Source organism: Populus nigra, chromosome 1 (genome assembly GCF_951802175.1).
Source record: "Populus nigra chromosome 1, ddPopNigr1.1, whole genome shotgun sequence".
NCBI lineage: Eukaryota > Viridiplantae > Streptophyta > Magnoliopsida > Malpighiales > Salicaceae > Populus > Populus nigra.
Window position 1 is genome coordinate 17,747,657 of NC_084852.1, and position 57,168 is coordinate 17,804,824.

The 57,168-nt window shown below is 35.4% G+C and overlaps 6 protein-coding genes across 8 annotated transcripts; 3 read left to right on the plus strand and 3 right to left on the minus strand.

The window, feature by feature from the left end:
- Window positions 1-1,386: 1,386 nt before the first annotated feature.
- Window positions 1,387-9,229, minus strand: LOC133680694 (uncharacterized). The gene is made up of 16 exons (XM_062103720.1): window positions 8,773-9,229; window positions 8,571-8,672; window positions 8,414-8,474; window positions 8,136-8,317; window positions 7,592-7,852; window positions 6,431-6,514; window positions 6,280-6,327; window positions 6,120-6,184; window positions 5,866-5,914; window positions 4,462-4,711; window positions 3,836-3,957; window positions 3,492-3,572; window positions 3,294-3,368; window positions 2,544-2,749; window positions 2,283-2,433; window positions 1,387-1,846 (listed from the first exon to the last, which is right to left on the minus strand). Exons 1-16 carry the CDS (start codon window positions 9,166-9,168, stop codon window positions 1,649-1,651), a joined length of 2,331 nt encoding a protein of 776 aa, XP_061959704.1. The 5' UTR covers window positions 9,169-9,229; the 3' UTR covers window positions 1,387-1,648.
- Window positions 9,230-14,160: 4,931 nt separating this feature from the next.
- LOC133669733 (probable sucrose-phosphate synthase 3) lies at window positions 14,161-20,565 on the plus strand. The gene is made up of 12 exons (XM_062089980.1): window positions 14,161-15,039; window positions 15,645-15,877; window positions 16,341-16,404; window positions 16,507-17,205; window positions 17,521-17,655; window positions 17,741-17,872; window positions 17,968-18,144; window positions 18,225-18,278; window positions 18,367-18,429; window positions 18,635-19,588; window positions 19,687-19,814; window positions 20,032-20,565. Exons 1-12 carry the CDS (start codon window positions 14,752-14,754, stop codon window positions 20,312-20,314), a joined length of 3,210 nt encoding a protein of 1,069 aa, XP_061945964.1. The 5' UTR covers window positions 14,161-14,751; the 3' UTR covers window positions 20,315-20,565.
- Window positions 20,566-21,724: 1,159 nt separating this feature from the next.
- Window positions 21,725-28,007, plus strand: LOC133705613 (probable methionine--tRNA ligase). Its single transcript, XM_062130910.1, has 17 exons — window positions 21,725-22,186; window positions 22,259-22,403; window positions 22,522-22,675; window positions 22,818-22,973; window positions 23,339-23,569; window positions 23,750-23,893; window positions 24,247-24,337; window positions 24,502-24,608; window positions 24,704-24,818; window positions 25,489-25,607; window positions 25,688-25,753; window positions 25,864-25,992; window positions 26,090-26,230; window positions 26,414-26,534; window positions 26,715-26,947; window positions 27,052-27,153; window positions 27,364-28,007. Exons 1-17 carry the CDS (start codon window positions 22,069-22,071, stop codon window positions 27,592-27,594), a joined length of 2,403 nt encoding a protein of 800 aa, XP_061986894.1. The 5' UTR covers window positions 21,725-22,068; the 3' UTR covers window positions 27,595-28,007.
- A 697-nt stretch (window positions 28,008-28,704) lies between these two features.
- Window positions 28,705-33,186, plus strand: LOC133668141 (alkaline ceramidase-like). 3 transcript variants are annotated; one of them, XM_062087881.1, is made up of 4 exons: window positions 28,705-28,950; window positions 29,774-29,960; window positions 30,522-30,848; window positions 32,331-33,186. In XM_062087881.1, the coding sequence occupies exons 3-4, from the start codon at window positions 30,598-30,600 to the stop codon at window positions 32,842-32,844; spliced, it is 765 nt and encodes a 254-aa protein (XP_061943865.1). In that variant the 5' UTR covers window positions 28,705-28,950; window positions 29,774-29,960; window positions 30,522-30,597; the 3' UTR covers window positions 32,845-33,186. The 3 variants fall into 3 exon arrangements, with proteins under 3 accessions (XP_061943865.1, XP_061943872.1, XP_061943862.1); XM_062087888.1 differs by lacking the exon at window positions 29,774-29,960 and having other exon boundaries at window positions 28,706-28,857; XM_062087878.1 differs by lacking the exon at window positions 29,774-29,960 and having other exon boundaries at window positions 28,707-28,950.
- A 466-nt stretch (window positions 33,187-33,652) lies between these two features.
- LOC133668158 (stress response protein NST1) lies at window positions 33,653-35,732 on the minus strand. The gene is made up of 2 exons (XM_062087898.1): window positions 35,283-35,732; window positions 33,653-34,184 (listed from the first exon to the last, which is right to left on the minus strand). The coding sequence occupies exons 1-2, from the start codon at window positions 35,667-35,669 to the stop codon at window positions 34,014-34,016; spliced, it is 558 nt and encodes a 185-aa protein (XP_061943882.1). The 5' UTR covers window positions 35,670-35,732; the 3' UTR covers window positions 33,653-34,013.
- A 1,466-nt stretch (window positions 35,733-37,198) lies between these two features.
- On the minus strand, window positions 37,199-52,477 carry LOC133692917 (protein NO VEIN). Its single transcript, XM_062114094.1, has 13 exons — window positions 51,824-52,477; window positions 50,986-51,326; window positions 50,058-50,781; window positions 48,672-48,806; window positions 48,113-48,287; window positions 45,794-47,490; window positions 45,472-45,684; window positions 41,744-43,957; window positions 40,987-41,099; window positions 40,260-40,662; window positions 39,860-40,177; window positions 38,928-39,185; window positions 37,199-38,663 (listed from the first exon to the last, which is right to left on the minus strand). The coding sequence occupies exons 1-13, from the start codon at window positions 52,412-52,414 to the stop codon at window positions 37,674-37,676; spliced, it is 8,172 nt and encodes a 2,723-aa protein (XP_061970078.1). The 5' UTR covers window positions 52,415-52,477; the 3' UTR covers window positions 37,199-37,673.
- Between the last annotated feature and the right edge of the window lie 4,691 nt (window positions 52,478-57,168).

The window sequence follows — 57,168 nt, forward strand, 5'->3', positions numbered from 1 at the left end:
CATATTCTGAATTGTATAGAGAATGTCATTTTGATTCAAAAACCGAGTTTGATTTCTTCAAGCCAGACACCACCTCTGTCCCTAAACAATCCCAGTATAATTTTGCAATTTTCTGAGATTTTGACAGTGAAGCCCCTTAGACAGTCCCTTCATTTGAGGCTATTGTTAAGCTTAGAGTCGCAGAGTGCTCATTTTCGTTTTCTAAGTGCATGGTGGCTTATGATAAGAGGCATGTTTTTAGGTACGTGCCACAAGGTGTGAGAGGGAAAAGTAAGGAGACAAAGTCGTTGAATAAGTTAGAAAAAAAGGACGTTGTTCCTTCAACAGTATGTCATTGTGGGTGGAGAAGAAGGGTTTCAAAATGCTTTGAAGAAACATGCTGGAAAGATTAGCCCAGGCGGTGTTGTGACTGTAAAATCGAATAGAGTTAAACTGGAGAAACATGGAAAGTTGAAGAGTGGTTGGAGTAGGAAAAAGAGAAGTTAACGGGAGTAAATTATAATTGTCGAACCATAAGAATGCTTCCTTACTTGAGCCCATATGAAGGTGGCAAAGGATCGACGCTTGAGATGGAGCAGAATTTGATGGTTATAGATGCCATGGATAATTAATTCTGCAACTGTTAACTAGACCCAAAAAAAGAGAGCAGAAAAACAGTCTAAACAATGGATACAAGACGCAGTTTTAATTAAGAAAGCCATTGACCCTTGATTTCAGATTTCTAGCTATTTCTTGGTGTCATTTTTATCAATGTAAGGTCACTTACAGGTGCTTTCTGACTTAATTTTTTTGCTATTTGCTTCAACCTGACAACACATTGACTTCACCCTCCCTTCTTCTTTGCAGACCTTTTTTCCTTCATTTAATCCCTAGAACTGCTGATTCCTTTTTCATTTGCAGGGTTTCTCCATCAACACCTGAGCAATCTGTTTTCCTTTCACTTTTGCATGCCCCTCTAGACTACTACAACAACATTTTGCTTGGCTCTCTTGCAATGCATTGCTGCTCTTTTTAGATTGATGTGGCATCTTTTTGCTGTTAATTAATATAATACAAATCTTTTGTTATGCTTTTTTGTTGTTGTTAAATAGAACAGTGTGTATGTTGTTTTACTTCACCCATAATCATAGCACTATCAAACTCGCAATTATAGCACTATCAAACACATTTATTTTACCTAGTAATATTTTATTTCTTGTATATTCACCCATAATCATATAAACAACGTATAGCATCATAACATCATTTTAAAGAATTGACCATGAATCACATGGATTAAGACAACCGTAGAACTATTTATGCTTCGGCTGAAGCTCCACCATGGCCGATTATTATGCTGTAATTCAACATAAACTCGGCCCATAAAAGACCACTATTGCAATTGGATGCATAGTAAACGGTCCCTTGTGTAAATATATCGAACCTAGATTTTGGTACAAAGTCAAGTCCTCTCAAACAGTCCGATTTCCAAAGAACAATCGGATGATCCTACTCAGATACAGTACAATTATTGCCTAAAATTTTCTCATATACCTGAGCGCCATATGCTCTCTTATAAAGAGCTTTGGTTTGGTTACTGCCATCCGCACACAAATCAATCCTTTGAACATATCGCAGGGCTTCACAAGAAGCACATCTTGATCATATCTCATTTTAAACGTCTGATCTTCTTTGTTGAATCTATAATGCTTTGGCCTATTTCCTGGTGTTTGAACTTCAACAGTTTGTCAAGCTGACAGGCAGCCTCGGGGAAGCAATCCTCCTTCAAGCAAACTTCCGAACAAAGGCCAAAGAGAACCATGTTGATGTCTTCCTCAAGCTGAAGGCTAAACAGGTGGTTGAAGACCTGAAGATGAATAGCAGGATAAGACTCAGAAAATAGCAAATTTCTGATACAGTGAAAACAAATAGCATTTTGTAATAACAAAGCCAACTCGGGCAGAAAGAGGGGGAAGAGAGAGACAATGCCGCAAGGTAGAAGAGAAAATGAGTATGAAATGTCCACACACAGGCACATTAAACATTTAAGAGGATACCACGTTAGCCCTTCAATACAAGCATATCCCGGATCTCACATCCACCTATTTATGAGCTCACCTTATACTATTATAAACCATCTTAGCCAGGTGAGGGTGGCTACAACTATTCTTCACTACTCTAGAACGGTCTAGACTCAGAAACAATGAAAAATGCATTCAGCTACTTGAAACTCTAGAAACAAGTCCTTAGGACATAGACACGAAAATATTCTTCGATGAATGAAATATGAAAATCTTCCTCACCGCTTTCATCCTTGAAATAATTGTGTCTTTAACATCTGGGGACCTTGACACCAAATTGACAATGAAGAGACCTTGCTCAGAAAGGGTATCTTTTACAGTCAAAAGAAAAGACTCTTCCACAAAATCTGCAGCTGGACAGGCCATTCCTGAGCTGTACAGGTAAAAAGATGAAATTAAAAAGAGCACAAGATCCTAGAGCATGCAGCGACAATTGCTTCATTGATATATTCAAATGCAACGAATTACAATATTTAAACTTACCTCGAGTCTGAAGAGTCCACGTCAATGATAAGTATGTCAACTCTAGGTCTTCCTCTGCCCTCTGTGTAAGACACACTGCCACTTTCATCAGGTGAAGGCTTTGTACTTCCAGAAGCATCCTCAATTCCATGGATGGCAGGCAATCCATCAGCCACAGCGAAGTTTTTTACCTCTCTAACAAACCTTATCCCATCAGCTATATGTACCTACAATGATATAGCAAAATCATCACTTGAATAATGATATGTCTTCTCTGTTTTTGCATGTCATGAAATCCAGGAGTATAGTCATCAGTTCTTTTAGTCATCGCCAATTTTTCAAAAAACAATAAATAAATTTATGCTTTAATGATTAAATTGGACAAGTTTTATAGTATAGAGTGGCTCTAGATAATTGTAAATCATTGATGCTCTCACAATTCTCATCAGATCCCTGCAACGTTTGGTTTCTTTAGTAACAATAGTTTGTGATGCCATACCACAGCTCCATTATAGATGTGAAGAGATCGATTAAGGATTAGCAAAACCAGCTCAAGTCTGTTAGTTTTAGTTCAAACAGAAAAGATGGTGTAGATCTTAAATTTCAAGTCTTACCAATCAAAATAAAATACAGAAAATCAAAACAATTTCAAATGCAGGAGGGCAGCAAGAGAAAGATCACAAAGAGAGGAGATCACCCAAGGAAAGATCGAACAGAGTACACACAAAAAGTAACAGAAAAGGCAGAACTTATAAGAAGACTCTAAAGTACCTTCAAATGTTCATCTTCTGCAAAACCAAAGTAATCCCTTGCAAGGCTAAGTACCACAGCATCCAACTCCACCACCTGTGGATCAGATGATTTGTCAAACCAATCCCGTCAAGTGATGATCTCAAAGAATGATGTCTATAATTGTTCCACCTTTCCCCTTCTGAGATGAATGGGAATATTTTTAAATCATACAATTACCTCAATCTGCAAAGAAGGCATGCATCCATGGAGAAACATGGGAAGTATGCCAGCTCCAAGACCGATGATAACAGCATTAACCTGAAAATAAAATGCTGCTAAACTTAACCAGTCTCAAGGGCAATCACCATAATCTCACACATAGGATAAGCTCTCTTATGCAGGAATAACTGTAGGTATGTTTAATTTCAGAACCACCCATTTGGTTGAATAAATCATTTGTCAAACATAAGAGATCATGGATGGTTTGAGAAAAACAGTCCTTTTCACTTGAAACTGAATTATTAGACATAGGATCATTTCAGAAAAAAAAAAGAAAATGAGAGAAGAACTGTAACACATACTGTTTTTCCAGTCGATTCCACACTTTCCAAATAAGAAGACATCAACGTAAAGCCAGAAACGATTCCCATATGATAAGAGCTGGCCATATAATCATGATATACCTTCAGTATCTTGCTTGATGCTACAATATTAAGAAGAACAACATCAAAGAGAAAAAAAAATAAACAGAAAAAAAAAAATGGAAATCAAGCCAGTTCTTTATCAGGACAATGAAATGCAAGAGAAATAGCCCATGAATCATATTGAATATGGTAAAGACAGCATATATATTTTAAAATGAAGTTAAGAGAGCATCCGTCTTCCTTATTCTGGCTCTGACAGCATTAAGAAGACCAATTTGGAAAAGATATCATACAATAAAAAGGCTGGAGGTTTTAATTGCAACGTTTGTCATTCAGTTATTTTGAAATAGAAGACACTTTATCTAAAGAAACTTGTCATGGCAGTCATGCTTCAAGGTAAAATAATTTGAACAAAACCAACAAGCATTAGAATTACATGAGACAAAAGAACAAATACAATCTGTTAAATAAGATTGATACTAAGATTAAAAGCAAACCCAAGTTCGCCAAAAGGCATAGCAGATTCTAAAATTGAAGCAGAAGTAACAGATATGAGTTATTACCATCATTCCGTTTCTGGCTTCCCTTTTTCTTCGATTTGGAAGAACTAGTTTTCTTCTTCTCTTCAACAATTTTATGAGAAGATTCATCCCTTGTAAGAAGAGCTTCAGACTGAACAAGACCCTCTGCTCTTTGGAAAACAAGGCGGCGGAATATCAAATCACTAGATGGAAAAGGACGACTGACATCATCAGCAACATTTTCATAAACCACGTCTTCAACAATTATTGACCCAGTTAATGAAGAGGTAACCTACAGAACGTAACCAAGGTTGAACTTGATGAGTCTACATTGGTTAATATGACATTGAGCATATATTGAGCATTTCTCGAGTTATGTTCTTCACTTGAGTCGGTAAAAAAATGGGAGACCAAATTAACCTAAACATCATTCCCTTTCTTCTTCATAACAAAAGAACTATCCTCATTCTCTCTAGAGAACTCTTTTCTCTCTATCCCAACAGGAGTACCCCCATCACGACCTCTCCTTCTATCACCCACCACCACCCACAACTAGAGACCAGGCCCACCATCAAGTCTCCCCAGACCTTCTCCTTGGAAAACCCAAAAACTATTCTCCGTAATAAAATCGCCTTTTCTCTAACTGTGCAGACACATCTCCACAACTCTACCACTCTTCCAACCACCTACCCAAATCACCACTTCTTTATCTATGAGAGAAGAAAAGCAAGTACCGGATGGTCTTATAAAGAGCACGAGTCGCTCCACCTACAGCTTGTGCTTTTAAATGGATATTCAAGCATATTAACAGACCAAACCATTGTGTTATATCTGATTGCTATTCTCGGGCTGCTTGCCAAGCCCATTTTGTTTACATTCGTTATTTATGCAATAGGTTGTGTTATTGTGTTCAAGCAAGATCCAGGGAATGCATTTTAAAATGCTGGTAAAGGATAAGCAATCCTGTATCAAATTTGCATAAAGCTTGGTGATGGTTTCTACAATGTATAACCTTTCCACTTAGTCTCTTAAAGTTCTAGGTTAGAATCCTAGTCCAATTTTTTTTCATTAATTCCTTTCTCACTCTAAAAGGATGAAATGATTATTTAATTTTGGAAAACTTGTCTTTTAATGACATAAATTATATGAGATACTCTGGATCATCAAGGTACAAACCATAATAACTGAAATGAATATGCAGGGTGGGTTTTATACTTTACATGAACAAATAAATTAAGAAAATCTACCAGTAGAGCTGATCATAGAGAGAAACTATGTAATAACTTTTCTTCCATTATTTACATTGGAATTTCGTTTCTTTTCTTTTTCCTCTGTTTTGGAAAACAGCTAAAACCAAGTAAGAGGGTATTTAACTCACAAATGCCAGTTGCATGCGTTATCATGACCAAATAGAAAATGAAATAACATTATAAGAGACGTACAAACCTTATGCACAGTTTTTCGTTCTTTGATTCCATCACCTGCCATCATGAAACTGCAGACATGATGTTAAATTCAAGTGAGAAAGATCATAATTCATTGAATACATAATGACCTCCACACAAAAGGTTAATAGTTCTCCAGGAAAAAAAAAGGTTTGCAGAACAATAACAGTTCATTATAAGTTGTAAACCAAAACAAAGCTTTCTTTTTCTCATGGCAGCGAAGTTGTTAAAAGGAGAAAATTATGAGTAACATACGGAATTTGTGCTGAATTATCATCTTTTCCAGGTGCCAACTGTTTAACCAGAGGAGATAAATCCTTCTGAAGAAAATCCACGAGTTAAGTATTTGTACAAATAACTTGACATAATTAAAGAGTTGACATCTCAAAAGATATGCCGAACTGAAAAGAAGTACCTGAATATCATCCATGCTGGCATTATTGTGGCTACTGTCCATTATAATCTTCATTCAAAACAAAAAAATTTGGTTAGAAGTTGTAGTTCCACAAATTTCATTGGACCGATATTTCTTCAAGATAATCACAACTCTGATGCTAAGATGCTACCATTATTAAACGAGCTGCCTTTGAGCTTTCAACAACTAGCCACTGTCCTTCTTCTGAAGAGAAGAGCCATTCATGAGCTCGAGTCTGAAATCCCACATTCAGTTAAGTATTGCAAATAGAAAACAGCAATTGCCCAAATTGTGTTTGATTACTGAAGCTGAAACAAAATGAATTTAACACTAATGACATCCAAATTTTTAACCGTAATGACAGCCTACATCACATACATGCACACTAATCTCTGCACTAGCATGTTTGCATGAAAATCACATAGAAAAAGAAATAAAAGAAATGGTAGAAGAAAATAAGATGAATAACTATGAAGATTAATACGTGGAAGCTTATTTCTGTAAGCCAAGCAATGATTTGCTTCTTTTTCTGTGTCCCAATTTTAATCAGCCCATCCACCCACCCAATAATCTCTAATGACCGGTTTAAAAAGGCACGGCGAGGCATACCCCTGAAAAACATTTCCACTTACAAAAGTAAGAAATGTCAAAACAATTGAAAAATGAGGGGAGGACAAGTTACATCCCTGTCCAGTTTGATGGGTGTTTAGACCATTCTAGCTGGTAATGATTTACTAAGGGAAAATTGCTATTACTCTTTAGAGAACATTGCTTGGTTGCAATGGCATGATGTTCTGAGTTTGCAACCACAAGAATGTAGCTTAGAATTCTGAGAAGAACTCTGTACAGGTACTGAAATGTAAGATGTTTAAGATTGTCACCAAAGTCTCCCTTCCAGACCCCAATGCAACAGGACCTTATCTTGGCAATGAGTTTAGGACTACCATGATTCAGCTTGAATCTAAGGAAACATATTTCCCAAATTGACAACATGACTGTTTTGAGAAATATAAACAGGAAATGTATGTAATGTTAGCCGACAATGCGGACCAATAATTGCTCAAAGTAGGTTCCGCCAATAGATGGCGGCATATATGTGCCATTGCCGAGATAAGAATGGAACATCAAGGCACAATGCAGTCATTTCCTTTTTCTTTCTTTTCTTTTCTTTCTTTCTTTTTTTTTTTTTTTTTGAGAAGGGCATTACAGAATTTTCTCCTAGAGAAGCAACCAAGCTGCATATTTTCAGATTAATAAACCAATAATTATAGTTTCCATGAAATGCATCCAAACAATATACTATTCAGCGTACCTTTGGCACAATGAAAACCCCACAATGATAAGTGAATTGGCTAGAGCTTTCCTTGGCATCAAGAACTATGGCTTTGTAACTAAACCGGGAGTCGCCATTCCCTCCCAAAGTAAGCTGAAAACGACGACCTAGGCTAAGCTTTGACAAGTCACCTTTAGCTCCAATTAACAGATCTTCAAGAGAGTACAGTATATCAGGACCAATGGAATATTCTTTACGAATTTGATTCTCATTTTCAAGGGCTTCATGTAGACCAATAGCCTAAAAAGCATCGGCAACCATTGTCATACATCCATGAGATTTTTCTACCAGGAATTACTCACAAAGTACCAAAAACAATATACAAAGCTTACAATAAAGGCAAACTATAAGTATAAATATTCCCTCACTAATACCATTTCAATTCAAGACTTAAATCATAAGTCTTAGCCCTCTTTAAAATCTAACACAGTCCATTCTGTAAATCTTATTTGCTCTATACTATTGTCATTGAAACCTATCATGTATCAAAAAAAAAAAATACAAGGAAGCCACTTTATGATACCTGATTTCCAATACAATCAAGAGAAGAGTGATCAAACAATGCCGTTATGAAGTGCAAAGCACTAGAATTCTCTTTCTCAGCAACAACCATAAATGTACGCAGATCAGGCTTACTAGAAGGTTTCTGTGGTATAGCCTGAACACTCATTTTCCACCCAAACCGGAACTTAGAGAAGAGCAAAGCTGAAAAAGGCAATGTTAAGATGTAACCTTAGAAGTGAGACACATCCACATAAACAACAAATAAAATAAGAGAGCAATGGCAGGCAAAATGGATACCTAGAACATGAGATTCTGCAAGCGTCAGGCAAATAAACTTCCCATTCAACACTCTTTTCACCTGTTAATAAAATTTACTAGCGAGTTTAGTTTTCTCCAAAAACCAATGAAAATACACATAAAACAAATGTATGTACAAAGTTGAAGTTCAAGAAACCTCTGATAAATACTGGTTTCCCAACTTCGGGCCAAGTTCTGGCTCCATCAAAGCATCCAATCCCCCTTTATCAAGAACAACATCAAAGCTCTCATCTGCCAACTGGTAAACATTGTGATCAAATTTAGTGAACTAAAGAGGAGACCAGCAACCTAAACAGCAACAACATTAAAAAGAGAACGACGGGCCATTGGAACCATACCTGCATTTGAGTCATGTCCATGACACGCCACCGCATACCAGGCCGATCCCTCACATTCCTTCTCAACATATCAGAAATCACAACTTTCGAGAAATCAATATTCGTTATCTCCTTAAACCCTGCATCATACAAATTCTCTGACAGCTTCGAATTCCCGCAACCCGGAACCAGGATTTTCAGCAGCGGAGAAGAAGAAGAATGGTTTTCATCATTTCCGGCGAGAAGAGAGAGGAGGGGATGGTGGAGCTCAGTCCACTCGGCGTACCACTCGAAGGAGTCATCAGTGCCTCTGATAGTGAAGAATTTGTCCCAGTTTTCTTTGCTTGTGAAGTCTCCTAGTGTTGTTAAGAGTTCCTCTGTTGAAGCTTTCGATGATTGTTTGTCTTTTTTTCCCATTTCTTGAGGCTTTGGTTTCTCTGTCTCTGCCTAGTTTGTTCGTGGAGTTTTTTGATTTCTCGAGTTTCAGTAGGGTTTTTGAAGGAGGGTTTTCGTATTGGGCTACATATAATGGGCTTTTGTACCATATGTATTCTGGGCTTTTGAAGACTTTGGTTTCACCGAACTCAAGTTTCATTGGACTATCTGCTACAAAGTCAATCGGTACCTTTTCAGGTCGAATGCAAAGCTATTTAAGGGAGGTTTAGAATTGTGTTTTAAATAGTTTTTTATGTAAAAAATTAAAAATAATTTTTTACATTTTAAATTATTTTTGATATGTTAATGTCAGAAATAATTTAAAAAAATAAAATAAAAATATTATTCTAATACACTTCTTGATGGAAAAAACTTTAAAAAGCAAACGATATTATATTCTCCAACACCTTTTTTGAATTACATAATCAAAGGCTCAGGTCATAGTTTGGATTGATAGGGCTAATCAAGATTGATGCGATCAATCAAAATAATATTATTTATTATACATATATTAACTTTCAAATAATAGTTGACCATGAGACCCCTGCAATACACTTGTATCATATTACATAGCATCCAGCATATTGACATATTTTGGACGTGGGACAAATGAAATGCCATTTTTTTTCTAGTAGCAAGTGGAACTCTAAATTCTATTTAGCTACAACTTTTTTTAGTTGGTAGATGCTAAAGGCTAGGAGGCAACAATGAAAGGGGAATATATATATATATATATATATATATATATTCCATCTTGCAAATGAGTGTAGGTGGAAGATGCCATGTTGGTCCGTTGAGGCTTAATATAAAGAATCAAGATGGAAAATGGCGAATCCTAATTGTGTGAGAAAAGGATCTTAGATGAGCTAATATATAATGGACTGTGGGCAACCTGTGTTTCGCCAATAAAACATTAAGATTGATATTTAAGTTGCAGTGTAATCTGCGGTGTACCAGTTTATTAAAACAATATTTTTTAGGGTTTTTTTTTAAAAAAAATAAAGATTTTATTTACTTGAATTATCCCTAACTCGTAATTTTGGTTGTGGACTAGATCAAAATAAAAATTTTGATCTTACGATGTATCAGTTTGCTAAAACAATATTTTTTATGGTTTTTATTTTTTAAAAATAAAAATTAGATTTATTTAAATTAATTCTAACTAACTCGTGATTTTTATTCTGGACTAGATCGATTTTCTTTTACAAAATAGCCGAAAATAAGATATTTCATCCTATACCCAAAGCATCTATATCACTTTCTTACCATCACAATGAAAAAATACCTTAAATTCAAAGCATCTATATAACTTTACTCTGAAACATACCAAATACTTCAAGAAACTGTGAAAACACTGCAATGTTCTTATATAATCAAATTGCTTTATATATAAACATATCTTGAAAGTTTTGTCCAGCAAATGAATGTATCAAAATCTTCCCAAAGAAAGGCTAGTGCGATATATGCACACGAACCCACTATCCGACTACTAACAAAACTAGGCACAAATCCTCACCACCCCCCTTCGAGTTCTTCTCTAGCTCTCACACTCTACTATCAAGGCTCTTCCTTTTATGCATGAAAGCTGAAATCCAATCCAAATACATAAAAGATGTTTCTCAGCTTATTGGGAAGGCATGCGTGGCTTGCATTAAAAGGGGTGGTCCAAACAAGACTTCCTTGTAAAATCAACAAGCATCGCAGATTCCACCCTATTGGTGGTCTGCTAAAAACATGCATGCACCTTTGTAAAACCCGGGTCATCAGCTGATTTAGTCAAGAATGCACCTTTGTAAAACCCAGGTCATCGGCTGATTTAGTCAAGAATCTAAGTTGATTTCTTGACTCTGTTGACTCGGCTTTCAACCATTTAACTTTTTTATAAAAAAATTTATCAAAATAATACTGTTTTGATTTTTTTTTAAATAAAAGTCCTCCCTCTTAATCCATGACTCGAAGCTTCCTCCTATCATGTTTTACAACTGTGTGCAATCTGTGTTAAGTGTTATCAAAGTGAGATAAATACTGGGCTGTCCAGGAGGCGCTCACATGTGCTTTGTTTGGATATAGAATCAGAAAATTATAAATAATTGCAAGAAGTTGCTGTACATGGCACAGGATTCTAACCTGGAAAGGTACTTGTGTGATATTTAAGGCAGAGATGACAAGAGATAAAGTTTGGTTGATTGTGGTTTCTGGGGGTTGGGATGATGGTTCTTCTGCCACATACTTTTGCATCAACTTGAGATAGATAGATCGATAAAGAGATGCTGTCACATGCTAAAGCATAGTGCCTCCATTTTTATTAACTCTACGTCGATCCAGCGTTGCCGGCTTCTGCATCTAATTCACTTTATAGGTTTAGGAAATCGAAATATAGAGAGAAACTAGTTTATTGCACACGGGTTCCATAAATAAAAAAATCCCAACATGAAAAAAATATATTTAAATTTCGTGTAATTATTCCATATTCTTATTAAATTTAACCTAGCTCATTAGCTTTAAAATCTCTCGACTTAGTTTCTTACTAAGCTCGAGTTTAAAATCAACCCACGTGAAAGCTGTCTTCATAAGACCTGGTCGACTTGATAGGTCCTAAAGTAACCCAAATAATCGATAATAAAGCATGGTTTGACTTTAAGAAAAATCAAGGACAATGTCTTTTTTATTTTAATATTATGATGGTAGTTCATTGAATCAACCTGGGTTTCGTGGTTTAACCCGTTAAACTCACGACCCAGATCATATACTTCACTAGATTTAACAACTTTGTTTGTTTTTTTAAAAAATAATTTTTTTCATAATAATATGATAATAAAAATAGACACTCGTAAAATTAAACACCAATCAAATAACAAGATATTTGTTTGTGACTGCGATACCTTTGTGGAAAACAAACTGAGACAAATTATAAGGATCAATTCAAAACCAAATATTGAATGATAAAATTAAAAAAATAAAACCCAAAAGGATTCAATCGTAAGAAAAAATTAGGGTATGTGGTTATTGATTTGAATAGATTCAATAATCTCAGTTAATTTAATAATATAATTAAAAAAACAAATAAAAAAACCCAATAAAAAGTTAATGACCAATAAAAAAAAACTTGAAAATATTATGAAAAAAAACCCTCTAAATATTATTAAAAGGTTTTAAGGATTTTATTTGATAATAAAATAAAATTGAATGAGAATGGGATAATCTCATAAAAAAAAATCAAAGTTCAATTACCAGTAAATCAAACATTGAAGAACAAATTGAAAAAAATTCAATTCTAAAAAAAAATATATATATGACTGAAGTCAACGTGACAAATATTTCCAACATGAGATCAGGATAACTAGTATAAAAAAAAACCCATGAAGATCATCTCTCAAGCAAACTAAATGGTAATAATTAAGAAAATGTTATCATTTTCTTGTTTTTCTTAATTTAAACTTTGGGTTAATATTAAGAAGAACTATTATATTTTAATTATTTTAAATTAATGTAAAAAATATATTATTAAAATTACATAAAGATTTTAATCTCAATTGATGCATCATCTAATTAAAAACATGTATACCGTTAGGTAAAAGAAATCATGAGGATTTGTTTTTGTAGTATTTATATGTTATATCCTAAGTTAGAATTATATTTATTAAAAGTGATTTAAGGCAATATTTTTTAAAAATAAATGCAATATAAACTAAAAGATAAAAAACACTAATTTCTTATTAAACCAAGATTTTGATTCGATTTTATAATAAATTCTTTATTTAAAATAAAGCTATATGGAATCAAATATATTTCTAATATGTTCTTGAATTAAAGATTTATAAAACTCATATTAGAAAAATAAACTCAATTCGGGACCCGCTGTGCGAGTTCATTTTGTCTCTATATGCTGTAATTTGTCAGAATGACTAGAGAGCAAGATTGATCACGCAAGTACAAGTTCAGGTCAAATAACGACAAGGATCACATCATTGGGCACTAAATACGATGACGTTTATTAATACAAGATGGCTGTCTTCCTAATTGTAATGCTTCTACCTGGAATTTCAGGATTCCTCAAAATTGCAATATATTTTTTTAATTTCTTCTTATTTTTTTTTAACCCATACTAAAAAAATATATCTTAAAATAACATAATTATAAAAATAAAATAAAAAAAATATTACTTTAACAAGTTGCATTACTAAAATCACCGTAATTATTTAAATTTATTCTTTTTTAAAATAGAAAAACTATAAAAAAATTACCAAATCATTTATATAAATATAAATAGTGTTTGAAATTATATTAGCAATTATTTTTAAAGATATTTTTTAAAAAAATATGTTAAAATATTAGCTTTTTTATTTTTTAAATTTATTTTTGATATTAACATATTAAAAATGGTTTAAAATTATAAAAAAATAATTAAAAATGAAAAAAATTACAAGTTTTGAAAAACATTTTTTAATAAAAAAACACACTCGTAATGATTTATAAACACATGTAGCGTTTCGACCCAATCCATGTCATTTCCCCTTGACCGATGCTATCAAGCAGATTGATAATGACATTGCAAACATTTATTGTCAACGAAGCCTGGTTGTAGCTGTAGTTGTAGATATGCCTGTGGGCTGCCATGGGAAAGATCTCCGAGTTAACCTGTGATCTGACTATTGACTAATATATTTTGTATATTACATATGCAAGGAGAAGTTTAATTTCTTAATTTTTTGTATCTGAAATCGAGGCCAGCGCCAAAAAGAAATAATTTCCTGATTCTACCAGGATAATACAGAGGATGTCCCCTTAAAATTGTATAATAAAAAAAAATAATTTTGATTGATTTATGATACAATTATGCCTCTTGAAATAGGAAAAATAATAATAATAATTATTATATAGGCAATGTAAGCAACAAAATTTAATATTTTTTTAAATAAAAAACAGATTAAACTAAAAAAAAATTACAGGAAGCCAAGCTAAGCAGGAAACCTGTTATGGAAGGATGAAAAGGCAGTAAGCTCGCATTGGGAAGCGGACAACCTTGGGAAAGGAGACCTCCCAATCATCCTCTTACACAGGTGTGAAGCTTACACTTTCATCACTTCAACTATCCTTTGTACACGTGTCCTCTTTCCGACCCCACTCCACACAATCCTCCCTCTTCCTCCTTTCTCCCCTCCATTTTTCACCATCACGGACACACACAATACAGTCCTACCCTTGCTACAAGTCCCCCTCCTCTCAAACAACGGATATCTGCATGACCCTTATTTTCTTGAATCAAGGAAACACTTGAGAGATATTCAAGAACCTAGAAAGGCAACCCTTTTGTTAATTTCTTGGTGTATATTCAGTTTGATTTCTGCAAGTGAATTCGATATTGAAACGCTTTGCTTTCTTCTTGTTCTATCGAGTGCTGCTATATCACAGACCAATGTGAAAAAGAAAAAAAGAAGAAAAAAAAATAGAAAAGAAAACCCTTTTGTTATCATTACCAAGAAATCATACTTTTGTGACTCCATTTGTCAGGATTGTGACAAAAGGTAAAAGAACGAAGAAAAGTGGGATTGTTTCTGTGAAACAATGCCTGGAAATGAGTGGATAAATGGATACTTGGAAGCAATATTGAATAGTGGAGGAGGAGCAGGTGCAATTGAAGAACACAAGCCAGCACCAGCTGTGAATTTAAGTGAAACAGGGCATTTTAATCCAACAAAGTATTTTGTTGAGGAGGTTGTTAGAGGAGTTGATGAGACTGATTTACATAGAACTTGGATAAAAGTTGTTGCCACTCGCAACACCAGGGAACGCAGTTCCAGGCTCGAAAACATGTGTTGGCGTATTTGGCACCTCACTCGCAAGAAGAAGCAGGTCACTCTCTTATACGTGTTTGGGTTGATTTACATAGAGAGATATGGAATTGTGTTTGTGTATTGTGTAATCGGGTCACTGTCAAGAAATCTTGGTTCTCGAAGAGCCCCTATAACTGGCTCAGTTGCCATTTTGTGTGCATCTTTTTTTTAGGGGTGTTGATCAAGAAGTTGATTCATAGAAATATAGCTGTAGCTTAAAATTATGAACATAACCAGTGTACTTGATCACGAGAGGACTGGATCGATGATGCGTGTTTATGCTTGTCATAGTGTTTGTTCTTGAATGGTTGACCATGTCCTGGCTGTCTTGTTTGTTAAAAGCACAGCCATATTCCATATTTTGGTTCCCCTGCTTCATTCTATATAGTTTTCTTCTCTAATCAACCTGACATAACTGCATGCTACCATGTTTTTGATCTAATTCCTTGTGTGTGAATTTTTTGGAGGGGAATTCTAGTTTTTTGTGCTCTACGTGTGGGATCATGTGGTCCTGTTCTGGTCCTTGAACTCAGCTGCCATGCTACTGAAACAAGTCTGACAATAATGTCATTTAACTTTTTAATATGTATCAAGACTAAAATTTCATGTTTATGTTGTGAATAGTTGGAGTGGGAGGAACTACAGCGGTTGGCGAATCGGAGATGGGAAAGGGAACAAGGACGTCGGGATGCAACCGAAGACATGTCTGAGGATTTATCAGAAGGAGAGAAAGGAGATGGGTTGGGGGAGCTGGCACAAAGCGAGACGCCAAGGAAAAAGTTCCAGAGAAGCCTTTCCAACCCGGAAGTGTGGTCGGATGATAAGAAGGAAAAGAAACTCTATATTGTCCTTATCAGGTATGGTGCTTTCTAGCACGTTAGTCATGCCCGAGTCTATGAATTTGAGCTAAATAGCTGTTCGAACATAATATAGCACACTATTCTGTTTTTATGTTGTCATTTTAAATCTTCAATGCGAAGTAATTTATCTCCTAGAGTGCAATGGGAGACAGATAGATTTAGGAACGATTGCTTCTGATGTCACTACAAATCATTGCCCAGCTTGAAATGTCTTTTATCTTTCTGTTTAATGGTCTGCCAAGGTACAAGGGGGGATGGAGGAATGGGAATTCTTTACAAGGATTTGCTTGCTTTTTTTTGTGTTTTTCTTTAATTGTTTTTCACACGAAAAGTTGCTTGCTATTTTTCCGTTCATAAGTTTTCAAGTCTACATTCATGCTGAAAGGCCAATTAGACTCTATTTCTACATTTCTTTGACTATCCAATGTATAGTTCATTAACGTGACATCTTTATGAGCAGTATACATGGTTTGGTCCGAGGAGAAAATATGGAGCTTGGTCGAGATTCTGACACTGGTGGACAGGTAAATGCTTCATTTTGATACAAATGAAGGATAATCTTCTAGTTGTTAACGTATCCTTTCTCCATTTCATCGTGTCTTACACTTTTATAAGCAATTTCTCAGGTCAAATATGTGGTGGAACTTGCTCGTGCACTTGCTAGAATGCCTGGAGTGTACAGGGTAGATCTTTTTACTCGCCAGATCTCCTCCCCTGAAGTTGATTGGAGCTACGGTGAACCAACAGAGATGCTAACATCCGGCCCTGAAGATGATGATGGAAATGAGGTGGGAGAGAGCAGTGGGGCATATATTGTCAGGATTCCCTTTGGTCCACGCGATAAGTATCTCGGAAAAGAATTACTGTGGCCTTATATTCAAGAATTTGTAGATGGAGCTCTTAGTCACATTCTTAATATGTCAAAAGTTTTGGGGGAACAAATTGGAGGAGGCCAGCCTGTGTGGCCATATGTAATTCATGGCCATTATGCTGATGCAGGTGATAGTGCTGCTCTTTTATCAGGTGCTTTGAATGTTCCTATGGTTTTAACGGGACATTCGCTTGGGAGAAACAAGCTGGAACAGCTTCTTAAACAGGGGCGACAATCAAAGGAGGACATCAATTCAACATATAAAATAATGCGGAGGATAGAAGGAGAAGAGCTTTCACTTGATGCTGCAGAACTTGTAATCACAAGTACCAGACAAGAGATTGATGAGCAATGGGGACTTTATGATGGGTTTGATGTCAAGCTTGAGAAAGTTTTGCGTGCTCGTGCTAGACGTGGTGTCAATTGCCATGGCCGTTACATGCCAAGAATGGTGGTAAGGAAGTGTTTGTAGGTTTTTTTTTTTTTTGACATTTTATTACTAACTGCTAAGCTCATGCCTTATCACTTGTCTATGAGTTAAGAGAAAATAGAAATATGGGAGGCAAGATTGAAATTGTACAAAATTGTACTTTGATATCTTTTACAGCTTTAAGGAATGTTAGTGTTATTTAGTTCCTTGGTGCATTTAACTTGGCTTTCAATCATCGTACTGGAAAAGCAAACAAATATAACTAAAAATAGTCTAAATTCACAACGAAAGATTCATTTGGACCTCCCAAGAAAATACTGATGCAAAATCTCTTTTCAGGTTATTCCTCCAGGCATGGACTTCAGCAGTGTTGTGGTTCAAGAAGATGTTCCTGAGGTCGATGGGGAGCTTGCAACACTCATCAGCAGTACTGATGGTTCTTCCCCAAAAGCAATTCCACCAATATGGTCTGAAGTGAGTGTCACCTTGTGTTTTCCTTGTTGTTTTACATGATCATGAATACAACTATTTCTGCCTCATGGCTAACATCCTCTGACAGATCATGCGGTTCCTTACAAATCCCCATAAGCCGATGATTTTGGCCTTATCAAGGCCTGATCCAAAGAAGAATATTACAACTCTTTTGAAAGCCTTTGGAGAGTGCCGCCCATTAAGAGAGCTTGCCAATCTTGTAAGTCCTTGTATGTGGATTATTACTAGATACTCAATTTGTTTGTTTGATGACATGGGATGATAGCACTCGAGAACTAATATACTCTCATGCAGACACTGATTATGGGAAACAGGGATGATATAGAGGAGATGACTGGTGGAAATGGGAGTGTGCTCACGACAGTGTTGAAGATGATTGACAAGTATGATCTTTATGGGCTGGTCGCCTATCCGAAACATCACAAGCAAGCTGATGTTCCAGAAATATATCGGCTTGCTGCCAAAACAAAGGTTCATTGGCAATGTTTTCAAAATTACATCTGTGTGATTTTTTCATGATTAAATTAGCTAAGCAATTGGATATATGTCAGGGGGTTTTCATAAATCCAGCATTGGTCGAGCCTTTTGGCCTTACCTTGATTGAGGTTGGTTTTGATTTCTTGTTTCTTTCATTACCTACCTTCCTTTACTTGTGGAAATGAAATTGATCAATTCATGTTTGAACTGACGCAGGCAGCAGCTCACGGGCTTCCAATGGTGGCTACTAAAAATGGCGGACCAGTTGACATCCATCGGGTAAAAGATGGCCTCCATCTGTTTCATCTTAATGGACCAAAAAAATAAAAAAATTGACAAGAAGCAACTAGTTGGGATTCTGTTTAGATATTTAAATTTCTCCTCTCCTCCTGTTTCCTCAGTTGTTAAGAAGATGCAAATCATGCAATGGTAACTTGATTATAGAAAATGTACTTTTGTTTCTTATTTCCTGTTTTGGTTGTAGGCACTGAACAACGGTCTGCTTGTTGACCCTCATGATCAGCAAGCTATTGCTGATGCACTGCTTAAGTTGGTGTCCGAAAAGAACTTATGGGCTCTCTGCAGGAAGAATGGCTTGAAGAATATACACCTGTTCTCATGGCCTGAACACTGCCGGACGTACTTGACCAGGGTAGCAGCCTGCCGGATGAGGCATCCACAATGGCAAACTGATACCCCAGAGGATGAGATAGCTGCAGAAGAGTCATCTCTCAATGATTCGCTCAAGGATGTGCAGGATATGTCCCTCAGGCTGTCAATTGATGGAGACAAACCTTCTCTGAATGGATCTCTTGACTATTCAGCTGTGTCTTCTGGGGACCCTGCACTGCAAGATCAAGTACAACGGGTCCTAAACAAGATAAAGAAACCAGAATCTGAGCCAGTAGTTTCTGAAGGTGCAAGGCATGAGGCTGTTGTAAGCAAATATCCCATGCTGAGGCGACGGCGCAGATTGATTGTTATAGCTCTTGACTGCTATGATAGCAAAGGATTTCCTGAAATGAAAATGATTCAGATTGTGCAAGATATAATTAAAGCTGTTCGGTCAGACTCACTATTTGCAAGAGTGACAGGGCTTGCTCTATCAACAGCTATGTCATTAACAGAAACAACAGAGTTCTTGACATCAGCAAAGATTCACGCAAATGAGTTTGACGCATTGATTTGTAACAGTGGGGGCGAAGTATATTACCCCGGTACTTGTACTCAAGTAGATGGAAAACTTGTTCGAGATCCAGATTATGCAGCTCATATAGACTACCGTTGGGGCTGCGATGGCCTAAAGAAAACCATTTGGAAGTTGATGAATACAACTGAAGGTGGGAAACAATCTGATGAGTCTTCCAACCCCATCGAGGAAGACAAAAAATCCAGGAATGCCCATTGCATAGCATACCTTGTAAAGGATCGCAGTAAGGTGATGAAGATATTAATGCATCTGCTGGAAGTTCAAGATGCAGTTTCTTATATATCTTCTTTCCATAGGCATCTTTTCATATTAATTTGCTTTTTCAGGTCAAGAAAGTGGATGATTTGAGGCAGAAGCTTAGGATGCGAGGTCTCCGTTGTCATCTAATGTATTGTAGGAACTCAACAAGATTGCAAATTATTCCACACCTTGCATCACGCGCGCAAGCACTCAGGTACTATCATATATTCTAAACTCAGGAATGCATTAACAATCCTTCCGATCCCTTCCTCTATGCTACAATTTTATAAACAGCCAATCCTTCTTCCGTCCCATGGACTGAATGCAGAACTGCCGCCATACAGGCACCCTCATATGGACCTTATAGCACCGGGAAATAATTTTTCAGTATGTTGAGAATATTGATTTCCATAACTCTCTGTGATTATTAGGTACCTTTTCGTTCGCTGGAGATTGAATGTTGCCAATATGTTTGTGATTCTTGGTGAAAATGGAGATACCGATTACGAGGAAATGATATCTGGTGCTCATAAGACGATAATATTGAAAGATGTGGTGACAAAGGGTTCTGAAGACTTGCTAAGAACCACAGACCTAAGAGATGACATTGTTCCTAAGGAGAGTCCCCTGATTGCTTATTTGAGTGGAAAAGCAACGGCTAGCGAGATCGCTGATGTTCTGAAGCAAGTGTCAAAAGCTTCTGCTGGGATGTGAGATAGTACTGTAATATCGGAGAAAAATTATCATTGTATTCCCTTAACCCTTCCCTTGTCTCAACATTCAAACTCCTCCCTCCCGGAGCATTTTTCTAGTTTTGGTTTTTAACACGAACGCAGCTAGATAATGACTCCTACTGTGGCAGAAATTCTCTCTTGTTATGTAGATAATGTGGTCTACACAGTCTAGACAGCTGGCCGGCAGGTATTATATTCCTGACAGGATTCCCAGGTTGGGTTTTTTCTTAAGTGTCTTCTGAGCTATTTTTGTCCAAAAAACCACGATTTTTTTTTATAAAAAAAAACAGGAAACAAATTTAAATCCCAACAACTTCTGTGGACAAGAACCTTGGATCTTACGTGCAAGCTCACTGTCTTGAAATCAGCTACTCCTACAAAGCAAACTGCACTAAAACTTGGAACGTTTGAATTATTATATTACTCTAAAAGGAAAAAAGAACAGAAAAGGTCGTCCAATCCTCTTCAGTCTAAGTGTAATCACAGTGGAAATGAAAAAAAGGAAACAATTCCAGAAACTATAATTGGATTCTTTCTTTCCACTCTCATATAAAGTGGTCTCCTTGTACAGTAATATATTGTACAGTAATATATAAAGCGGTTTGGTTTGGTTTGGTGTGTTACGAGTGTTTTTACTTGTAAATATATTAAAATAATATATATTTTAATTTTTAATTTTTTTCTGATATTATTAATACACAAAAACAAAATGTTCTGTATTTTACTTTGTGTGAATGAAATCATTACTTGTAATTTCGTCAGTTCATTAAAAAAGCATCACTCTATTATCATTCTGGTTAGTTAAAACCTTTTATTTTTATTATTTTTAGTTAATTAAGAATAATTTGCCAAATCGTAAGAGAGACTATTCAATAAAGAGAGGGGATGTTGCGAGTGAGTTATTATATTAAGTTTTTGTTAGATTTTGTGTTTTAAAAGTGTATTTTTTATTTTAAATTAATATTTTTTAGTATTTTTAGATTATTTTAATATGTTAATATTAAAAATAATTTTTAAAAAATAAAAAAATATTATTTTAATATATTTTAAAATAAAAAATATTTTAAAAATAACTATTATCATATTTATTTATAAAAATAATAAAGCGTTGTTTTGTAGAAATTACTGGTTTGAATGTTATAAATTTTAAAATTATTAGAAATTTATATAATTATTAATTTTATAATTTTAAAGGATTAATTGAGGTGTTTGTAAATTAATATTAAGGATTAAAATTTAAAGGATCAAAGAAAATAAATAATAATAATAAATAAGAAAGGTAAGCTGATGTTGACTACCCAGTCCGTCAGCATTGCGACCGTGTCAGCTTCCTTTGTGTGCCCTCCAAGTCAGCACCTGATCAAGGCCGTATATGGGTCAGCAGCAGTACACGGACGGCTACAAACTTCCAATTTGCAAATACAGAAGACCCAACCAAAAGCTCCTCTCCCCTTCCCATGGCACATTGACATAGCCCCTTTGGCAAAGACCCTTCTAAACTCTGTTTCGCGGCCGTTACATACCCGTAATTTCTTCAAAATCGACCGTAAAATTTTAACTGACGCCACCCTACTGATGTTAGCTTACTCTTGCAGCACTCACCCGCGTGCCTATCTTTGATTCTGATTCTCCTGTGCTTTTAAAAACCCCAAATCGCCAACGCAGAATCCAATTTTTTCTCTCTCTAAAATCCTCACCACCTGCTGCTGCAGCAGCAGCTAAGCTACTGTAACCATGGAAGATCTCAATCGGACGGCCCCGAAGCTACCTATCCCGGGAAAGCGAAACATACTGATAACCAGTGCTTTGCCTTATGTCAATAACGTCCCTCATCTCGGGAACATCATCGGCTGTGAGTCATTTTCATTTTAAGGAATTTATCTCATTTTTTTCTTCTGATTTTGGTGTCGTTTTGGTTGGTTAGGTGTGTTGAGTGCTGATGTTTTTGCTCGATACTGTCGTCTTCGAGGATATAACGCGATTTATATTTGTGGAACTGACGAGTATGGGACTGCGACTGAGACTAAAGCCATGGAGGAGAATTCCACTCCTAAACAAATTTGTGACAAGTAATTTTCTTTCTTTTTTTTAAATTTTCCTTTTCTTTTAAATTGAATAAGTTATTTTTTACGTATTTTCTGAATTGTTGTTTTTTTTGTGAATTTTAAATTGGTTGTGTATTCATAGGTATTATGCGATTCATAGGGAGGTTTATAAATGGTTTAATATAAGTTTTGATGAATTTGGACGCACGTCGAGTCCGCAGCAAACGGAAATTTGTCAAGCAATTTTTAAGAAATTGTTAGAGAATAACTGGCTTTCGGAGAACTCAATGCAACAGGTATAGTCTCATGAGTAATGGCTTATTTCACTGTTTTGTTTGGACGTGTTGTTGTCTAGTTCAGTACCCTGTCTCTGTTTCAGCTCAATTTTGCTGTTTGGTGGTTCATTGATTGATGTGCTTAGCTGTTATCATGATACAGCTGTACTGTGATACATGCGAAAGATTCTTAGCTGATCGGCTTGTGGAAGGTAATTGTCCAACGGAAGGATGTAATTATGATTCTGCACGAGGAGATCAGTGTGAAAATTGTGGAAAGCTTTTGAATCCTACAGAGTTAATAAATCCCAGGTGCAAGGTGTGAGATTGATCTCTCTCTCTTTTTTTCGTGAATTCGTTGTTTATAATTTCAGCTATATCTTAGTTTCTGGTAATTCTTGGTATCTTGGTCACATGGTTGTATATTCATCCAGAGTTGGACTGAAATGAATTGCATAACGTAGTAAATAGGCTAAATGTCTAGAAGGCCATTTTACTGCCAAACTTATTACATGACACTCGCTGGATATGGCCATGTTTTCCCTGGGTAATTTCCTAAATAAGAAGTCAGCGAATAAGTGATCATCGACAGTGGTGCCTCTTCCATACATATAGCAATAACAATGTAAGACTGCTGATTTCATTTTGTATTTACTTGTATATTCCGATCTGATATGTGAACAGCAATGTAAAAACACACCACGAATCCGTGATACAAATCACTTGTTTCTTGAGCTTCCTCTACTGAAGGATAAATTAGTACACTATATCGAGAGCACATCTGTAGCTGGGGGCTGGAGCCAAAATGCCATTCAAACAACAAATGCATGGCTTAAAGAAGGATTAAAACCACGATGCATTACTAGGGATCTGAAGTGGGGTGTTCCCGTTCCACTTGAAGAATTTAAGGACAAGGTTAGAAATCTTGTTTAGTATCATTTCCATTTTATCCTATTCAAAGCCTGTTAAAAAGATGTTATTTTTTTATAAAAAAAATCCATGCTGAATCTCCCTCTTCTGGTATTTTGTCAAACTAATATACACAACTGTTCCATTAGGTTTTCATGTTGTAACTTCAGATTGTATTATTGGTAGGTGTTCTATGTTTGGTTTGATGCTCCTATTGGATATGTCTCCATTACTTCTTGCTACACTCCTGATTGGGAGAAGTGGTGGAAGAATCCTGAGAATGTTGAGCTGTATCAGTTTATGGGAAAAGACAATGTGCCATTCCACACTGTAAGTGTATTGTCCTTCAGAATTTTTGGCCTGCACATGGAAGTTATTACTATCTACATTCTTATGTTTTGATCTTGTGCAATTTTCTATTTGCATTATTTGTATAATGAGATTTCCTTTTTGCTTGAAATTTCTTGTGTCTGAGTGATTTTAGGGCAGATTTGATGTGATTGTTATATTTTCTTTCTTCTGTTTGGTTTTACTTGATGCTTGATGGGCTTTCCATTGTTTGTGCTTTGGTGTTTCTTGTTTGGTTGCTATTTTATGTTGAGCTCCAAAATTATGCATGGTTTGCCTTGTGATAATGTTGTAAAGTTTCATTTCTTGAAATGTGTATGCATTTCTCTTTCCAGGTGATGTTTCCTTCTACGCTTCTTGGAACAGGTGAAAATTGGACTTTGATGAAGACTATAAGTGTAACTGAATACTTAAATTATGAAGCAGGTTTGTCAGCTGTGTTATTGACTTAATTTAGCCAATATGCAATGCTTGGTGAATTTTCATGCATTCAAATGATAACTGATTCGATAACCTTTTGCTTACTAACAAGCTGCCTTTCGCTTTTGACCATTTTGAATTTTCTAATTTTATTTGGCTGGCTAATGCAGGAAAGTTTTCCAAGAGTAAAGGTGTAGGAGTGTTTGGTAATGATGCAAAGGATACAAATATTCCTGTAGAAGTTTGGAGATATTATTTGCTAACCAACAGGCCTGAGGTAATCCTCTTTTTGCTGATGATGTTTTCATTCTGCAGTTGAATATTTCATCATTCAACAGGAAAGTGCTAATTTGATGTGTCTGTGTTGATTAGGTGTCTGACACACTATTTACATGGTCTGATTTGCAAGCAAAAAGTAACAATGAGTTGCTGAATAATTTGGGCAACTTTATTAACCGGGTTCTGAGCTTTCTTGCTAAACCTCCAGGTAGATCAGCTGCGTGAAATTCCATATTAGGTTTCTTAGTCATTTGTTGTTCAGCTAAATTTGTTTCTTGACAAATACATCAGAATGACAATTTTTTTTGTTGGTGGGAGAGCTGAATTGTAGATTTCTATAGCCAATAGCAGGATATTTATTTGTTTGGTTTTAATTATAATTATTAGAATTCTTATCATTTGAGTTTTGATAGCCTTTCCCTCCCTTTCAACTGTGGTATGTTGCTATTATTTGAGCTTTGGTGGTGCTTGTGAAGTGGCATTTTTTTTCTAAGAACCGTCTCCTCACTATAATAGATATACTTGAAGCTTCATTGAGCAGCTGTGTGTTTCTCCTTCATTTTCTTTTGAAAATCTTTAGAAAGATGGATGGTTCTTGGAGTTTGTGGGAGGGCCAATTTATCCCTCTAATATGCTTGATACCCTTTCGGACCCCATTTGTTTTTCCTTGAAGCATGCAAGCCAAAACACTGTTGGGACATAGTGCACTGCATCACATTAGTCCCAAACTGATCCTCTAGGAACATGAAGGATTGTAAGTTCTTGTAGTGGTTTTTTTATTTTATCACTTTCCACATTTTTTTATGCATTTTTTTGGGTGTAACAAAGCACCAGCATTGTATCCTCAGACCATAGTGACTGACTTTTTTGATCTACAGGTTCAGGATATGGTTCTGTTATCCCAGATGCTCCAGGTGCAGGCTCTCATCCCCTGACAAATAAATTGGCTGAAGAAGTTGGTAAATATGTGGAGCAATACCTGGAAGCCATGGAAAAGGTATCCGTCAATCATTGTTTTGCAGGATGTGGTTGCATGTAACTGGCATCATTCTTACACCCCTGTTTGTAATTTTCTAGGTTAAATTAAAGCAAGGATTGAAAACCGCAATGAGCATTTCTAGTGAGGGAAATGCATATCTGCAAGTAAGCCTGGAGTATTTTTGATCGTTTGGATTCAAAAGTTTCATTAGTTGTGTTTTCTAATTTTTCTGTTCTTCAAGGTGGGAACTGATTTCTATTCCATTTCCCTGTAGGAAAGCCAATTCTGGAGGCTTTACAAGGAAGACCAGCCTTCTTGTTCTATAGTTATAAAGACTTCATTGGGTCTAGTATATCTTCTCGCATGTTTGTTAGAACCTTTCATGCCATCTTTCTCTGTTGAGGTATCTTGGCTACCTTATTCATCTATACTCAGCATTCATGTGAATGTCTTTTATTGTTTTTATGTGCTGAGACATTTTTTTAAAAATTGGATATAAGGTCTTCAAGCAGCTTAATATGCCCCCTGAACAAGCTTCACTATGTGATGAGAAAGGTGATATGGATAAGGCAAAAAGACCTTGGGAGATCCTACCTGCTGGGCACAAGATTGGGACACCAGAGCCCTTGTTCAAGGAACTGGTATAATATGTCATGTCACATATGGTTATGTGCATGTGTGCGTCTGGGTGTTGGTTTGATTTTACAGGTGTTTGCATGTGTGTGTTTGTGCTTTGATGCTGATGGAGATGGTGGTGAAGATCAGCATAATTTTACCTTTTCTTTGGGCCTGCAACTAATTTAAGTAACTTCATTTTCATACAGAAAATAGAAGAAGTGGAGGACTACAGGAAGAAATTTGCTGGAAGTCAGGCTGACAGACTTGAGCGGGAAGAAGTTGAAAAGGCATCTAAGCTTGCTGAGGAACTGAAGAAAAAAGCTACAGGTTTAGATCTGCTTGCAGACATTGTGCTCATCTGATTAGTTCTGATGGTGGCTAATTTGAACCATGTCATTTATTGTGGTTGAAAAAATACATGTTCTTATCAACCTGAGTGTTTGCACCTGCTTATGATCACTGTCGGGAAGTTTATTTCCATATTATTTACCAAACTTAATGCAACAGTTGGTGGGAAGAAGCAGCAGGCCAAAAAACCTGCTGGTGAAGCCAAGTCAAGGGGCACTGTTGAACCAGAAATCTCCATCACAAGACTTGATATTCGTGTTGGCCTAATTAAGAAAGCTCAGAAGCATCCTGATGCTGATTCCCTGTATGTGGAAGAAATCGACTTGGGTGAAGGAGACTGTAGAACGGTTGTAAGTGGACTTGTCAAGTATATACCTCTTGAGGAGATGCAGGTATGAATCTCTGCCACCATAGCTCTTAATAATAGGATGCTTTTTTATGTATAGAAAATGCGACTCAGTATACTAGTTTGTTGATTATTGTGATCGTTTGGCAGAATCGGAAGGTCTGCATCCTTTGCAACCTAAAGCCTGCAAATATGAGGGGCATCAAGTCAGAGGCTATGGTTCTCGCTGCTTCCAGTAGTGACCACACCAAGGTAAGCAAACCGATCACTACCTTTTGAATTGTCATTGCATCATATGTACACTTTCCTGAGGTCACACTTCCAAGTATGAAATCATTCTAACCTTCATAATGGACTTGTAATATGAACTATTAACCTATGACCACAAGCGGCGCACGGATCTAGCTGTTGAAATGTTTTTTAATTGCTGGTCTAATTTTACCATTTCCGGTGATCTGCTAGGTCGAATTGGTTGATCCACCCCAATCTGCTGTTGTTGGAGAGAGAGTGACATTCCCAGGGTTTGAAGGTGAACCTGACGATGTCCTAAACCCTAAGAAGAAAGTCTGGGAGACACTACAGGTGGATCTGCAAACTAACAGTGACCTGGTAGCCTGCTACAAAGATATTCCACTAACCACATCTGCTGGTGTGTGCAAGGTTGCAACCATTAGCAATGGTTCCATTAGGTAGATAGGTCCAGTTCAGGATAAAGCCTCCGTTTTTCTCTCGTTGTTTCTCCTAGTGTTTGCTATTACCACTGTAACATTTCGTGTAAAAATGACTTCGCCTCACAGTGAACTGCAAAAAAAAATGCTGTAGGAAGCATGGAAAGTGTTCCATGTTTTTGTTTATTTGTTGGGCGGTTGAATGCCACAGAGAATATTGGAGAGCAGTTGAGCGGATGGTCTCCTCTAAAATTGAAGGACCCATGCTTAACCGCTTATTTACTCGATAAATAATCATTTCTATGTAAAAGCGACTCCTCTGCAGGGACTTTTGTCAAAAAGTTGGGAGGGAAATTTGTATCTCCACGGAAATTCTTTTCCCACTGGATGCAAAAATTTGGATATTTGTTTGCAAATAAATAAAGGGTTGTTGCCCTAGTGTGCGTGCCATTGTGTTAGCTTTTGAATTAAGGGTTTAAACTTTAGAGTCCATATTTAAAGATAATTTACCTAATTTCTTTAAATATTTAAGGTTTCTCGACTAATTTGAAGATACCTCTTTACCTTTCTATAGAAGAAAATATTATATGATTTTATATCTCATATTAGCTCATAGTTTAGCGTCCAAATTGTGAAGTTATTAACCACGACAGCATGGGACAGGATCATATATTAAGATGTGTTTGAGATTATGGTAATGGTTGCAGTTTAAAATGGTTTTTTTGTTTAGAAGTATATTAAAATAATATTTTTTTTTATTTTTAAAAATTATTTTTAATATTAGAATATATATATATATATAATATTTTTTAATAAAAAAATTAAAAATTAAAATAACGTGGATTTCCCAAATGATTTGGTGATTGCTTACTCGTAGAGAACTCTTGGCTCCCCCTAACGGTATAGTTTTTTAAAGAAAAATGAAGTACAAAATGAGTTTCTAAAAGCAGCCCACGGTGCAATCGTCTCCCAATCCACGGCAAAAGAAATAGGGAAGCATACAACTTTTTCTTAGTTTAGATTCTTTATAATAATATAATAAAATGAGGCACGTGTGCAACACGCGACATCCAAATAAGATCAACTCACTAGAACAATAAAAAGAAGCATGGTAAAGTTTCTCTACCAAAACAATCCCAACCGCTCAAAAACCTAATCCAACGAATCCATCGCCTTACAAGTGTTGTCAAAACACTCGTTTCTAAAATAAAACCTTTTTCTCCACGCGCCAACCACAGTCACTATGAAAAGCCCTAAACCGTTCCCGAATCGGCATCGGGCAGCACTGGTCCGTTTTGCTTTAGCCCCGTGCTGTTTGTTGTTATTCTTATTATTCGAAGAAGAAAGAAAGAACTGTAGAATAGATCTGATTTTTACGAAGGTTATTATTATTTTTTTACTCCACTTATTATGAATTTCCCTCTTCACTTAGCAATGTAGCAGAAGAACAGCCAAATTTGGATATAGTTTTTTTTTTTTTTAATGTGTTTAGGTTTTTTTAGAAGGTTGAGAGAATTATAGAAAATAAGTAAATAGTGTGGATCGGGTAGTACAATGCATAATTTAGTGATTCGGATTTCTTTTTTTGTTATGATTCGGACACAATTGGAAGTACATTGATTTCTGTTTTGTTAAGGGGGGTTTTTTCGTTGTACATTATTGATTCGGCTTGGCTTGGCTTAGGGTTGGATGTGTTTTCTCCATTGAATGAACACCATGCATAGTGTATTGCCTTTGAATAATTAGCTGTTTATATATGTATGTGTGTATGTATGCATGCATGTATGTATACATATGGTAGTGAATGATCAAGTAAAAAAACTAAGGAGATGAATGCTATGAAGATTAGACTCCAATGCCTCCGTTTTAGTTGTTATTATGTCATGATAGTGTTTATCGAATCGATCAACAGATAAGTAACTCCATTTTCGAAGCATTTGCAAATCTGGTAACTTCTCCCTTTTTGTTGTGTTACGACTGTTTCATTGCTCAGTTTGTGATTTTGTATACGAAAATTTCTTTTCTTGATTATAGAGAATTGCATTGCTGTAATATCTTGAAGCAATAAAAGTAACTTTGAGAAGCACAATGGTAGTCAGTGTGGTTGTACTTCAAACCATTGATACCTTTTTATGCTTTACTTATTTGAAATTCTGGACTTGTTTTTAGTGGATTTGAATTTCTTCTGTTTAATTCTAATTTAGGAAGAGTTACCATGTAGTATGAGACCGCACTTGGATTTTGACATACTGGAAACCTTGAAACCTCGGAAAACAGATGGATCCTTATCCTGAAAATTTTCCTTCTTTTTCGTGAATGCAACCTTTGCCCCGAGTTGCTAGTTTCGACTATGTTTGATTGGTAAATAGCTCATTTGGTGTCCAGTACTTCGTAAGTTTACAACTTTAGGACCTTTTTTTTTCTGGGATCATCTTGGTTATGAATGCTTTAAAGTTGCCTCCATACTTTGCAAATCATTGTGAGATGTTCTATATTTAATTCTTTTCCATATATTTGTATTACTGTTGCCATGCCCATCAATTTTACAAAGAATTTAATATGCAAACTACCTTGGAACTTTTATCTTCATAAATTGATTAAAGATCCACGTAATTATTCTTATTTTGTCTGGTTATAGTGTATGGATTCAGTATCAGTATCACTTAATAGGATGCTTTCTAGTTCTGGTATTACTAACTGAATTGGCTATAGATGCTGATCCCTATTTTTGTAGGCCATTAAAATGAAAAGAAATAGGTTTTTAGGCTTGAGAGAGCAAGGAAACTTACAATTATGTATTTATGGTAAACTGAGAGAAGAGAGGGCACCTCACGAGTAGGGGGTTATAGGGACAAGATCTCTTTTTTTTTTTTTCCAGTGTTTTCTTCCTCTTCTTTTTTGTTTTTCATTCCAAGGTTCATTGTCTCATCTTTTTATAACAAAATAATGCAGGTTATGATCTCTTCAATATTCTAGCAGAAAGTTTATCAGTTGAATTATCTTACACTTTGTGCATATACATCGAAGAATGGCTGAAGCAATATCGAGCTTTTGGGGACCTGTAACATCTGCAGAGTGGTGTGAAAAAAATTATGTCTATTCATCTTATATTGCTGAATTTTTCAACACCGTTTCAATTATCCCAGGCATTCTCTTGGCACTCATCGGCCTTATAAATGCTTTAAGACAACGGTTTGAGAAGAGGTTTAGCGTACTTCACATATCTAATATGATACTTGCCATTGGAAGTATGCTATACCATGCCACTCTGCAACGCATGTAAGTACACTTGTGTATTCTCCTATCTTGTTCATCATTTTCTTCTAATAAACTTTTTCACTACTTTCTTGGATGGTTAGCAGCTCCTATACGTTTCCCTTGGAACTAATTGGTGTGTAGTTTGAAGTATGTCTTGTTTTAGCTGGATTATATTCATAAAAAGGTCTGGCTTTGAATTTATGGCATACAATACTGTAAGATGTTAGACTGTTTCTTGACAAAAAATTGTTCTAGGTGTTTGTGTCTCTGCATAAGTTGATTTTAAGTTCCCATTTAATCTTTTTAACCTTTTGGGCCTTTTAAAGAGAAAATATACAATCCTCTGCCTGTGGGCTACTGTTGAAGGAGTGCATGTGTAAAAGGGCCCTTGAGCTTTCCTATCCCAAGCAAAAGAACAACAAGGATCAATCAATTAAAGCCCGTTGACTTTTACCCTTAAAGTTCTTTTTAAAGTTCTCAATCTATTGTTTTCATCAAGGGTGATCATATTATATATTGAATTTTTTGCCCCTTCATTTTATAGTCATCTTTTCTTTTTTAACTATGTAAAGGAACTAGCACATACTTTGAGGTGGTTTGTGGAATGAAATTCAGATGAAAAGTTGGCTCTTTTAAGTACTTTCAAAGAATTAGAACTCCAATTAACTGGATTTTTCTAGGTCGATGCGGGCCAACAGCTAGAAGTTGTAGTTAGGCCCTAACTTAGTGCTTCCCAATCTTCTGTCTTTTTTCTTGTGTGAATGCCCTATTAGTTGATTGTCAAAAGCGAAAATAGAATGGAAAAAAATACTTATCTAACCTGCCTCTTATTCAATCCCTATACTTGCTGGCTGTATGGAAGTGCATGACCGATGGCACAATTAAGGGGAGCAAGTTACTTGGTATTTGAAATGGTTTTATAATTGAGAGGCATGGAAGAGTTGTTATTTAGTATGTCAATGAGCGGGACATTGTATTGGATGTCTGATGTGATTTGCTAGAATTCAATAGGTGTCATTCTTCAGATTGCTGATAGATTTGATGAGGTGCTGGTAGTAATGATTTAAAGAAGTGTTTCAATGCCATATCTTATTGCTGGATGATAGGGTTTTATTTTCTGTAAAATTTATGCATGTTGTCATATCTTATTTTATTCACTTAATTGGCATTTGCAAATGAATGCCCCAGGATTGCAAAAGCATTGAAGTTCCTAATTTTCCCCGCATCTTCTTAAAAACAAATTATATGTTCTTTGATAATCGGTTCATTGAATCTAGTCTACATCTATTTTCCTTATTCCAAAGCTTTAAGAGTAGGGTCTGGTAATATAGACTTCTAGTATGTGTTCCCCTATTGAAAATGCTGGGACTCGGGACCTGTATTTTGATGTGTCGGAATTCATTCCCAAATCATGTGAACTTGCATGACATTGTGTTGGATGTTTTGTTTGGTGGTTTATTCATCATGTTGATTAAGTTGTTAGTATTCTTAATTTATCTTCAGGCAGCAGCAAGGTGATGAAACACCCATGGTTTGGGAAATGCTTTTGTATTTCTACATCCTCTACTCACCAGATTGGCACTACCGAAGTGTGATGCCCACCTTCTTGTTCCTTTATGGAGCTGCATTTGCAATTTTCCATGCACTGGTCCGTTTTGAAATTGGTTTCAAGGTACATTATGTGATTCTTTGCCTTCTCTGTGTTCCCCGGATGTACAAATACTACATCTACACAAAAGATGCATCTGCAAAGCGGCTTGCAAAACTATATTTGGCTACCATATCCACAGGAAGTCTTTGTTGGCTTTTTGATCGCTTGTTCTGCAACAACATTTCTCAGTGGTACTTCAACCCCGAGGGGCATGCTTTATGGCATGTGTTGATGGGGTTCAATTCATATTTTGCAAACACATTCCTGATGTTTTGGCGTGCTCAGCAGTTGGGTTGGAATCCAAAAGTTGCCCATTTCATGGGGTTTTTCCCATATGTGAAAATTCAAAAACCAAAGACCCAGTGACAGGCGCTGCAAAGCAAATGGCGTCTTTCTTTTCCACCTCGTTTGGAGGCAGATATATGGTTTTGGAAGATTAACAACCCCTAGCTACACAATTTTTTTCTCCTTCAATTTTCTAAACGGTTGTAAATGATAGTTGAATATCTTGACATCATTAGTTGGATTTTGCCATCTTGGTTAATTTAAATTGTATAATTAGTGGGGTTTTGCTCTGAAGAAAATTTGCTTGGAGGGTTCTCTAATTTTCTCGCATTTCAAAGTTGTCTCTTTTAGCCTAAAAATGTAAATTGGCTAATTTGTTATCCTTTAATCTTAGTCATCAAACATATGAGAAGCTTTTGGAAAGTTGTCGTTCATTGACGTTACTTATTTTTTTCTTGGCATGTACACTATACACTTTAGGTTTGTTGAATTGAATCCATATTCCTTGTGTTCCTTTAATGTATTCTGGTGAAAGTTTTCGTTTTCATTCAGTAAAATATGTTTTCTATTTTCTAGAAAAATAATAAAGAAACTGGGAAACTCTCTAAAAGTAAAGGAGTCGGTTAATTTGCAGGAGCAAGAGGAAGATGCAGCCATGGATGAATATCACATATAATATAATGCAACTTGGAGAGTTCGTTAAGAAGAGATGAGAATGGTCTCCAAATCTGAACCTGGAAAACCACTTCATGAAGAGGTCCCAAGTTCAAATTTGACATGCTACCTTCCTCTGCCTCACTTTCAATGCAGGTTTACGATCCCTGCCCCCCTCCAATTACAGATTCTTATGACAATATCATCTTGGCAAAGAAGAAATGGAAGCAATCCATGCGTGAAACCAGTGGGTATAGTTATTGAACTTCTATAACAGTAGAAGGGATACTGATAATCGCAAGGCCAACCACGCATTTGTTCAAACAAAAGAAAGTTGAGAACATGACAGTTAGCAGGCTATAATTCAAAGTGGTTTTGTAAATGGGAGTGGTGACCTATATTTCTACTTTTCGGAGCAAGCGGCATTTGCTAAAGATGACAAACTAACTTCGATTGCAACATGACCGAGCTGCATCAATAAGGAAGTTCCAAGTTCCGATTGAACAAAGCTCGAGTTATTTCTTGGTCAAATTTCAAGTTCCAAACTCATTTATCCAGAAGCAGCAAACAGATGCAAAATTTGAAAACATGAGGAATCAAATTTGTGTGCCGTCAACCATGACTTCCAGTATCTTCTTCTCCAATTCACGGCCATCAATCCAGTTTGAACTTTGTCGGTGTAAGAGTTCATGCTTCACTTTCTTCTTCTCTTCCTGCCTCTTTTCTTTCATCCTCCAATTCTCAAGCTTCTCTGCTCTTTCTTTCAACTGCATAGAACAGATCAAATCACATCAGTAATGCATTGAAAGGCAGCTTGTCGATGTAAACCTTTGACACTATCCACATACATGGTATTTAAAAACTATACGTGCTTAAAAAACAAGTGCATTCACATGCAAACACAACTATACACAGGCACAAGTTGAAAAACTCAGCACTTACACGTGCATACAGACTGCTGCAAACCACCCTCTACAATTGCAGCAAATTAACTGAACTCCATAGATTAAAAAAAAAAACCTTCATCTAAGTTCCTTCCAACTCCTGGTGTCAGTATACATTCTAGCTTTCTAACTGGTGTCCCAACATACAAGAACAACGTAGGAACAAACACACACCCCAGTTAACCAGCCCCCCAACAAAACCACGGAAAAATTTCAATCAAATCCCTTCAGCCTCAACAGATACTTAATAGTATAGTAGCATAAAAAATGAATATCCAAGTAGAATGTGTAAAACATTCAGGAATGAATATCTGGTTTTATGGAATCTTTACAGTTTCAAAAATGCAATCTATCACCACAAATCTGCATACGTGTGTATACCTAAAAGCATCTCCACCGTTCCACATCCAATTTGATCAAAGTCCTTAACCTGGCTTGCATTGTTCTAGCTTGTAAAAGTACTACCTAGACTATCTCCTGTTTACTAATCACTACTACTGCTTTTGATGCCATTAACCATTTAAAGCATGCAGCTTAAGACCATCATAAAAACACATTTTGTCTGAAAACCCAACATTGCTCAAACCTCTGAAACCCTAATCAACAATAACAATTAAAAAATAAACACAGAAAGATTAGGTTTTCCTTAAGATGACATCAAATGCTCCACATTTGCTACCAATACCCTGAAAAAACCCTAAAAACCCCAACCAAACAATCTTACTCCAAACAATTTTTTTATTCAATTCCTTTCCCAGCCCATCAATAAAAAGAACCCATTATTTCTTTTACAGATGCAATCGATAGTTAAACATCAAAATACACAGTTTCCATTTTTTTCGAAAGGGCATTCCGAGAATCTATTATTTACTTAAATCTTCGAAAAAATCAATAATAAAAAATTAAAAACACGAATATTACCAGAAGCTTTCGAAACTCCTCTTGTTCAATCTTCCTCTCTTCAGCTCTGACTTTAGCAGCTTCAGCTTTCAATTTCTTCCTCTCTTCATTAGCAACTCGAATAGCTTCTTTTCTAGCCTCTTCTTTCCTTTGTTTCTCTATACGCAAAGCTTCGACTTCCACTATATATTCCTTTCTCAATACTTGGACTTGCTTTGCATATTCTCTTCTTAATCTAGCTAGTTTTGCCTCTGCTTCTTTTGGGGTTTTTGGTGTCTCCCAGCTTCCAATAAAGGAGTCTGGTTCTAAAAATTTGTGGGTATTTTGATGGTTGTTTTTTGGTGTGGCGTTCGTGCAGAACAAACGACGGGTCGTGCGGAGTAAGGAGCGAGAAGCGGCGGTGGCCATTTCTGAGAGAGAGGGAGGACGAAAGTTGGGATTTCAGAAATTTTAGAGAGGAAAGATTGAAGGGTGTTTGGTAAATGGGCTGGGCTTGAGATTAGGCCATGTACACATAAGTAGAGAGTGCTCGGCCTATTTGAGTTTTTTTTCTTTTTATTTCAAGAATTAGAAAAATAAGCAGTAGTATGTTTTGGTCTTTGAAATTGGATTTTCCTAAATTATACCTTAAAAGCATATGATAACTAACAAAAACAACTAAATGATATGGGTAGGTTTAATTGTTCATATAAACAATTAACCAAGTTAATATATTTTTAATATATTTTATGATATTTTTGTTTCATAGCTCAGTCAGTTAGCACGTGAATGTAGATATATTTTATAAAATATATTACATGTTATATTTTTAAAATAAAAAATAAAAAGAAATTGATATAAAAAAGAAAAAAAATATTAGTTAGATGCGTAGCTTACCTTAGGGGGTTTTTTTTTTGTAACAAATCTAATTGCATTGGGCCACTAAAATTGCATGTCTAAGCTCTTTTTTTACTAGTTCTTTGAGTTTTGTTGGTTTTTTTTTTTAATTATTTAGTTTTATTTTTTTATTTTATCATTTAATGTTATGTTTTTATTGAATTTTATGCTAGTATATTGGATTTATTGTAAATTAATTTTTGTATTTTTTATCATATAATAATAATAATAAAAATTAGTTCATTGTAATGGAGTTCATAATCTAAATTGCGAGTTTGGTTTGTTGACTAAGGATAACATGACTGATTTTTTTTTTCTTAAACCTGCCCAACCAACAAGATCAGGGTGAACAACCCTTATAATTTAATTTGTAATTCAAGTTAAGCGAAGAATCCAATTGGAGGTTTTAAAGTTTAAACTTTTGTAGTTTTCTAATGTCTAGATTCTAGATATTACTTTTTAAAAACAATTGATTTAACCTAACAAATATATAATGACAAATAAACTGTAAAAAAATCATTTTAGCCCAAGGCTAGTTGGTTTGATTTTTTGTCAGGGAAGACCCTTAATTTTACTATTCCATATAGAGGTTTAGCCACATCCTTTAAAATTTTGTCATATATATATAACTTTTCTCATTATCTGGTTATAAATTTACTGTATTCATCATTTCAGACATATCCCCTGGAGGTTTATGACTTGGATGGCTCAAGTTTGAACCAACTCATGTGAAGCTATATTAATCTAAAAATAACATTGATTTTTTTAACTTTCAAAGTTAACCGGATAGCTCCCACCTAGCTTGCTATAAACCCAGCTTGGACCAAGTTTTGAGTTCCGGGTGGGGATGGTAACCAAGTTGAAAAAAAAAATTCATCACTGGAACCTTTTAAAATTTAAATAAATGTCCGAGTGATAATTTGAGTAATAAAATTTCAAAAAAATAAAAAAAGACCGGAGAGAATTTGACACCACAGCATTCACGGTACTACTGTAAAATGAGGATAACGATGATCAACAGATGACCTATAGTGTAAATGTGACCGACTGTGCACTTGGAATTCATACTTAATAATACCATTCACTATCAAGGACTTCGAATATTTCTACTGTTGAATCACTGTCACGGTACAAAATCTGTACAGGCTTGTTGCTCGACAGATGAAACTTGTAATGAGTACAGGGGAGGTTAATAACACTGCTGTCAGATGTGAAAAAGAAAACTATGTGCACAAGTCATCTCTACTGTGGTGAACACAACAATTTCCAGCTTTAGGTTTCAGCTTGGAGAACCTATAACCCTTCTCCAAATTATTGTTCCTCTGGCAATAGATTCTACTGCTCAATTATTTTCTTTGGCAATGACAAAATTGCAGAAACAATGCATTGATTCTATTGGAGGTAGTATTTTGTATCCCAAGTCCCAGCTATCTCAAGAAAACTTTGCAGACAAGCCTCAATCATCCGCTATCTCGAACTTTGTATCCTAGACAATGGATCAGAAATCATGTCAATTTGGTGTTCAATGATCACGAATCAAGTCAGCAGAGAAACATCCTCCCACGTCTCACAGACAGTGGGCATCAGAACAACCAATCGGAGCTTCCCTGATTGGCATTGTCTTGCGGGATTTCTGAAAGTTGTGACCCTAGCTTTATTATTACCTAAAAGAACATGAAGAATGCTAAAACATTCACCCTTTTCAACTGCAAAGTGCCACTCTCTAGATGATATTTCAAACCAGTTCTTCATAGCGGATCTTGTAGCTTTAACTTCAATGTACTCTTTACTACTTCCCACTTCTATAACCATGTCATAGGGTAACCCAGTCTCATTATCCTGATTAACCCACTTCACGACTTGACCGAATTTTTGAGTCAAATGGTTGAAAGCAACTTGCTCACCTTCTCTCCCAGTAGCCATTGCTTGTATTGCATTAGCTGTCCCAGGACGAAGCTGATCTGTCCTGAATATTTTAGATGGACCCAATTCAGGACCATTGAACTTAGGAGTCTGGGTGTCCATATTATCAGACTCTGGCAACTCATCTGCTTTGTTTTCAACGGTGAAATCCGCATTGTTCTTAGCTGGAACTACACTAACTGCTTCTGTGACAATCTCCTCATCATTTATGCTACATCGGCTGCTATGAAAATCTGGTGCAGTTTTCCAGTCTGCAGGTGGCCAATATGAACTGACACTGGCTTTCAACTTCAAGTTTGAGGGTTTCTGTTCGTTTATTGATGTTGGAGAAACATCTATTTGAAGCGATTCCTCATTCGTTGTCAAAGACTGAGTTGAGGAGAGTAACCACAAAGATTCTTCGTCAGGAAGCTTTGACACCTTCTGGCTGTTCACAATGAAGAATTCTGTTTGCTCCTCTGTGGAGCCAGATTCAGCCATGGTTGTAATCATATGAAGGAAATTTGCCAAGTGCAATTCTGGAGTACCATCAAAGAATAAACGAGATAGCTCCAAAAACAAAGCATGTGTATCAGATTCCAACCTTGTGTACAAAGTATTACCCTGAAAAATTATAATTGAAAGGCTAAGGTCATAATAATTTTTTCCATTTCCAAAATCATGAAAGAGTAAGGGTTATATAATGCGCCGAGGTCTTGTATATCCTCAAGATCTTGCATTTCAAAATTAACAAAAAATTTCCAATGAACTTTGGTAACTTGTCCAATCAAAATTTCACATGATTCTTGCCAGCAGTTTATCAGCACTAGTCAGCTGCACATAAATGAGAGAAATGAAATAAGTAGAATAAGCAGTATCATTCCATACCTCCAGGAGACAGCTACATTGTTCTTGCCTCTTAGAAGCAAGGCGACATTTTTTTATGGCATAGTGGTAGGATAACTTATCAACAGCAATAACCTGCAGTTGCTTTAGATTATTGAATCCAGACTGCTTGAGTTTAGAGTATTTATCAGGGTGTGTGCTATATATGTAGCGCTGAGCATAAGGAAGAGCCCAGTTAATCAATGAAGCTTTGAAGCTAGAGTCTGCTGGACCATCATATATTGCCTTACGAGTTACAACCTGCATGAAGAAAAATGATGAAGACTTCCCCAAGTGGTTATTTATACAAGGGATTTTAGACGGAACAATCCTGCAGCCCTGCCTTTGGTTTCACGCAGAACAAGAATCTAAAAATGCTTTCCCTCAAACCAAAAAAAAAAACCGTATTTTCAAAATCAGTTCCATTAGTTACAAAAGGAAACCAGCAATTACATACTATAATTATCAAATGAGTATAAACGGCACATCAATAAAAGAATGCCAATCAGAATGCATAACTGTTATTCGAACCACTTGAGATACAGTACAGTTAGAAATTATTTATGCTTTCATAAGTTGGTGTATACTGTATAGCACACTATCTGAAAAATAAGTAGGTGGATACCTCGTAAAGACAACCATTATATGCATACATGATGTTTGAAGAAATGGCAAAACTTTAAATAAAACATTCTGAGCAATCAACAGAAATTGGTGCGAGTATTATGAAGAGAATCCTAACATAACATGCAAAATCATTGGTAAGTTAGAATTTTATAATTAATTGATTTCATGAACATTTTGCAGTACTCTTTTGGTGAGTCAACATGTTCATTTAACTGGCATAACTAAGGTGTAAGTTTACAAGTTTCCATCAAAGATTGTGAAAATAATTCAACTGACAAGGCAGAGGCAGGCAGTGAAGGAGCGCTTACCTCTGAGAGAGCAGGTATCCCCAATTTTTGCAGGAGGGGAGACACTTTAGTTTGAAGCATCTCTTGCTCACTGCCACTCAGATTGCCAAAGTACAAGAATTCTATATTACTGAAATTCTTAAATATCTTCCTCAAGTTTTTATCATCAGACCAGCATACCAGACCAAAAGATGGGTCCAAAGAAACCCATTTATCTTGTGCTGTAGGCAGTACAGTACAATCCAATTTTGTCAGACATTCTTTCAAGTGAATGATATCTTCTGTACTTAGAGATCCAGATTCCAGTCCCTCAGTCCACATCAACAAGACTTTGAAAACCTATGACATGAAAAAGAAACCTTAGATTGCCACACAACACAATCAGTTTAAGGTCAAATTATTTTTCAAGTTGGGAACTTACTGCACTAGCAGCTTGTGAAGGCAAAACAGCAGTTGATAACTGCAGTAAAATATCAAGATAGCTATGGCAAGTAGGGATTTCAGATACTCCGCACTCATTAACAAAAAAGTCATGAAGGCCTGGATAAACATTGCACAATATCTTGCTTAATAGGCACTGAATAACACTTGTAGACCCGCCCTGAGAATGGATCTTTTTCAATCGGTCCATAGAGCCAGTTGGATCATGCCAATATACATCTTCAGCAGACAAAAATACACCAGGTAACAAATCCTTGTGACTAGAGCCAGATTTACTAGGAATGAAAATAAATGGTCCTGAACGGAATGCCTCTGAAACTTTGTTCCTTGAAGAAGATATTTCATCCCAGATAAATGTGTATAATTTTGACATTTGTGCTATGCTGTAGAGGAAAAAATGTCATTTGTCATTTAAATGAGTAAGATCAAAGAAAAAGATAGCTGGATTTTAAATGTAGAGATAGGCAAGAAAATAAAGATACGGTTGACTTAATAAGGATATATTCAGAATCGAGCAGAATGACAAAATGACGTTTTACAGACTCCCAATTAGTGAGTTGAATTTACAAATCCACAAAATCCATAAGAGATTGAAATCTTTGTGGGCACCATTTAGCATTGTAAGTACACAAAATAATGATAAATATCATGTCTTACACAACTCATGAGCCACGTGACCATCTAGCACAACAAAAGTGCAGCAGTACCTGGCCTTGAAAGTGGTTTCAGATTTTCTCCATGCTTTTATAATTTCCAGAACATCATCAATAGTGACTTCAGTCTTCAGGCCAAGCTCACTCAATAATTTTCTGCTTCTCACCTGTTACAAAAGGAATATAGTGGTGCAAATTAGATTAAGAAGATGCAGCCACAGTATATAACGTTTCCGAAATCATATCAGCTCAACTAAACCAAGAACTGCAAGTTTTCACATTTGACAACTGCGGATGTTTATTCCAATCTACTGTGAGCCTTCACCTAACGAGGAGGTGTCTACTTTAAACCATCTCACAAGCAAAAAACACCCACCCTACCCCTGTCTCCCCTTCCCCCACCTTATCCCTGTCTCCCCATCCCTTTTTGGGGCAGGAAATAAAACAAAACAAACAAAGAGCACTACGTAAGGGACTGATATTTGCAGAAACACAGATTTCATATGGAATCTGATAATGACAAAACTTCACTGTATATAGCTATCTCACAAACATGTGCACCTCTGACCATCTATTTTGTTTTGATGTCACTTTATGATACCCATCAATTGCAAAACCTTTGATAAGTGCTATTCCTGTACTGCCCCTTGGTGTTATAATCAATGCAATGAAAAGAGGAAAAATTAAAAGAAAACTGTTTATTTATAATTCTACTTCCTATAAACAATTGCAGGTAATATTGGGCTTAAAGTGGGAGGGACAACTATTATAAACTATGACTCCATTCGCTAGTCATGAACATTAATCTAACCTTTGGAAGAGCATATGGCGCAGAAGCACCAAGGATAGAGCGTACTGCATCACAATCATAGAATAAATCTTTAGGGTAGTGAAGTTCATTGTCCATGCTAGAAACTACCCACTGAAAGTCACAGATTTTGCTTATAAAGGAAGACTTGAAGGATCTCCCATTATCGCTGGACTTTAAATCATAGTAAATGGTAGCTTTGTCACTAAAGTTATCATCCCATAGCGTGTCAAGGACCTCCAAGAGATATTTACAGCGTTCTCCATCACCACTTGTGGACACAGTAAACAATAGATGTGCCAGCTCACTGGATTCCCAATCTTTTGCTGTTGATCCAGGGGAAATCAGGTCTGTATCCCATGCCATATTATTGGGTACACTATGACATAAATCAGCAACACTCTTTTCAATCTGAATAACTCGCACAAAGTCTGCAACGCCAATTTCCTGCAAAAATTCCCTCCACTTGGTCAATCCATTTGAGAGGGATTTATTAGCTGGATGCTTCAGATAGCTGATATCAACCTCATGCCATCTCATTTCCGCTATATTAATTAATTCATTCACATCAATAGGATTCCCAAATTCTCTGCTGAAATGAATTGATGTCTCAACAGGCCTTCTATATCCATGATTTGTCAATATATAAGCTTTATTTTGTAACTCATAGATAATGTGCTTCCTCTCAGCACAACAGTTAGGGCAGCCAGATTGTAGGTGGATCATTATAAAGCAGAGATAATCTATCATCAGATCCTTGTCCCTATCAGTGATTCGGTCATCAGAGATAGCTTGCAAAATATGAACCTTAATAATTTCATGTGCAGACAGTTCTTGCACACCAATTCTACGAAGCATCCTAGCAACATTGTCGACTGAAGTCTCATCGACAGCTGATGCAGAAAGAAGGGCTGGATTTACAATCTGAAGTTTGGCATTCAATTTTGGAAAAGCCTCAAGTCTGTGCACTCGATCAAACCCAGTGCTTAAGGTATCAGAGTGTAACCAAATTGTACTGACATCCACTGAGCTATACGTTCCATCTGAAAGGGGAATAAATGGAATACTTTGAAGGTTATCTATAAGATCAGTTTGCCCAGAAGATCGAGATAGCATTGCATAGAGGGTGTTTAGCCAAGACGATAGCCAACCCAAGCCCATCAACTTTAAGCCATTCTCTGTGCGACATAAATGGGTCATAAATTTAATTAATGTTTCAGGCCCATACTCCATGATACCCAGTGCCCTTGCAAGCGAATCAGACAAAACTATATTCTTGTCCAAGAATCCAAGTCCAAGGTACTCTTGAAGCAATCTATCAGGTAGAACATTCCGAGACTGCATATCCCAACCTCTCAGAACACTGCAAGGAGGAACCATTTTACTCCTGTCTCCTTCAATAAGCAGGCAGCTTGTTCTTCGTAATTCTAAAATAATTGCTTTAGGAAGGCCAGAAAAGAAACCATGCACCTCCCCAACAAGTGGAACAAAGCTCATATAAGTGGCCACAGCTTTGCCTGGATTCTCCCTAAAACAAGAGAGAGCACAAAAAGATCTCTCTGCACTAACAAACAAACCAGGAAACTTGGTCAACAACCATTCATTCCAGGGATTATTCTTGTCCACTTCCTCTCTTGATGAAGGTAGAATAAAATCGCCTTGAAGAATAAATTTCAGACCATAAGTTCTTAGAGGAAGAAAAGCAAAAACAGGCTGTTGGTCCAAACGTGGATTATACTCCCCATTATCTGACTCCTCGAGCGTAAATGCTATGGCAATTTCAGTTCCTTGCACTTTAGGACGACTAGCATGTGCCTCCAACTTCTGAGATGCTACAAGCCATGACATTTTATCTTTCCCACATGAAACCTTTACAATACCATCTTCCAAAATTTCTTTCCGCATGATGACGAGTGAATCATTGAGCCTGTTTCGGAACATGATACACTGGAGGCGCTGAAGGAAAAGCAGCAAAGAAGGATGAAGATCTGAAAACATCTTCGTTGCAGTATCTTCTGATTTTGACCGGAAAGGAAGCACAATACAAGTATTCCAACTGTTAATATTCATTTGATCAGGGTGCATAGACACCAGCTGACTGAAAAAGTTGATATCACAAGGAGGCACAACAGTTGGCAAAACAAAACCAATCTGACCCTCGCCTATGTCAAACTTGATATGAAATCCATTGGAATGAATCTCTGGAGCATCTGTGATCTACATAAAGACCAAATGACATCAAAAAGGAAAATTATTAATAGATATAATATAGCCTATCTATAAATGCCCTTGTGTGATCTTCAATCTTATGACAAATAGTGTAAGAATTGATTCAATGCCAACAGCAAATTAAAATTCTTTATCATATAACACTATTTTCTTTATTCAGAAAGACTTCATTATCACTTCTATTTAATAACAAAAAAATAATAAAGTGCTCTTTTGGTCACAAAAGCAATTATATTTACCCATCTAGGTCTTTAGAATTAAAGGTGTCCTATGCATTTATGCCAAACAACTACCGTGACTATTTTCAAACATGTTAATCACAATTACAAGTTCATTTTCTTTGTAAAAAAGGAGAGGCAACTATGATCAATCAAGTAACATTTTATTCTTGTCTATTTGCAAAATCTCAAAATAAATAACCAAACCTCCGTGCTTTTATGTGAATTGCCATTTTAGGTGCTATATTTGAAGTCCAAATAAAAAACTTGTTTCATTCCATATATTATAGTGATAAAGTATAAGGTTCATTAACAAGAAAGTGACTGGAACATCCTAGCAAGCAACAAGTCTTTGTTGGAAGGGACAATCATATGGCCATAGTAACAGAGACAAGTCTCTAAGATATTTTGATGATGCCTTGTACTAAGAAATTTTTTATTATATTGAAAGAATTTGCACAGAGACAGATTATCAAATAAAACACCCTTTAATAAACTTTTAGATTAAGGAACTGCTAAGTTTTGTGTTTCCTTATTTTTACATCTAAGAGAATAAAAGAAAGATGCTGAAAAACTATACAGAGACTAAGATTGCTAGCTAAATAACTTGGTTCACTCCCAAGTTCCAACTCCCCATTCTCCCTGATGCAAGTTCTTAAGATCAAAGTGGCAGTATTCAAGGCAAAGACAAGCAGAAGGGTGTGATGAGGTTTGACAGAGATCAAGCTAGTTCCAGTAAAGGGATACACTCTATAGAGGCTACACTTCCAGTATTACACGTTGGCAATAAGGAGAAATTTAAATCCAATAAATGAAGATAATCTTGTATTTCCAAGTGGCAGTAGAAGTTAATTGTAACTGTCATTGTTCTTATCTTTAATTAGTAGTTATCTATTAAATAACCATCAAATGTAACTCTATTTATTGTAGAATATTATGTCTGGTAGTTCATGTTGTAATGAAAACCTCTTTGTATTTGGTGTGATTCCAATATGAGAGTGATTCTCTTGAGTGGTGTGAGGCTACTTGTTTCCTATTCCTTGTAACTCTTGTTATTTGCAATAAAGTTATTAGAATTCTTTCCCACTGTCAATACTTTTTTCTGCTGTCATTCATACCGTGTTCATTTGTTTACACAAATTGTTCCCTTCCTTACTATCGTTTGACATTAGTCCCATAGGGCATTTGGTCCCCGACGCTACTTTTAAATGAATTTTTCATTTGAGACTGATGGAGAGATGGTTGGGAGCGCAGATGAATATAGCAGTGCTCAAAGAAGCATACCCGAAATACTGATTTGAAGCCAATTCCTTTCTGCCCTATGTATCCACCACCAGATCCTTTCTTGGTTGAATTTCCAACATCGCAAAGAGCTCTGATATTTTGAGCAGAAAAGCCTCGCTCATTATTCAAAACAATAATACCTGATTCTTGAAGGATGAATGTCAGAGTAGGTTCCACGTTTTCAGGATAGATGTTATCATCAGCATTTTGAACCTGAACAATGCTTAGCAGTTAGCTTGATAGCATGTAATAGTAAAATGAAACCTTAGGGTTAGAAACAATACTCAGAACAAACAATCCATCCCTGATTAGATTTACTTACAAGCTCAAGAAGAAAATGTGAATCTTGTGAATATAGTTCCTGGGACAGACAATGAAGAGCTCTCCCTAGGCGTGCATGCTGCTTCTTCAACATGCTGCTCTCTGTATTGAAAAGATTTTCATCCAGACCAAATTCTTCTTTCCTGATTGATTCAATTACCATGGCTGCATCCTTGTGTTGGTCAAGGTCGGATGATTTTTCTAAGCTACCACTGATAGTTTCATCACTGGAAACTACAGCATCATCAATTGTGCATCTAACTTGAGCACAAGTTGCATAATGTGCATCTTCTCTCAGAGTCACATTTTCTGTGCTTATCTCAGACCTCACAGTTTCCAAGCATGATGACCCAGAAGATACGGACAAGTCAGTGGTAATATTAGAACAAAATGCATGGTAATCATCAATCCACTCTACTACGCCGATAGCTAATCCTATTTCATGAAGCATCAGGCGTTCTTTTTGGTTGCATTCATACAAAATCACTGAAGAAGCTTCTTTTATTACAGATTGCATCCCTGAGAGCAAAACATCAGCTGCAAAACCATGAAATTCTGCAGGCATAAAACCAAGACAATCAAGGACAAACCTTGACGCAAAATGTAATGCCTGGTTGATTTTAAATGATTTTTTTTGCAATTCAACAGTCAAGTTATTAGAAGCAACTCCAATTGCCTTTCCATGCAAAAAACATTTCCTGCTGTCCTCTACTTCCATATTTTCAGAATGATTATTCAAAATGACTTCAAAGGCATGGCAAGCATAACATTTTAGAAGGGACAAAGGAACATGGTTTCCCCCCCCAGCTAATGAGAGCAAGGATAACAGTTTCACTGCTGTTTGAAAAGATGATCTCTGAAGTGCAGCTTCCAGGAATGAATCTGCAGTAGCAGATTGATCAATTCTGATCACCTTGCCATCCTTTGTAACCAGACACATCAATTCTTTATCATTGACCTCACTCAACAACCATCCTACAAGAGGGCCAAGGGAGGAAGCAAATTTGAGGTCCCAATGCGACCATGAGTTCAGGTCAGACAGCATCGGTGCTCTAACCAAAACTTCAATTGCATCTTTAGATGTAACAGAATTAAATGCTGCCACTAAGTTGTCACCCTTGTTTCTCACTTCATTGGTTTCCAACTTGTCTTCCTTAAGAGGCAATGAGTCTCCAATATGATGCATTCCTGACAACGTAGCAGAAAATAGGACACATTTTGAAATTACATTGTTCTTATACTTTCCCACAATTTGTTGAAAATCTTCTATAGAACCATTTTCCATAATGTTAAGACTAAGTAGTGGAAATTGTCTTGTAAGCAGTGCAGCAACCATCTGTTTGGTAATAGTTTCATTCTCCCACAGACTATATGAAGCTTGGGACACTAGTACCATCAACTGATCCTGGAGCATCGAGACCTCCAAAGTAGACTTTCCACATCTATCACCAGACAAGAGATTCTGTAACTTAGCAGGAAATAGAGAGGCATGTTTTTCCAGGAAAACAAAAAACTCCCCATGACCAAGGGACTTGAATTCCTTAACACCAAATTGGTCTGCTAGCCACAGCTCACAACTGGACAGCTTCCTCAATGAAATGAGTCTGTTTTCCAGAACTGATTTACCATTGCTCTGATACTCATTATCAAGCTCATAATGCCTAGTAATTTTCCCAATTATTTCTTCAACTGGGACACCTGTGAGATCCATTAACCACATGTATTTGATTACATGGATACAAATCATTCCAAAATGATACAAAAAGAAACTCAAACGAAACATAGAACTTAGCAAGATAGATCAATTGCGGCACCTGAGAGATATGCTAATCAGCTGCTACTTTTGATTATATGGATAGATTATTCAAAGCAAACATATAAAACAAACTCAGAACTAAACCAATAACTACATGGAACTTAGGAAGATAGGACCCAAACATTATTCCTAGTTTTTTCCAGAAAGGCACGGTACACCAATAAAAAAACATAGCATTCCACCACAGGTGGGCACTACTGGCACAATTTTTTATGTGAAACATCTAAATTGCCCTTCATAAACATACTGATTTCTCTCATTAATATTCATAAAATCAAAGGAAAATTTTGACATTTCTTTTGAAAAGGCTGTGCCAATAGTCTTACAGGTGAACTAATAGGATCAGCCTTCAACCTCACTGACTCTCGAGATGTATTTGAACTGAAAATTGATGTGATGAATGGTAATTGCACCAAAAGGAAAGGAGAAACAAGACACAAAAGAACACTTGCAGTATAACAATAAAATTCAGCACAGCCTATTTTCAAAGTTAGCATCACTCACTGCGTGTTTGCTGTAAGCGCTCAAAGGCCACTGGTGCCTGCTTTTCACCTGGTTCAGCATCAATGCATCCATATTCATAACAATTTCCAGAAAGGGTGTTAGCTGAATCAGGTTGACTTGTTGCTTGGAAAGTATCATAAATGCTATCCCACATTCCACACTTGATAGATGCAACCTGCAAAATTAATAAAATAGCTTCACTCTGGAATAAAGAACCAAAGTCGATGTTCACTAGATACACAAAGCCCTCACATCAGTCCAAAATCAAGACATGAAGGTTGCTTCTGAAAGCAACACTTGTGCCCCAGCAAGGGTTGATAAAGATCAAAGTCTACTACAGCAGAAGAACAAACAATGTTCCCTGAAAATGAAAAGGCTTCATAATCCAAAATCTTTTTTTTCACAAAATGCCAAAGAACTGCTGGGGCTATGGTAGCTGGAAACAACCACAACACAATCAGATATGGAAAACAAAAAACTTTTAAATACCTTCTTGAGAAGAAACAGTAAATGAGACAACTTGTCAATATAAAAATTTAATAGACAATAATTAACTTACAGCTACATTGAGCATCCCGTTAAATGGGTACGATGAAAATATGCATTTGAATCTTCTCATGCATCGATTAGTTCGCTTGCGAACAGCTTTCTTGCTTTCTGTTGGTTTGTAGTACTGAAGCATTCTCTCAAGAATCTAAAAGTACAAAAGCATACCCACTGAGAAGTGCAGCTTATATTAAAATGACTTTTACATGTAACATTCAAGTTTAAATAATTACAAGATAGAAATGAAGTATAATCATTTTTGAAGCATCTAATGCATTAAAACGGCAAGAGAGGAATAACAGAACTGCTAGGCAACACTACAAGTGTGCGCTACATATAATCCTGGTAATAAAATCCAAATAAAATAGAATCCTAGTAATCCTAGTAACAAGAAAATCATGAATAACATTTGAATTTCAAAATAAAATTCTGAAATAATGTAAAATTTCCAAATCAATGAAGTTACAAGCAAACTAAAAATGGTCCTTGTACACTTTCAGTCTTGCATCAAGAAAAATTACATGTTTTATTTGTGGACACTACCACCCTGCTTCTTTCAAGCAAGGAACTCGTGATTTAATGATTCCAGAAATTTCCTGCAACAAGCAGTCCACATTTTCAAAATATTAGGGACTATAAGATCTTGGAGCTTTCAGTTTGAACTGAAACACATGGTTCTCAAGACTGCATCTCTTCCATCAAAGAAATAATGCAACAATAATAATAGAGGACACTGCAGAAATTCATTTGCTCTCTTGTTTAATCCAACTATTTTCTATTGGTTCAGTTAAATAAAGATTTTGAGGCTAAAGGGCAACCCTAAAAATTAAACTTAAAAGCTCTAGACTTCATTTCTTTATGGCTCCCTTTAAATTAAACTGTCTCAGTTATTCTTAATGTTTAGCCAACAGCCAAAAGTTTCATAGTCTTTATGTAAACCATTAGCAAAGACAACTTGGCAAGACAAGGTACAAGACCTCTAACAACTTATTAAACCAGATTTCATCACTAAGCCACTTGGACTGCAAAAAATACAGTCTAGTAGACTGGGATTCTGATGAGTCGAGCACATGGCGAAGATATCTTCTTCAAAAAAGAAGGTATATAACCAGTGCAACATTCACATTTCCACCAGAACTAATTAAAATTCCTTGAAACTCCAGCCCAGCATTGAAACAAGTCAACCCCGCTGACATGTAAGATTCCTAATGAACTTCAAGATCAACTAAATCATCAGCAGAGATCCAAGTGTTGTTATCAACAGGATGGACATAAACAAATTAAGAAACATCTAACATAAACACAGAAGGAGCACTAATGGAAAGTATAAGTATATATATACAAAACACAGACACCTTTATTCTAGTTGGAGTATCTTTCAAGTCAAGTTTCACCATACCTCTGCCACAGTGTAATCCTTACATGCCTCCTTCCAGGTGGTGATAAAGCCCCCCAGGTCGTTGCTAGATAGTGAGATATCATCTTCACTTGGAGTAACAAACTCTTCAGTCTTGTCAAAATTATCAATAGGATGAGCATGTTTCTTATTGCTTCTGAGCAATTTTGAAGGCACAGATACATTCCAACTTGCATCTTCAAGTTTTCTTTTCTTAAAAAATGAACTGTTACTCTCTTTAGGCCTTGAGCTGCCACAATCAGGGGAAAATTGGCTACCCGTTTCACCTTTCAACCCTAGGCGTGACATCTCTTCAGTTGCAGAAGGGTAAGGACAGCTACTCACCCGATCAGAATTGCTGATAGCCTGTGCTGAAGACCTTAAGTGGCTGCCTACATTATTGCTGGTCATTTCATCTTCATTCTTTCCATCATCACTTTTTTCATCTTCAGAGCTTGATGAAACAAATCTGATGTGTTTGCCACAGAAACCATAGTTTTCCTGGGAAAATGATTTAATACGCTCGCTTACAGCAGAAAAACGTTCTTCCAGTCGCTCCTTCTCTGAAGAAAAACGCCCTTCATGCCTCTGAGATCGTACTCGAGGTCCACTTGCTCTTGCCTCTTGGCATTTCTTTAATGATCCATTCCTTGCTAATGTCCCTCGGCATTTCTTTTGTGTTGAATTTTCAGATGCTTTAGCTTCTCGAATAAAAGAAATATGTGTCCTGTTGCCACAAATTTAGCATATACATATGTTATGTATGTTTGTAAGTTTGTGTGCGTGTGTATGTAGCCACACTCAAAAAAATAACATAAGAAAGAGACACAGCCCTTCCTCATTGCAATGCAACTAGAAATACTAATTGGAAGAAGGTCAAATAGAAAAAATACAAAATGACAAAAATTGAACATAATTCATGAATACGCACCCCAAGCTTTGAACACGCACGCCCAGCATTTCTGGTCCCTTAACTGGATAATTCTTTGCAAGAAAATGCAGAAATTCATCAACAATAATAACTTTCTTCTGACAAGTGTCCATAAACTCACTAAGCAAAAGAATTATTTCCTCACTGGTTATCTTGAAAACTTCTGTACTAGCATCAGGTTTCATCGAAAAATAATGCAATACCAGTGGGTGTCTCATCAACGGCCCCAATCCCAGCTCTTCAAAGTTTTCAATACCCTCGTTCTTGCATATTGCCACTTCCAAATCATAAATTGATGTAATTCTTCGTACCCCAACAAAGCAATGTATAAAAGCATTTATCTAAATAACACAAAATCAAACAACAGAAATAAACAGCATTAACAACAACAAATTAGGAGGGGAAAAAAGGAGCTATACACTTTTGTTAGGTAATTACTGAATATTAATAAATAAATAAAAAAGGATAAAACACACTTTTGCTTTGTAATTATTAGTCACCAATTACCAATTTATAAGAAATTTAAACATCATAAAATTGAAAAGAAAAAAACACTTTTCTATGCAATTACTGATTGATAGTGAAAATTTTGAAAACAGCAACTACAAAAAACTGATGACTAGCAAGCTACTAATTAGTAAGAAGTTAAAAAATCATGATTTTTTTTTAAAAAAAAAAAACCAGTCTTGCTTTGTAATGACTAGTTACCAATCACTAATTGCTAAGAAAATTAAACATCTTCATAAATTATTATTTTTTTAAAAAAAAAAAGGTGAAACACAATTCTGCTATGTAAATACTAGCTAAGCAATTATACTAATTAGTAGGTACTGATTACCTTGCTCTCAGTGACCATAAGCCGGAAAAGAGCAGGAACCTCTTGCATTTTAAACCCTAAAGAGTCCCATGACTCAGCTTGAAAATTCACTAACACGGACTGTGAAACTTTCCATGCAGAAACATTCTCTTCTGCGTCGGAAAGATCTTGCCGTGCTTTCTCTACTGCTCTATCAATTCTCTCTAATTGTAGCTCTTTATTGTTTTGTTTCACTTTCTTTTTAGGGTTTTGTGGAAACTTAGGCAGGTTTTGTTGTAGTGTTGCTGGCTCTTGTTGCTGCTCTTGTTGTTCTGGTGGAGGTGGTGCTCCTGGTGGCGGCGGCTCTTGATGCTGTTGTTGACGATATTGTATTTGTTGTTGTGGAGGGAGAAAAAAGTTAGGGTTTTGGATTGGGAAATTAGGGTTTTGCATTGGGAAGTTTTGTTGGAGTAAAGCATTAGTGAAGGTATGGAGAAAAAAATTTGGGTCTTGGAGAGGGACAAAATTCGGATTGAAAGTAAGAAGTTCTGTTGGTAGTTCTTGTTGTAGTGGATGTCGTTGAGGTGGTTGCCCGCGGCCGCCGGGCCGGTAGGGAGGACGGTGGCCGTGCATTGGGAGAGAGAGAGAGACGAAGAAGCCTAAGAGGCGCAGTGAAGGAATGTATATGGTGGGGTGGCGGTTTGGGGTTTTGTTGCTTGAGTGGCAGTGCAGGACGTTGGTTATGGAAGTTTAAATCAACGGTTGAAAATGATCCAAGTCAGCAAATTTTTTATATTTTTTAAAACTAGTTTTGTTCGAGTGGAAACGAGACTATGGTAGGGTTCAGGCATGTCCCTGTATTGGTGGCCCGTGCTAAACCTCAGCCAACTCAATTTTTTTCCCATGTAAAAAACATATTAAGGTGTCGCTATCATTTTTATAAAAGCAGAAAAAAAATAATCAAAACTCAAGTCTTTAATTTAAATTGGTTCAATAAATATCATTAATTTAATAATATAATTAATGAAAATAAATAAATTAAAATACAAAATAATTAATTTTAAAAAAACTAATACTTGACAATATTGTGAAAAGATATCTTTCTAGTATTTTATAACGAAAAAAAATTAAATGAGAACGTGATAATGTCATAAAAAGTAAAATAAAAAAAATCTGAATTTTAATTTTAAGCAAATCAAATATTGAAGGAGAAAATTAAAAAAAATTAAAATAAAAAAAAAAACAACTTAAGTCCACTCCATTCAACCTGTCAAATACGCGACCTAATTGTTAGACTATGATAACCTCATAAACAACAAATTGAATAAAATAATGATGTTCAAATCTCAAACAACTCAATATTAAAAGGCATAATCGCCAGACCCACGCAACGTAGATTTGACATTACCGCTAAATCCAAGACGCTTGGGTTTGGTATAGTTGTCAGGGCTATACTAATGGTTGTCAGGCTAGGTCTTTGGGTCACGTCAGTCCTAAGCATTGACTTAATATATATATATATATATATATATATATATATATATATATATATATATATATAGTTAAAAAAGAAAAAAAATAGAGCAAAAAAAGAGAGAAGATAAAATTTCTATTGAATGAATACCAGTTTATAAACATAAAAATAAACTATTTCAATGTGAAAGTATGATTTGAATTTTTAGATTTAAAAAGTTAAATTAGATTTTTGTGAATTATTTGTACTTCGTTTATAAATAATTTTTAGGCTAACGTTTCTTGGGTCTGGCAAACATGTTTGACCCGAGTTTATTTGAATAATAACAACAACAATATACTAATAAAACAAACAACAATAACAACAATATACTAATAAAACAAATAACAACAACAATAATGATAATAATAAAAGATACTGAAGGAATAACAAATTCATAAACATAAAAAAAAATTATTTCAATGAAAATATATTATTTGAATTTTTAGATCTAAAACGTTAAATTAGATTTTTATGATGATTTATTGTTTATAAATTATTTATACTTCGTTTATAAATAATTTTTAAATTCACGTTACTTAGATTTAACAAACATATATAACACAAGTTTACTTAAACAACAACAACAACAATAATTATACCAGACCTAAGCGCCTTAGGTCTAGCAAACCATGCTAAACCCAAGGTGTTTGGGTCTGACAACCATATTTAACCCAAGTTTAGTTGGATATGGAAACATGTCAGACCAATGTTATTTGAGCTTGTATTTGGAAATTGAAAAAACTTGAATACTCTTATGGAAGAAAGCTAAAGAAATATTTATTTGATCATGAAAAAATAAGAAATTAAAATTGAAACTACTATTACAATCCACAATAAAATATCTTTTGATTTACAGTAATTTTTTCATACCATTTAGCTTTTATTATAATAAATAATGCTTATGTTTGAGGATTGAATACCAAGATGTTTATGTAATGGCACTCGTTTACAACAACTTTTCTATTTAGAGATTATTGTGTTTATCTAATTATAAATGATAGCTTGTAACCAGTTGTATCAATACATGTTTTTTTTAGTTCATGATTTCCTGATAAATAAAGGGGAAATATTTTTTTTCCAATTCAATGTCTATTGCTTAAGTTTTTTTATGGTATTTTTGTTGTTCAATTGAATTAGAACAATAGAGGATTTATCAATACTTATTTTAGATAATTTTTTCTCTTCATTTATTTGATAATATCTAAAGTTGTATCAATTTCATCCTTATATTGATCTTAAGAAAAAGTTAATGAAATTGATATCATTTTTCTTTATCCTATAAAATATGAGAAGATTTCAAAGAAAATTGAGAAATCAACAGATCTAAAGTGCTAAATAAAAATAAAAGCTAACATCAAGATCAAACTAATAGCCCCATAACCCATGATACAATAAGAGGAGTGATTGATGACACAATCTCATCAATTATTTTCCAGAGGGACTCATTTTAAAGAGAGAGATAAATAGAATGATGAAAAAAAAATCACATTTGAACCTACTAAAAATAATAAAAATATCTTTATCTAGGCACAATTTTTTTATTAAAAAAAATTTATTTTCCGTTCTTATCATCCTTATATCTATTTATTTTTTATTGAGTATGCATGGACAATAACTCACTAGATAACATAATTATTTTAAAATATGCATGCATTAGTACATTATAGTATTAACAAGAATCCTATAGCAGAGAAATTATTAGATATACGAGGAGTTAAAGGAAAAAAATAAAATAAAATTATAATAGAATATGATATCATAGGAATGGACTTTATCTTAAAGTAATAGCTTATTTTCTTAACTTCTTGATTATTTTTTATAGATTGAATTAATTGATAATGAATGTGATTAACTTTTATAATTATGGTTGATATTATTGTGATTTTGTTAGGTTTTTGTTTCCTATAAAATCATATGAATTTTGATGAGAATTTTAACAAAGTTTGTGATTTGATAATTGAAGAATTAATTGAAAATATTAGGGATCAAATTATATTTAATATAAAATATAATGACCAAAAAATCCCATTTAAGTACTTTTTTGTAAGAAAAACAAATATAAGAACCAAAATAACTTAAAAAAAAACAAACTTAAACCAAAATGTATATTAAATAATATGTGTTAAATTTGAATGGTGTTAGTTACATTAATTGACAAAGAGACATGATTAATAACAAAAATATAACGTAAAAAGATGATTTTAAAATAAAAAAAATACAGTAAAACAACTTTTAAAACATAAAAAGGCATAGGAGTATAAAAAATCATTAACAAAAGAATCAAAGACCATTTAAGATGGAAAGAAAATAGGATCATTTTATGTGTGTGTGTGTTAAGGTTAATTTGTTGTTATTGGTATAAAGTTATCGTGACAATTATTTAACCTTGACTTTAGTTAATTAACTTGTGTTAGGAAAAAAAAATTATAATTAGATAAAAAGGTGATTAAGATGAACAAGTGTAAAGCTAAGATGGGTTGGGTTTTTATATGTATATGGCTGAAAGTTCTAGAGATGTATGAATGGGAGAAAATAGATAAGAAAAGAAATTACAATGTTTTATCTACATTAGTTCATACTATCGTGTAAAAAAAAATTACAAGTCTATTTTCTTCTTTAAAAACTATTTTTTTTTACGTTGTTTTAACCCCACACAAGCTAATAATTTAGCTAACAGAAGAGGTATAAGAGAAGCTGATTTGCAAGAGATGGCCAAGGCAAGCAACATAAACTGAAGTTTTGTACAACCTCCTATGTTTACAGGAGAAAATTATGAATTTTAGAGTATAAAGACAGATTTTATGTATTTCACTTGACTTTTATGAGAGATGATAGAGACTGAATTTAAAGAGTTTGAATCAATAAACAATTTACTCGTAGCATAAGTCAAAGATTTGAAGGGCAAAAGAAGTAGAAATGTTGGAGCTCTTGCATTAATTTAAAGAGGAGTAACTGATCTCATCTTTTTAAAAGTCATGAAAGTCACTTAAGCAAAACAAGCATGAGAGAATCTACAATGAGAATATAAAGGAGAAATAAAGGTGAGGGTTGTTAAACTACAAAATCTTAGAAAATAATTTCAGAATTTGAAATCAAATGAGAGAGAATCAACTTAAGAGTGCATTTCAATCTAAGCATACTCTTGGTAATCAAAACCAAGAGAAAGGGTTTTCAAGTGAAGTAAGAGAAGTTTTAAGTCATTTAGAGGAGGTAAATAAATTGGTAGAGGTAGAGGTAGAGCTAGAAATGAAAGTTTTAGGGGGACAGCCATATTTAATTTTACAAGTAGAGGAAGCTTTGATAGTAAACTAACCGAAGACAACTCTTCATAAAGATGTTTTCATCGTGACAAGCCAAGACATGTTGTTAGAGATGGTTAGCAAAGAGGAAGAGCTCAATATTTTAATTGTAAATGATTTGGTCATATGTCTAAAAATTGTAGAATGAAAAAGAAGCAAAAAACAAGCTATTCAGAAGAGAAGGGAGATTAAAAAAGTTTGTTTTATGTCAAAGTGCATTAGAACATAAAAATAATCAGTAGCTTATTAATAGTGTGTGCAACAATCACATAACAACAAATAAAATCATTTTTTGTCATCTAGACAATAATATCAAGTCTAAAGTGAAATTGGTAATGGAGATTTGATTGAAGTAAATGGTTTGGGTGCAATTGAAGTTCAAACAAAAAAGAAGAAAAAGGTGATGCGTGAAGTCTTGCAAGTTCCACAAGCTTATCATAATCTTCTAAGTGTTGGACAACTTATAAAGCATGGGTATGCGCTGCATTTTGAAAATGATTATTGCACCATTTATGAAAAAGGTGTGTCAAGACAAGTTAAAATGGTGAATAAGTGTTTTCCTTGTAACTTGA

What these genes read in the sequence shown, in the direction of transcription:
- LOC133668141 (XM_062087881.1), top strand. Translation starts at nt 30,598, where the DNA reads ATGGCTGAAGCAATATCGAGCTTTTGGGGACCTGTAACATCTGCAGAG. An exon ending in CATGCCACTCTGCAACGCAT is followed by an intron (nt 30,849 to 32,330) that starts GTAAGTACACTT and finishes ATTTATCTTCAG; the next exon opens with GCAGCAGCAAGGTGATGAAA.
- LOC133692917 (XM_062114094.1), bottom strand. Translation starts at nt 52,414, where the DNA reads ATGCACGGCCACCGTCCTCCCTACCGGCCCGGCGGCCGCGGGCAACCA. An exon ending in CACATTTTCTTCTTGAGCTT is followed by an intron (nt 45,685 to 45,793) that starts GTAAGTAAATCT and finishes AGCATTGTTCAG; the next exon opens with GTTCAAAATGCTGATGATAA. An exon ending in CGCCATATGCTCTTCCAAAG is followed by an intron (nt 41,100 to 41,743) that starts GTTAGATTAATG and finishes CTTTTGTAACAG; the next exon opens with GTGAGAAGCAGAAAATTATT.
- LOC133705613 (XM_062130910.1), top strand. Translation starts at nt 22,069, where the DNA reads ATGGAAGATCTCAATCGGACGGCCCCGAAGCTACCTATCCCGGGAAAG. An exon ending in ACCTGGAAGCCATGGAAAAG is followed by an intron (nt 25,608 to 25,687) that starts GTATCCGTCAAT and finishes GTAATTTTCTAG; the next exon opens with GTTAAATTAAAGCAAGGATT. An exon ending in CCAGTAGTGACCACACCAAG is followed by an intron (nt 27,154 to 27,363) that starts GTAAGCAAACCG and finishes GTGATCTGCTAG; the next exon opens with GTCGAATTGGTTGATCCACC.
- LOC133668158 (XM_062087898.1), bottom strand. Translation starts at nt 35,669, where the DNA reads ATGGCCACCGCCGCTTCTCGCTCCTTACTCCGCACGACCCGTCGTTTG. An exon ending in AGGAGTTTCGAAAGCTTCTG is followed by an intron (nt 34,185 to 35,282) that starts GTAATATTCGTG and finishes TGTTCTATGCAG; the next exon opens with TTGAAAGAAAGAGCAGAGAA.
- LOC133669733 (XM_062089980.1), top strand. Translation starts at nt 14,752, where the DNA reads ATGCCTGGAAATGAGTGGATAAATGGATACTTGGAAGCAATATTGAAT. An exon ending in GGCTTGCTGCCAAAACAAAG is followed by an intron (nt 18,145 to 18,224) that starts GTTCATTGGCAA and finishes GATATATGTCAG; the next exon opens with GGGGTTTTCATAAATCCAGC. An exon ending in TTGTAAAGGATCGCAGTAAG is followed by an intron (nt 19,589 to 19,686) that starts GTGATGAAGATA and finishes TTGCTTTTTCAG; the next exon opens with GTCAAGAAAGTGGATGATTT.
- LOC133680694 (XM_062103720.1), bottom strand. Translation starts at nt 9,168, where the DNA reads ATGGGAAAAAAAGACAAACAATCATCGAAAGCTTCAACAGAGGAACTC. An exon ending in GATAATTCAGCACAAATTCC is followed by an intron (nt 5,915 to 6,119) that starts GTATGTTACTCA and finishes TCATGTCTGCAG; the next exon opens with TTTCATGATGGCAGGTGATG. An exon ending in GTGGACTCTTCAGACTCGAG is followed by an intron (nt 2,434 to 2,543) that starts GTAAGTTTAAAT and finishes TTACCTGTACAG; the next exon opens with CTCAGGAATGGCCTGTCCAG.